Source organism: Phoenix dactylifera, chromosome 9 (assembly GCF_009389715.1).
Source record: "Phoenix dactylifera cultivar Barhee BC4 chromosome 9, palm_55x_up_171113_PBpolish2nd_filt_p, whole genome shotgun sequence".
In the NCBI taxonomy this organism is placed as follows: domain Eukaryota; kingdom Viridiplantae; phylum Streptophyta; class Magnoliopsida; order Arecales; family Arecaceae; genus Phoenix; species Phoenix dactylifera.
In genome coordinates, this window is record NC_052400.1 from 9,624,516 (window position 1) to 9,679,509 (window position 54,994).

The window sequence follows — 54,994 nt, forward strand, 5'->3', positions numbered from 1 at the left end:
CACAAGCATAACTATTTATTCAGTCTGGAAGCTACAATTTTTATATGTCATGCGCCAACTAAGACTGTTAGGCTTCATGGGTGTAAATAAGAACCATTTAGGACACCACTATATATGTTGTAAACTTTTAGCTGTTGTTATATTTATTTTAATCGTTTATGGCTGTCACAAGATTCAAAGCAGCATTATCTCACATAATCACTGTTCTATAAAGTTTAATATGGGATATATTAAACTATACTTTCTGAAATTCTATAAGCCAATTTTATGAGCCTAACAAAGTTGAGAACCTGGAAAGGGCTGGCTCCCATTCCTTGTCCCCGTTCCACGCTTACCCGTTGACTACAACCACTTGGAAGCTGCAGAGTTTGAGCTGTAAAGCTAGATTCTCAGGGGGACCAAGCCTCCTCATTTTTAATATTTAGAAGGACTTCATGTAATTACTATTCTAATCTCTCTCATGAGCATTTGAAGTACACGATTTATTTGATAAAAAAGTGCATTTAATGAGTGCTTGTCAATCCACTGAATGAGATTATTCTGTAGGTTAAATAAATATAACTTTCATCAGTTTAAAATTAATCTCCATTTAGTCTCGTATCTACCTTTCTACTTTCTTTCTTATTTATTATGAGTATTATAGAAGAATGCACCTATCAAAACAAGGGTGCACATAAAGTGGCATAGTGATGAGATGATTTATGGACCAACAAAATCTTTGGTCCTCTGTGGAGATCCTAAAGTAGGACTACTGTGGTTCAGTAGATCAAGAATCCAAGGGCTACAACCCCACAGCATTACCCTCTTCTTAGTGATATTCAGCAACCTTAGAGTTCTTTAGGTGTTCAAAGTGTCGCATATATTTGACGAAGGTAATTAATATGCTAATTAGTTAGCTCTTGAAGGGTCAAGAGGGGACATTAAATTTAAGCACTTATTTTGCAGTTAAAAAGAAAAAAAAGGAAAAAAAAAACTGAAAGTGCGAAAATAAGATAAAAAATAGTAGTTTATTTTTTAAAATAAGAGACATATCGAGGGTTATATGATATAACTCTTCATATGAAAACTTCTAGTATTTGCTTTTCATATACTCTCAATATTAAAATGTTCAAGCTTGGACTAAGATAAATTCTTCAAGCATTATTCAATTTTCTGCTTTTTTCTAAGGTGGTCAAATTTATTCAAGTGATCGACATTTTTATACTTGCATTCTAAGAAAAAAATATAAGTAATGGATGCCACTAGAAGAGTGCTTACAAAAGACATTCAAAAGATGTGGCATTGAGTATTTATGAGGAGTCAGAATTTGTCTGAACTAGAAGTATGTAATTTTAATTTTGTTAATAAAAAACACAAACTTAGTTGGAAAAACTGTTTTCCTAATAATCAAAGTGTGAAGTATGTTATTGGTTTAGTCAACCCAATAACAAGCTAAAAGTATTTGAAATTCTCTTTCATGGTGAGGGGAGAGAATTTATTTTCTTATACAATATATAATGCTGAAGCTATACTTTGATTTACCAAAATTTGAGTGTGAACCTTTATGACCCTAAATATAGGAAATTCCTAGATAAGGGTGTGGGGCAAACTTGTTGACTATGTAGCTCTGGTCCTCATTCAATTTGGTGAAGAGGTTGATTTTAAATAAAAAGAAAATCTTACTAACATTTTTTCGGCATATCAAAAGCTGCCAAGTAACCATGTCACATAATTCTCTTCAACTTGTCTTGCTATGGATCCTTTGTCTCACAAATTATCTACTTGCAGTCATCCATGCAAAAATGAGCGCAAATCCTCTAAAATTCTAGTTGCAGGAAATTCCCAAAATTAGGATATATATTAAATTTTTAATGGTCGTGTAATCATAATCTTTCTCCAACTTGTGAAGAAGATTGATTTTAAATGGTAAGAAAACCACACATAAATTATCTTTACCCCATCAAACTCGCAATATATACATGTTATCTGAATTTCATATAACTTGGCTTGCAAAAATTGTTAGCAACAAAAATATCAAAAATATCACTTTATATGTGGGTGCTATGTGCATTGGATGCAAGATCCATTTTAACAAAGGTTTTTGTAGTTCATGACATGCGTAAGTGTCTTTTGATCATATCCATGTGGAAAACATTACTCATACATGATTATAAGATTTAAAAGTTCCAATGAAACAACATCCTTTTGAAAACACTAAATAAAAATATATTGTAAAATATTGCAAGATAACAATAAAGATCTGCTTATCTATAAAAAAAAATGGATAAAATCACATAACTTTGATGATGTAGGACCTTGTGCTTTCATACTTGTCATTACATGTATTTGAAATAGAGATTTTTAGATATCTTTCTTAATTTACACTATAAAGGCAACAACTTTTTTGCCAAATAACTAATCGAAGAAAAGTATTCCTATGCATTGCAAAATGATTATATCAAAATAACTTTTTATAGTTGCTATTAATGGAACTCTTTGGCTTTTTTTATAATTTTTTTTTATGGCTTATCCTAGTGAAAAGGCGTATAAAGAAAGCATGAGCACAATACATTGCCAATGTTCTAGTTAGATGCTTAGATCTACAAGAAACATTTTTACTAAGAAAGCCTTCAACTTGAAATAAAATGAGTTGAACTACTAAGTAATGGTTGTCTGAAAAGATTTTAGTCTTGACATGGATATTTGATAGGATCTAGCAACTTGATGGTTACTATGTCTGAAGTTTGCGACTTGCATTTAAATTAATTAAGAGCAGTGCTTTTGATCAATACACCTTTTGTATTTTTCTCTTTTTTTATAACATCATTATTTTATTAAGAAAAATCTAGAAGCTCCTCTTCAATTAAGGACAGAAAACCAAAAGAAATGGCTCCAAATCAAAGAAATTTTTTTTTGAGTTATTCCGAGCTGCTCATGTATACTGCTCAAGCAATCATGAAGCAATCATGTGGCAAAGTGTATGGCAACTCAAATGGTGAATTACATTAGAAGCTTTCTTTGACATTTTTCTTCACTATTCCTGAGGATCTCAAGGAAATTTTTACTCCAATGCTCATGGATATCTTTATTCTCATGTAATATGAGACATTTGGCTCAAAAAAAAAAAGGAAAAAGAGAGAGAGAGAGAGAGAGAGAGAGAGAGAGAGAGAGAGAGAGAAAAGAACTCCATACATGTTTAAGATATTAAACTGCTCTACAGAAAGAGATGTTGAAGAGAAAATAAGTAGCAGAGTATTAGCTTAGAAGCATTGTCTATAGAGAATGCATTCAAGTTGTGTAGCTACAAAGGTACATGCATCCCCATCACCCACTTCTTGGTTCTTAGGATACGGGAGCTTTAACAACATTAACAGCATTAAATTTAATACCAATTTGTATAAGTACTTTGACTTCTCATATGTTTTTGGGTTTTTTTTTGGTACATTGACTTCTCATGTTTTTGGATACTCCGTGAAACTCTCGAGAGCAAATACCATTAAATAAACAAGTTCTTACTCTGCTGAAATGAAACAACATATTCTTATTGATTTTTAAATGTTTATTTGATCAACGTAGATGCGATTGGAGGAAAAGTTTATAAAACAATAAAAAAAGAAATGATTGCCGAGGAGGATCAAAAACAAACTAGGATATTTGGATTTGGGCAGAAGACAAATAATTTTTTTAGTGTCTGGTTGTATTTTTTCATACTTTAGAGAAGAGAGGACAGTTCTCTCAGTTCTTTCGCCCTGCAAATCTAAACTAATAATTTTTACTTAAGAGAAAGATTGATAATGACTAATAATTTTGTTTGATTTTTGTATTAAAAAAAGGGGAGGTGCGTTAAACCACCGAGCAAACAAATGGAAAAAAGCAGAGGTCAATTTGGTAACAGCAAGAAGGTGGCACCAGAGCTCGCCAAAATCCGGATCCTAGGGTTCTTCTCTCTCCGTTGGCCATGGCGATGGTCGGAGGCGGAGGCTGCGCCGCCCCCGCGGCGGCGGCGGGGGCCGGGGAGGTGGAGGCCGGGTTCGCGAAGCTCCAGGGGGAGGACTTCGAGTACTACATGCAGACCTACTCGATCATGCTGGGCCGCAACAGCAAGAAGTCGGCGGTGGACGTCGACCTCTCGAGCCTCGGCGGCGGTATGAACATCTCCCGGCACCACGCCCGCATCTTCTACGACTTCCAGCGTCGCCGCTTCGCCCTCGACGTCATCGGCAAGAATGGCTGCCTCGTCGAGGGCGTCCTCCACCTCCCCGGCAACCCCCCCGTCAAGCTCGACTCCCAGGACCTCCTCCAGATCGGCGACAAGCGCTTCTATTTCCTCCTCCCCACCCGCTCCATCTTCGCCTCCGCCGCTGCCGCCCGCCACGCGCCGCCGCTGCCCCTTCTCCATCCTCCCAGTGCCGCTGCCGTGCCGCCGCACTTCTCCCGCAAGGGCCGCCCCCGCCCGTCTGAGTTCCGCGACGGCTCCTACGACGACGACGACGACGATCGGGAAGAGGAGGGGGAGGAGGATGGGGTGGATGATGGCGTGGGACACGTCGGCATTGCGGGGAAGAAGATTAGGAGGAGGGGATCATCTGGAGATGTGGAGGGGTTTGCGGGATATGGAGTAGGTGCCTCCGGAGCTGCGCTTCCCGGGAAGGCGGGACCTTCTTCGGGACAATTCGGTAAGATTGGAACTGCAATCATTCAGTTCTCCCCATCCTTTCCTGGATTTCTTGAAAACTTTCTGCCTCTGTCGTTGCTCTTGTTGCATGGTGAGTGGTAATTATATGTGTTGGAGTTTGCTTAAAATCTTAGGGGAGAAAAGATTTTTTTTTTTTGCCTTTTTGACTGCATTGAATTGTAGACAATACTTGCCATATTTTTAATTGGAGTTTGGGTAACATGTTGTGTGCCTCCGGATTGGTATCGCGAACAGATTAAGAAATGTTTGCTGATGTTGAAGGCAGAAAAGTGCATTTATAAGATTAGGGATTTGTGAGTGGTCGTTCTTGGTTGAATGGGTGAATTTGAATTCCGGAGAAATGAAGAAGCTATCATCAATGCAAAATGGATTGATCTCTCTCATGCTCAATTCAAATTGGGAGTCAGGCTAGGATTTTAATAATGGTGAATTATACAATCTGTCTCAAAATGCTTGTGTTGAGTCTAGGGCTCAATCCTCAGAAAAAAAAGTTATTTTGTTCATTTATTGTGGCTCAATTTTTTAAGGGCCTCGATTACAATTCAGGCACCTGCTTCTGAATTTTTATGTATGATTTTGGTGTATCTTAATGAAACAGACCGTCAGGAAAGTCTTGGAGTTTTGAAATGCACTATTTTAATCAAGTTCTCAAGTCCTAGGAGTGTTGTAGCATGAATAAGGCGCGCAGCCATTCATAGGTATATTTAGTCTTTCATGTTGGTAAAAAAAAATGATTTGTTTGTCCAAATCAGTGGTCTAGCATGGTTTTTTCCTCATTGTTCAAAGTAAATATTTTAGAATCTACCTATATATGCAGGAGGTCACCCAACCAATATTGAAAACTATGGTTTAATGATAGTATCTACCATTTAAGTGGGCTATGTCAAGTATTCTCCTGGAGGTGATTTAAGCATCCAAAATTGAATCAGGATCTCTGATTTGCACATGTATACTACTTGGGTTTGCTCAAAGTAGGCAATGCTTTTCTATTTAGGAGCTTGTGAGACAAAAATCATTGTTTAAATACTTATGATTGTAGTCTTATTTATTTCTGAGGGATATAGGGGTTTTAGATGGTTATTTGATCTATATGCATATAATGTAAGCTCATTTACTGTATGAGAATTTTTTATGTGAATTAGGTGCTGTGGCCTTTAATTTAACTATGCTTTCACGTATCATATGCCGATGGATTTGAAACTATTCTTTGTGATGTTTATCTATAAAACCTGTGTATCACCTTCAAAACAGTTCCTTTGCTTCTCACATTTCTAGCACCTATTTGATTTGTTTCTTAGAGTGAATTGAAGTTGCATCTATATGTTTCCTTTAGCAGTTTGGTCATGTAAAGTTTCACACTTTAGAATATGTTTATAGGTCTTGAGATTTCTTCAACTTATGGTGGTCTTTGAATTTCCACTTTAGTCTTGAAGATTTCACGTTTTTTTAATAATAGGACTAGTGATAATAATTGGTGGATGGTTATTGGTGGATTTTCATGAGTCTGCCGAAGAACATGTTCATTAGGAAGTGGAGATGATTCTTCATTAATTCCTCCTTTTTAAGATTTATTTGATTCTTATTGTTATTGCTAATACTATTATCGCATTTATGTTGATAAGGTGTGGTATATTTGCTGTGTGGGAGGTAGTCATGTTATTTCTAAAACAGTTATTTAGTTGGTGATTCATCAACATCCGAGACAACTATCTCAACTGTCTAATATAGCAAGTACTAAAAGCCTAATAAAAAAGAAAAGTTTTCTTATCTTATTGCAAAGTGTTACCATGTATTAGATAATTGTATTCTGCTGTTGACAGAGGAGCAGACACTTACAACACTTTTACTTTCATTAATTTCAAGTAGCAAGCTGAAATGATTTACAGAATAAACACAAAGCTAGTATAGTAACACCACTTTTCTTATTTAACTTTAATTTAACATTATATGAAACACAACTATTGAATATAAAATTCGTAAACTGTCCTACCATACTTTTAAGATATACAGATGCATAATTATGGTTGAATGATGTGGAAGTAGGGAGTGATAATGGAGCGGGTAACGTACATTTCAATCTATTTAGATATCTAATATATCAGGACATGGGAGCAAGTTGCAGCATCCTACTATTTTGTCTATCCATTTTTGTATCTTCCAAATAAAAGCATTTGCAGATACAAACATATACATGAGTATCCAAATATGTGCATATGGCATACTTCTTAGACTCATATTGCTAATAAACCCAAAGTGAATTTGGCAAATGATGGCATTATGTCTTCAAATTTCTTTATTCACGGGCACAGTGAAAATTAACAGTGAAAATTTTCCGCCAAGATGCGTTAATGTACAATTATTATAATCGACTAAGATGGCCATTTCATTAAGGGCAATTATGTTCTCATGAAGTTTGCATATACTCATTGAAATGAATAATTATAATATACGTATTATTCACTAAATTAATTCTGTAAGCAAATTTGTTTCAAACTAAAATTTATATCTCTTATATCTGAGTTGTATCGATATCTTTTCAATTACAAACAAGTATGGATTCAGATTTTAACTTCCAACTAAAATCTGTCTTCATATTCCTATCCATCAAATGTAAGCCAATAGGGGTATAGAATTACTATTATCCTATGTGCATCCTATCTGTTTTAAGGTCTACATCTCAGTTCTTCTAAAGTTTGAGGTGCTGCAAACTTTTACATATCAGAAAACTTGTGGCCTTTACCACATGTCAAGTTTTCTAGAAGTTAAGATGTCGCTAACTTTGGATACTAGGATACTTAGCACCTATACCACATGGCAGGTTTCTAGAAGTTGAGGTGTCACAAACTTTTGGATACTCAGACACTCAGCACATGTACCACATATCATGTTTTCTAGGAGTCAAGGTGTTGCAAATTTTTGGGCACCTGGACATTTGGCACCAATGCCATGTGGCTACATGAATATGGAAACATGCAAAAAAACATGTACATGCATATACAAAAACTAGGGGCCCCAGTAGGAGTCAAAAACATCCACCTGTCTCTCTCACACACAATCTGATTGTCCCTGATTTCTTCCTCTTTATTGTCTTCCTTTTTGCTTTGCTGTTTTTTGGAAGAGTTCATACTATTCTTATTAGGAAACCTTGATGAAATGGGAGGTGATGAGAGCATAAACAAATAAAACAAGAAGGAAAACAATGATATTAGATTAGGAAAGAAAGTGTAAGTAGAAAGTTTAGTAGAAGAGAAGATTGTTAGAATCTACAACAATGAAATCCGGTCTCTTATACAATCTGAAATCTCATATTATATAACAGGTTTGTACCATCCTGTTCTGGGGCATACCGAAACAGGGAGACCAGGAGAGGGAGGGGGAAGGGAGAAGGAGAGGGAGCGAGAGGGAGAGAGATAGGGTGAAAGAGAGCTGAGGGAGAGGGCTCGAAAGCGCTCATTGTCGTCTTCGGGGGAGGAAAATTGCGGGCAGAGCAAGCGAGAGAGAGGGGGAGGGCAAGCATCAAGTGGGTTGTGCTTTGAGCACCAGGATGGGAGTAGAGTCGGTTTAATCGAGGTTAGAGCCGGTTCAGCCTATTTACTGAACTGACGTGGTGAACCATCTTGGTTCCCCATCGAATTGGGTCGATACGCCCAATCGGGGCCGATACAGGCAACGATGGCCCTAATGACTCTGAGTAGAAACATCCCTACTTTGTACTCATAATTTTAGGAAAATACATCTAAACATTAGCAAAGGTTGTTCTTTTACACGTCCCATGTGTTCGGAGTGAAATCTTACATGGTGTTGTCCAAAGGAGGACAAAAAGGTGTTAACTTTTTACATGAAGGTGCTAGCTTACCAAGTTGTTAAAATCTTTGGTGGTTGTACCAAATGACTTGGGACCGAATCTTGCCTTCAAAATTTGGAAAGTTGACAATGTTTGGGGGAAGCCTGCCACATATTCTATAGCCTATTCCCTATTGGCCCTTTCTATTGGCAAAAAAAAGTTAAAGTGCTACATGATGAGTCATTTTCTCCTCATTCTCCTTTTTATATAGTTACTTTAGTAGGAACTCAAAGTACAATCCTTTGTTATTCGTGCAATAGTGGTATAACATTGTTTGGTTTTGCTAGAGGAATAGGAATTTGAAGCTGGTTAGTATACATCTGGAGTTATTTTGATCAAAAAATTAAATCATAATTTACTTGTACAATATATTTATCATAAGTTGCGGCAATTGTTTCTCAACGAGAAGGGTGTAGGTATCATCAACTGCTTAAGTGGGGACCCTCAATTTTAGATTAACAAGGAAAGGATATTGAATGATTTGTCTTGAGGGAAATAGAATGCCCCTATCTTCGGTTTTTTGCAGTTGTTGATGAAGAGCAAAGAAGTTAGGAGGAAAAATTTTCTTTTTGATGTTTTGTGAATGAAAGGCAATTCAGGGAGGGAAGAAAAAGGAAAAATAGAGGGCCAAAGGCCTGAGATTCTTACTCTGTTTTAGGTAGTGATCTTGTGAGAGTAATAAAAGGCAAGTGGATTAGGATAACTAACTCATTTCCTATCCACTTTATTTAAAATGCTTCATTTAACCAAACAAGATAGGATTCTAGTATTCTTTCTTTTCATACTTCTTTCCTTTTTTCTTTTCTTGCCATTAAATTTCTTTTTCATCCTTTACTTGCAACCACATTGAGCCTGCCAATTGAAGAATCCAACCAGACAAAGTATCTTCAGCTACCAAAGCAATTTCCTATTTCTCCCTTGCTTTATTGAGAACTGTGGCTAGACGTCCTCTTTTATTTGTTTTCCTTTCTTTTCTTGGAAGAATTTTAGAAATATCCATTCTCTAACTACAACTTCTATGGTAAGTTATGACTACATCAGTGTTTTAAAGGAAGATGTCTCAAGGATAATTTTATATTGTGCACGTAAACATCTCTCTCTATGTGTGCATTTGTGTTTGCATGCTCTTTTTCTTCACATGCATAAATACATAAAACATACATCCATATGTATGTCGTTCTTGATTGTTTAGGTTACCTATTATATATAATGCGGAACAGTCAATGTCTCTAGGAAGTCGCAGCTTTCATAAATCTTCCGATGGCTTCACATCTTACTCTTCCATGTGTTAGTTTCGTTAAATAAATACTCTCTTCTTTTATTAAGCAAATCATTCATATTTCCTATCTAATAAATACCAGGAAGAAGTGAACTAGGTCTTGCCCTAGTGGTCGCACCACTTTGCTTAGCACCCAGAGGATCTGGTTTTTGTTTCTTGGGTGGCACATCCCTGAAAATTTGTACTTGGATAATTAAAGTGTGGGTGTGGGTTGCCCTTCCTTTCTCTGTCTTGAAGGAAAAAAAGAAAACAAAAGAAAAGAAAGAAGTATAAAAATTTAAATAGCAAGTATTTTTATCAGATTGCTTTAAATAATCATGATGGATGGAAGCATAGCAATCCTTCAAATGATCCTGACTCTTAAATAAATCAAATGCACCGCATGTGCACAATACTGGTGTATTATACAATTCACAGTTTGAGATTTATATTCAGTTTCTGTCATATCTTGACTTGGAGATCCATGTTAGATTGAATTTTGCCTTTTGTAATTCTAAAACAACATAACTGGGGTTTGCATCACCTTTTCTTATCACTTGTTTGGCATAGCCAATTTTTTTTCATCAGGTCAGTTTGCATCCTAATAATCAAGTAGGTGATCCCTGCAATTTAAGTATTAGGTTCAAAATATTTATAGCTTACTGTTTGCTTCCAATCTGAAACATTGACTGTTAATCCCTCGAAACAGAAGAAAACTCAGCTCTAATCCCACCCTGAGTAGTTGTTAAAGCAATAGAATTTTTTATTCTTTGCTCAGATGCGCTTTGTTCTTTGCCCTTAGCATTTATCAGATGATTCTCTTTATCACATCAATAATTTGTTCCAACTGGATCTTTCTAGATGTATCATTTCCATTCTGATTGCTAGTATTGGATAGAGTAGGGTTTTACTGAATAACTTTATAAATGAAATTATGTAACCACATCATTGAACCTTTAGTGTTTTCATTTATTATATTGACCATTAGGTTCCCTTTCTGAAGCTAACATATTGGTCATTGCCATGCTGGTTTTGAAAACTCAAATTTTGCAGCTCAATTTCCATTAGGCCCTTCATGCTGTAATTAGATGCTTGTGCCATTTATCTGTTAGCACAACAAGTCAACAACAATATTAATGTTGCCAAGATGCTTGTTATTAACAGAAGAAACATCTTACCATGTGTCTCTGAAGTTGTTGCTGTCTGCAGTTATTAGGGCTCAATGTTTGGTCACCTTGTGGCATTCTTCTCTGAAAAAGAAGCTCATGCTTGGGACACTGCACTCGCTCGATAAGTAGCACTCAAAATGGTGTACTAGGAATGTAGCTATAACTTTGTTGAATCATTTGGAAACTTTAAACAGATATTCTCTCTCTTAAGTAAATTGAAATTCTTCCTCGGTAAACATTTTGCTGCATCTTTGATGCACCATCATATCTTCAAAAATGTTGTTGTTTGCTAGTAATTTGTAATTTTATCTTCTATATTTGCTCCAACCTATCAAACAAAGAGTGATAAGCTATCTATGTTGACCTTAACCAACAAGCTTTATCTGTTTGGGGCTGGTCCTGTGAGGCAAGTCATTATCATAAATTGAATATGTTTTACAACTGTCTCTACCTAATGTCAACCCTTTGGAATTGGCATCAAAATATTGGTCCAGATAGAGAGGTGCTTAACATGAAACTTGGAAGGCTAATTCACAGGTAGAGAGGCCTATGTTGTTGTGCTGTTTAAGCTCATGTGACCAAGAAACAACTTCTAAAGTTCCCAACAGTTTTGAATGTAGAGTGACGGATGCATAATTTTTGTAATAAAACTATATATCACTCTAAGTTAATTGTAAACCAAGGCCATGCACAAATTCTAGTTAATAAGATAACTAGATATGCATTATTTCTTGCAGATGAATGAACTGGAAGCACTGTTCTAATCTATAGATGTTTCAATATATCACAGCCTGGTATATAATGAGATTAGAATTTATGGCTAGGAGTTTGCTTAGGGTGACATGATTTTACTTCCCTCTTTTGCAGATAAAAAGTCGGAGACAAGATCAAGGGCTGACAGGGAAGCAGATAATCATCAACTCTTGCAATTAGAAGAGAAGGATGTTGTTTCATCTGTAGCCACAGTACTGTCTGATCTTTGTGGCCCTGGAGAGTGGATGCCTATGGTAAAACTTCATGCGGAGGTTAGTTATGACTGATGGCTGCTATATACTACCACGAGTTTAAAGCAGACTAGGCTCATCTAGTCTGTTACTGTATCTTCCATCAAATAATGCATATTGTGCAATGCTGGATGCAAATACATGGAAACATAGAAAAGTGCTGTGTTATCCATGCATTTTTTATGCATTTGATATTCTGAAGCAGTTTGCTATCCAATTTCTTTCATATAATTGGTTGTTTAGTTTTTATTAAAGTTGCCAAGGCTAGAATTTATATTTTTCCAGTAAGTTGTGCTTTCAAACCCCAAATCCAAATCTTACTAGGAATTTCAACCAGAATTCAAACAAGACCAACTCTGCATCGCATTTTCAAATTGTATTGTTAGCTTACTTATGCTGGATATAGCAGTTGATAGGACCAATTCTTCTTCTTTTTGGCTGGGGAGCAAATTCTGATTTGGTTAGCATTTACCATTGGTTAAATCTTGTATGGCAATTCAATTGTTGCCTTTGAGCTATTGAGGTCTTCTTATATGTATATCTCAGAGTGGTTGATGCATCTAACGTAATCCTCGTGACGGAAACATTTGTCCAAGTGGACACAATTGCATATCTAATAATATATATCTTTGTGTCACTCTCAGCAGGCTCATATTATGTATAAGATGTGCATATGTTTCAAACATTTGTTTCTGTGATTTCTATATCATAAACTGTGTTGTCAATAGTTTATTTTGGCAAGTATTGGGTGTCTCTGATCCATGTGCAAGTAAAAAGATAGGTCAGTATGTATTAAGTGGCTGGGTGGATTGTGTGGCCTCAGAATTGGATAGGTGTTGCAATTGTGGTGCTGTTGTCCATTGTGAAAGGGATTAAGGTTGATGGTGCTGTGATGTGGCACAGAAGATTAAAAAGGTGAATTATTGTGAGTCTTGCATTCTTTGGCTTGCCAGGACTTTACTTGGTTGGAGGTGATCTTGTGTTCATAGCAGCTTCCTCGGCACAGGTGATCATGTGTTTTGAGCATGCAACATACATCATATAGAGATGGTATGTGTGTGTTGGCATTATAATGATAGCATTTTGCAGACTTATTGTTGTTCATCTGGTATAATACTGAATTAGGCTTGATTTTTAGTGAAATCCCCTAGTATACGAAAGAATGAAAAGGGCTTTCGTTGTTGTGGAATAGGAAGTCTTTGTATCTTTGGGGGAATATGGGGAATAATGTTGTGGAATAAGAAGCCATCGTTGCATGTATTTAATTTATTCGGAGCTATTAGAGCAGGATCCACTTTTTGGGGAATATGACTCGAAGCAATAACAAGAATATTTTTAGTAGAATGTCTTTCACAATCCTTGGAGAGAGAGTTTTCTAATAGACCGAGGGATAAGTATTTCGTCTCATTCACATACAAATCATGAATGTTTGGAATCCATATAATTCAAGGAGACGTTGCTTTTGCTAATTCGAATTGATGGGTGATATCAAATCTGCCTAGTAACTATTATGTATATCAATTTCCATAAGGAGGCTGCATTACTATATTTTCCCCTTATTTTTCTAATGACATTATAGCTTAGTTTTAAGTGACTTTGTTTTCTTTTCTAGCTGCTTGATGCAAGAATTTTTTTGTATGATGCATCAATTATCCATCCATGGCAGACAGTTTTGTTATATTTCCTTGCCAATTGCTGCTGCCGCATCTCAGTATTCCATGGCCTACAGCTAATTCAACATTTGCTTTATTATTAGTTTATCGTTTCAGTATGTATTCTCTCAATTCTCCGTATAATAGAGCTGATGGTTTTCTTGTGACCTGAACCAGCTTGTTGAGCAGTATGGCAACATATGGCACCACAGTAGGGTTAGAAGATATCTGACATCTGAGGACTGGCCACCAAATGAAACCAAAGGCAGGCCATGGTTTGGCCTGCTGACGCTGCTTAGGAAATACCCGGAGCATTTTGTGATCAACACGAGGTCGAAAGGGAGAGTGACCTCGGAGTTTGTCTCGTTGGTTTCCTTGCTCTCATAAGCATCGCATGATTGTATGAGTTATCAAAACAGCAACTTGTTGTATCAGTGCTCTATGATATGTATTGCACCTTTTGTTTATAAATATAGAACATCAGATGGATCCACCATGTTGTATCAGTCTCTCTGATCGTTTATTCTCTCCCCCCCTCTCTCTCGAACACACATGGATGTACGCTCAAGCATACTCAGGCCTTTATCGAAGGAAAAAGGAGATTTTGACAAATGTCTTTTAGTTTTCCTTTTGCATTCTTAGGCAACATATTTATTTATTTTACCGGAATGATTTGGTTTTGAAATTCTCTTACATTTTGTTGCAGGACTCAGTTAATAACTCTATCCAGTTAAGCACATATTTTATATACTGAACACAAGTTTTTATACTGAATTCACATATTTTTTATATGAAATATACATCTTTTTCAGTGCTTGATTGGCATATTTTCTGTTGAAACATACTCAGTATTATCTAGCAATTTTTTTTGCAATACACAGATACTTCAATACTATATTTGACTTGACAAAGAACAATTTCTGGACATGAAGTAAGGAGGACATGGATGTTTCTTTAAAACATGTTTAGAATCCTCATACTTATTTATGTATTTTTTGAGGGCACTAATATCACCATCAATCACAAAATTTATGCTTTTTTATTTTGATGTTAGCTCTTGTTCAGTTGCATGCATTCAAGGCAGGAGGTTGAAAAAAAATGCAACAATAGAACAAAAGGAAGATGCAAGGGGTAGATGGAGTGGTGGCGTAAGTGGAAGGTAACTGAGTAGATGAAGAGAAGAAATGAGTGATGTAGATGAGTGGGACTATAGTTTTTTCTTTCTGGACAATATCAATCGCTTTAGAACAAAGAGAGAGGAACCACCTAAACCATGAAATAGACGCCAGCTTGATGTACCCTAAGAGAGAGGAACCACCTAAACCATGAAATAGACGCCAGCTTGATGTACCCTTAAAATATTAGTCCAACCGGCAAGAAACCTAAATGACACAGGAATCGTTTTCATTTTTCCTAAACCTAGTCTCAATATTCTAGGACCCCATTAAAGCTTACATAAATCTTTTAGGATCCAAAAAAAGGATAGTAATTTTCTTAAAAAATATTTTCACTGCATATTATGAGCTAAGAGAATCAAAGGACTTTAGATGATTCGCCTGCAAGTTAAGCTGGACTATAGTTTTGCATTTTGATCATCATCGCAAGCTAATGTTGCCCGATAAAATAAGATTGGTACTATGTTTGAGCTACATTTATCGGGATATGCTAAATTAGTATCATTATCGTTTTATAGGCCAAAAATTTTAATATGAATTTGGAGAGACCAAGTTTGGAAATTTTTTTCAAAAAATACTTGTTAGATACTATGATGGTGTTTAGTTGATTGCAGTAGTTCCTGCCTTATTCACTTCTATATCAATTTCAGATATAAAGGTGTTAATATTGCTCCATGTGTCACATGGCTATTGCATTTTTTTTTCTTGAGAAAATGCACGGCCATTATATTTGAACATCTTGTTTTAACTATTCTCTTTAGCTTAAATCTGGTCTGAATGACCAAGCTGATCCAATCCATAATGTTGACTAAATTTTTTCAACTTCTGGGTTTGGGTATTTTGATGTGCAAGCTAAAACACAACCACGACCATGTAAAGAAGAAAGAATTAGAATGCTCATTTCAAGTAGCAATGTGTTCCCATTTCTATGAATACTTAAAACAGGAAAGCAGAAAGACTACAAGACTTAGATATCCAGCAATCTTAAAATGGATACTAACTTACAAAATTAGTAAATACGAAAGTAGACACGTAGAATGAATTAAGAAGTAAATCTTAATTAAATGTTAATATTCACTTCTATTGAAATGCCCAACCTGTTATGGTGAATTGTTCAATAGCATAATTAACACAAATTTTAATATGACAAAGAAAGCTTTTCGAAACAAATAATTCAAAAATAAATTAAGATTCCATAGTTTCTCCCAACTCACTCAAACCCGTGATGGCTTAATCGACTCAGAAAAATTGTATAAGAAGCTCTCCAGCCAAAAAAAAAAAATCCAATTTGAAAAAACAAAGCCAAGTTGCTGCGAGTAGTTTTCCATGGATATTCAGTTTAGTTTCAACTGGTTTCAGCTGTAAATATTCAATGGATGACAGATATCCGACGACCCTAGCGAACCATGGTTTTCCTTTCCTATTGAAACCTATGTTGAAAATTAAAGACTCTGAACGTTTTGTTTCTTTTCTTTTCTTTCTTTTTATCTTTTTTTTCTTTTGGTTGATATTCAAAGAGGTTGAAACACCATTATCTACGGTACAGAAATTACATCCATTAAGTTCACCATTACAAATACTTGCATGCATCTAAAGGAATAGGAATTAAGCCAATCATGGCATCCATGTTGCAGCTAATTACCAACATGCGAGTTACAAAATGAGGTGATGCCATCCACAACGAATTAGATATCTCTTAGCAGAGGATGCTAAATTTTATTCTCACCTCAGGGATGAATATCGATCCAAGCCATTGCAGTCTGTAAGCCAAGCTTGAACGAGCTTGAGTCTAATCAACCATGCTTCTCTAAATGATGCTTGATTTGTTTAGCATTATTCCAGCTCAATTCAAGCTTAATTTCGAATGTAGCTCAAGATGAGTTCTTATTAATCCGGAATCAAACTGAAATCAATTTGAATTTGAGTCAAGCTTGGTTCAAGTATGAATTAGCATTGAAAGAAAAAAAAAAACTAATTAGAGCTTTAATACAATGATCCATTATTTATATTTTATATAATTAAATTATAATTTATAATCTAAGTTTTGCCTCAGCTTGAGATTAATTTCAACTCTGCTTTATTGGTTCAAGTTTGATTTGTATAGCTTCAAAACAGAGTTTGACTTGAGCTTTTCTTCAGCCAATCTTAAGATGTTGAGATCGTTGGACAGCTCTATTTGTGAATCCTTCTCATCGACTACCAGCAAATACCAGCAAACATAACCCAATTGGTGCGGTCTTCAATAATGAAACCAGTCCCCAGTCTTTGAGAAGTTGTGCATTGCACCATCAAACTTTACCTTGGCATGACAATGGACAGTCGAGCCTGCCGATCAATAAGAGAAGGATTAGAGGAGTGGAAATGGAATAGAAAACCTCAATGCACTTTGCATTAACATATTCCATAAACAAATAAAAGTCCATCATAAAAGGTCGGCCATCTTAAGCTTTGCTTCTTGTTTCCTCAAAATTTATTACAATGGAAGGGGGAGAGGGTCAGAAATATTCTCTGGGAGGAGGAATTATTGGTTGGACCAAGTCCACCTGCTCAATAATTAGTCAATCCAACTATAAAGCAACATGCACAAATACGGATAAAGAAGCAGGAGGAGAGAAAAGGGAGTCGGAAGGGCATTTTATGCATTTTGCTTTCTAGTTGGACTAGTCCACTGCTGAGCTGGTGGACTTGATTCAATCGATAATTTTTCCTCCATAAGAGGGCATGAATAGAGAAGGACCAATTGATCAATCGTAGGTATCCATGTATGGTAGGATAGTTATGATTGTATAGGGCCCACGTATCATGTGGGGCACATTGCCTCGTGTACCACATGAGACCTGCACAATTTTGGCCATGATTGATTGATCGTTCCTCTCGGGTTCAATGCCGAACCAGAGAGGATCCAAACTTGAGATGATAACCCACATGTTATTGTACACCTTGATAGGTTAAACATACCCTACCACCAACTTATGTTCAATTAGGTGCAAAAAATAAAGTTTTTTAAAATATTATTTGATTTTTTTTTGCTATGATTATTACCTTAGATAGATTAAATGATGGAATAATCATAAATTTTAGATAAATCTATATAAAAATATAAAATTGAAAAAACACATAAATATATTAACAAATAATTAGTTCACATAAATTATTTATAAAAAACAATCATTTGAACTCTAGATATGAGATCACAACTGTCCATCAAGTACTCTCTCATCTCGATTGTTAGGTCAAGCGAAACACTCTCTTGCCCCTCGTGCACCTCTAGAGAGAAGAAAACTAGCGGATTTGAGGAAATAAAATCCTTAAATCCTAGGATCCTCTAAGCTCAAACCTTGGATTTTTTTGTTGTAAATGCTCGGGATGGAACAAGGGATTCAAAGGAGAGGGAGAATTGGAGGATTCGATTGCACTTGCTGGGATTTGGAGCTCGAGAGAGTGTGTGGGATGGGGGAGGGGATTGGGGTAGCTGCACAGATCAATGGGTACATTTCCATTGATTGTGGAGTCCCAGGCAAAATAGCCTCCACACCCAAATTTAAGATGGCCTCCAAGCAGGGTTGTGTATAAAAATGGTGGAACCACGAACCTAACCCAAACTAGCTTGGTTTATATCCTTTTTTTTTGAAAAAAATTGGGTTTAATTTGAAAAAAATTAATCTGAAAAAATTGGTTTGTTTTCAATTTAAATTTTTTAAAAATCGGTTCAAATCAATTCAACCCGATCCAACCCTACACACACACACACACATACATTCAAACCAATCCTACCCAACCCAACTCGATTCAATCCACATGCATCTACATATAAATTTTGATTTTTTGATTTTTATTTTCCTATTTTTTATATATAATAAAATTCTTTTGTTTAGATTTAGCTTATCTTGTTTAGTCCAATCTATTGAATATCAATCCTATATAAAATAATTTTTTTTTATATTTAGACTTAGTCTAGCCTATTTATCCTAGCCTATCAAATATCGATCCAATAAATTAAATTGAATCGAACCAAATTTTTGGATTGGCCTCATGCAACTTTTTATAGATGGTTAGTTTGATTTTGTTTCAATTTTATAGAACCAGTTTAAATCGGTTCAATTTTGAATTTAGGTCCAAACCAACACAACCTGACCCATGCACACCTCTACCTTCGAGCCTTGCATTTCCCTATGTAGGAGCCCGTGACTCTTCTACATAATCTATGTTTTATATCATACGTCGAACTAGTAACATACGGTGAAGATGGGCTATATAGATGTTTCTGCCTCTACCTTCAAGCCTTGCATTCCCCCCTGTAGGAGCCTGTGACTCTTCTACATAATCTATATTTTATATCGTACATCAGATTGGTAACGTACAATGAGGATGGATTATATAGATGTTTCGGTGTGGACGGTTGCACCGTGAGATTTGGTTAAGTTGCTTCATGTTTGGAGGATGAAGTTGAAGGGTTGGAAGATTTAAAAGTTGGATTAGTTTTATTAAAATGTGGCACTTGGGAGATACAATATATGGGTGTGTCTTTTGCACCAACTAAAATATTTTTTTAATTTTTAATTTTTTGATAAATATATTTCTCTCGCTCGTAATTTAAGAATAGGAAGTAATATTTTTATAAAAAAATAGTTATAGATTTTAATATTTGAGATTACTAAAGGTGTATTTATTTTTATACGTGGTTAAAACATGAAGAGAATCGACAGAATCTACGTTGACCTTGTGTAAAGTACATATCTTTTTGTGAAGATTTTGTTCTCATCGACAGGCAGATAAATAAATCGGGTAAAATGCCGGCGCAGCCATCGCTGCTCCATCCCACGTGCATTGCACACGTGCGGTGCAATCTCATTCCAGCTTCTCCGGACGAACTCGATGCCAAAGTGCCCCAAATGGACACCTTCTGATGTCACGTGCACAGGAATCATAGAAATTTCCATACGGAAATCACATCGACCGTCCGCTTTAATCATCACTCACATCTGGACGCCATTTCTATGTTCCCGCATAAAAACTCTATGCGTTCGATTGGAAGTTTGCTTCGCCGCCTCTGCGTTATTTAAACGGCATTGAAACGGAAAAAGGAACCAAGAAATATAAACAGAGCTCTCCCTGTCCTTCCCTTCGTTCTCTCTCGAGTTGTCGTTTCTTGGCCCCCCAGATCCTAAGACCCCAAGCCCTTGGGAGTGCTCGACGGATCGAAGGAGGAAAACCAAATTTCCTCGTCTTTTCACTCCAATCCCTCCTTTAATCCGACCCCCGGGGCTCGATTTCCATCGATCCGTGACTCTTTTCGTTGATCCGCGGCGCTTGCTCCGTTTCCCGGCGAACTAGGGTTTGTTCCGGTTCTTGTCGACCTTCGACTCGCGGCATGGCGTCCGAGCAGCTGGCTCCTGGCGGATCTCCCCCCTCTGCTCAAGTGGTAAGCGTCTCGATCCGATTGGGCTCTGTTTTCCTTCTTCTTGATTCAAGAGTTCGAAGAAAGGTTCGTTGCTATGCTGATTTATTGGATTGTTGGTAGGTTGCGAACGCCTTTGTTCACCAGTACTACCATATCCTTCACCAGTCTCCGGAGCTGGTCTACCGCTTCTACCTGGAGAACAGCAAGCTCGGCCGCTCGGAGGCCCAGGGCGTCATGAGTTCGATCACCACCATGCAAGTAAGCTTGTCCTTGTTTCTTGTAGGAATTTAACATCTTTGAGTTTGATTGATGAGAGAAAGTAGAGAAAAATAAGAAAAAAAATGAAGACCGATCTTTCTTGATGGCAACTCTTGCTTTAGGTTTTTCTTTTCTGATTTAATTGATTTTTCTGTTGCCTGGTTGGATTGATGGGAAGGCGATCAACGAGAAGATACTGTCTATGGACTACAGAGAGTTCGGGGCAGAGATAAAGACGGTGGATGCTCAGGAATCGCTTGATGGTGGGGTGCTCGTCCTCGTGACTGGGTACCTCACAGGGAAGGATAACATCAGGAGAAGCTTCACTCAGTCTTTCTTCCTTGCCACCCAGGATAAAGGTTACTATGTCTTGAATGATATATTTAGATATGTGGAAGAGGCTGACGAGCAACAGGGGATCTCTGGGTTGGTGAATGACACTGGTGTGACTCTAGCACCCCAGCAGGGTATGATTCGGAAGCCACCAAATACTTGATTTATATGGAAATTTATGTGTTCCATTACTCATCTTTCCCTATTTATTCTTTTTTCCTGTTCTAACTTATGTGCAGAGGCTCCTCCACCACAGGAGCAACATGTGATTGAGCGGGCAGTGTTGCATCCAGGAGAAGAGGAGGAAGTGAATGAAGAGGCAGTGTATAATCCTTCAGAGAATGAGGATGGTTCAGTTGTGGAGGAGGAAGCACCAGTAGCTGAGGTGATTGATGAGATTCCAAACAATTCTCAGGCAGTTTTAGCTGATTCAAATTCTGCTACAGTCCAGGAAGAGGCACTGAAGAAATCATATGCGTCCATTGTAAAAATCTTTTTTGCATCCTTAAGGCTTTCCTTCTATTTACTTCTCCATGACTTGCTAACTATTAATGCCTGATTAGACATTGTTCCTTTTTCTTGTCATGTAGTTTTCATGAAATCATTTCCATTTTGTCACTGACACGTGATAAACTTTGAAAGGATACTGTGTAAAACTTCTACTGCAAATCTCCAGAACCGATAAGCCATGTCGAGGGAATCCTGTCCTTTCTTTTGCTAACTTGCACATATCCTATCTGCTTTAGACCTTCGACCATAGTGTTTTAATGATAATTCTATCCATAATTCTAGACTTAGAAATTTGTAATGTTCATGTTCTTCTCTTATTATATTTATTTATCCCTTAATGAATGGAAATCTATATTTATTTAAATCCTAGTGATTGAATTTAGATCTTCAACTTATTTTCCTCTACTTGGAAGATGATGACAACTTCGGTTATTATGTATTTGTAAGTTGACAAGAATTTGGCACATTGCATGCTTGTTTTCTTAATGTTATTTGTTTTCATCCATAAGCAATTAATTATCAAAATATTTCTATTTGAAGCGTGTTAGTCTTAGTCTGTCAGAGCTGCATGCGATGCTCTAATGAGGAGTGTAACAAGGAGCAGGGTTTCGACAAGCATATAGCTGTCTTCCCATCTAAAAATTCAATATCATTGCATAACAATGTGGAACAGTAGTGTTGCAGCAGTTCTCGTGATCTTAGATGTTTCACTAATGTAGGTGAAAGTCATGAAGGACAACGTTGCTCCTTTATCGATTCCAGCATCTGCACCTGCCAGGCCAACCCCTTCTAACTCAGACCAACAGGCAGCCCCGGCTTTTACAGCAGCTGCAGCACCGGAGAATGTTGCTGCCAGTTCTAGTGCTGTTGAAACAAAAAATACTGCCCAAGAGTCAGAAGGTTGTGCAGATTTCTTGCTAAAACTATGAAGTATTTTGATTTTGTACAAGTCTGATATATTAAGTATGATTATCGCTATCCATTTGCTTCTTTCCAGTTGATGGTCATTCAGTTTACATAAAAAATCTGCCTTTGAATTGTACTCCTGAGCAACTCCATGAGGAGTTTAAGAGGTTTGGACCTATCAAGCCTGGTGGCATACAAGTTAGAAGCCATAAGGTCTGCGTTAACCTCTTCAATTTTCTATGCTCTTTGTTATTTTCTCGAAATTTGTCATTGACCGTTGCATAACTTTTATTTTCTTGCGGCTAAGGTGTATCTATTTTTCATTATTTACAGCAGCAAGGGTTTTGCTTTGGCTTCGTGGAGTTTGAGGTGACTAGTGCTGTCCAAAGTGCAATAGAGGTACTCATACATATAACACTTCTGGCTTAACTTCTTCTGTTATGCCATGGTTACTTGGAAGATGAATTAATTGACTAAAGAGGGTATTATCTGCATATCTATGAATTTTTTTGTGTCATGATCATGTATGCCTAGTGTGACAAACGTTCTAGGAGACTATTACTTAGGATCTGCTATTTTGTTCATCTGGCCTCATTTCTTCTATCCTATATCTTCAATGCCCTTTTTGCTAATTTTATTGTGACAGTCGAGGTTTTAAATCCCGTAGAATGGGCTTGTTTCGATTTTCTCATGGAAGGGGATATGTTGCCATCTTGATCCGTCCCAACATTTGGAACAGAGGATGTCCCAAGATATGCCAATTGGGATGTTGGGACGATGGCGGGACGGTCCTGTCATGACAGATGAGATGGTACCCCATCCTAGTGTCCTGCGAGACGTCCTGCCGGAACTTGAATCCTTAGTGACCGTAAATCTATATTGTGTAATTGTGGATTTTGCTACATTTTTTGTTGAATTCTTTGGAAAGACTATCATGTTTTAAAATATTCTCTGATGTACTAGAAATTGCAATCTAGTTGTTGAGGTCTTCTAGAATTGATGCTTCATCTTTCTTTCTAGTTCTCCTCTGATGTGATTTAGGTATCTGTGTTGATAATTGTTGATGTATGTAATCTAATGCTTTTTCTTTATTTTACTCAAACTTTGGATGTGTCAAACCATGCTTTTTCTAGTTCTCCTCTGCGTATCAAGCTGATGGCATTAGTAGGTTCTTGCTTTGTGGTTAGTAGGTTGTATCTTCATTTCCCTCGCACTCTTTTTGCAGTTTTAAGACATTATTTGCACTGCTTGCTCATTAGCCTTGTATACTAGACATGCTTCAAATGTTTTAAGCCGCCTGCTTTAAAATTCATGACCTAATCTTTTACCATTGGAGCATCCGGTGGTAATGTCTCTTTCTCCACAAATTTTGTTGTAACATTGTTGCTCTTACCTTTGCTAATATGTGTTGTTCCTGCTAACTCAATCTGTTGTCAGTCAACCTCACAAGCTAGAACATTGCCCGCCTCATCAACACATGCCAAGAGTACCTTTCTGTGGGTCTTTTAACTGTTGGAGCTTTATTTCTAGGTTTTTCAATGGTTGGACCTTGTTAGTACATCAATCTAGTCGTCTTGTTGACTTGTGATGGTTGTAGAGTTACTAATTCAGCTTTGAGAATCTTCTAGTAGAATCAGCTGAAATGCAGATTTACATTGCCACAAGCACCTTTTCTCCTTGACCTTGGCTCATTGATTATATTGGTGTATTATCCAGGGTCAAAGGAACCAGTACCGGGCACCGTACCGGTTCTCCGATAGAACGAGTCGGTATGAGTCGTGCCGAGCCCGTACCGAGAGAGGGCACCTACTGGAGCCGGAGAAGGAGAAGAGAAAGAGAGAGCGAGCGGGGGAGAGAGGGAGAAGGAGCGGCGGCGGACACCGGTGGAGGGCCAGAGGAGGCTGCGTCCTCCGCCCCCGTCGGAGTCCGCCGCCGCCGGAGTCCGCCGCCGTTACTTCTCCCTCACTCCCTCGCTCGCTCTATCTTTCTCTTCTCCTTCTCTGGCTCCGGCAACGTGCCATTTTTAAAGCCGAAACCGTACCGGTGATCTACCGGTACAGCTCGGAACAAGCAGAACCGTCCGGTTTGGGACTGTTCCGCATTTCATGGTATTATCCTTATGCGCATGACTCGTTTGTTGAATACATTCATGCATTTTGGCTCATTCTATGGAACTTGACATCTTAGCCCACTTGTCTCCGGTTTACCCATATCATTGCTTGGACATTTTCTCCTAAATTTTTATTCCCTACCTAGATTCCATATATTCTGCACATCTTATTCATAGAAAACACTTGTACATGATTTATCTCGAGTTTGTGGGAGTTGCCAAAGAGGCATGCAGTAATTTTTTATTATACAGTTGGAGCATACACATATTCAGCGTGATGTCTTATTCATACTTATATTTCTTTATGCTTCTGCGATGTACATACATATGGATTGTATGCAGTAAGTTTGTACATGTTTTCGTACTGCATTCTACATTGTTTATAAAGCATACCCTTTATTGGAGTTTATATCTGAGTTCATGCTCTAACAAAATGTGTATAGTCTAATTGTTTCTCAAGTTTCAACTTTGAGGACTGAAACAGGAGCTAAAATCCTCTGGTGATGCTTTTGTTTGCATTGTCTTCTATGTGAATCTAACAATATGTAACTGGAAAGATCACTGGTACCCAAACAATGGTTGGTCCTTGTTGCTTCCTTTGGCCACTAAAAATTTTCAGATTTACAAAGCTTTTCAAAACGTGGAGGCAGGTCTGCATATCAAACGTGTGTAGGAACAATGATTTAATTACAAGTTTGGTTTTGTCAGATATATTTCTAAACTTCTAAATGGTGAACTAGATTAGTTTATCCAGTAAAATAATTCTTTATTAATGCTTGCCAGCTCTTTTAAAGGAATCCAAATGTTCGATATTTTTATGGCCTGTCATCTGGTTATTATCCATGCCAAAAAATAGTACAATTATCTATATTCAAATTTCAAAAATGGCAAGCAACTTTTGGCTGACTTTGGCAATATACACAATACTAAACATTTCATGGTCAAATTTTTTAATAATACTTGAACACTCCTTGAGAATACCTTACATTTTGGGACCCCTTGCATTTTGGTTATGCCGTTATGGCCTGTTTCCTTGCTACAGTTTTCATTCTATTTTTGATGTTTAGCCAGTTATGTTCTTTTGCATGCTTTTGAGAATTTATGAAATATATGTTTTCACTTTTTCAGGCGTCGCCCATAATGATTGGTCGTCACCAAGCTTTTGTCGAGGAAAAGCGGCCTACTGGTTCACGAGGCAAGTGGAATGCTCTGTTCTGATTCCTAGCCTTGATGTGTTCTATCATTATTCCATTTATAAATTGGCATTTATAATATTTAGCTTATTTTAGAGAATTCCCCATATCAATAGCACTGGGAATTCGTACACATTACAAAATTTGTGGATTCTTAAAATTGCCCGGTTGAAGTTGCCATCTGAGGACACGAGTGGACTTTATTTCATTGGTCTTTGGAGGCATATTAGAATTGTGACAATAAATATAGAAATGCACATGACCCTGCCTTCATCTATTTGAATTCTGTATGACTACATCCAGTTGTTGGATTCGGCAAAGTGTAATGGTTCATTTGCTCTCTGCAGCTAGCAATGGAGGAAGGTTTCTTTCTGGCAGAGGTGGGTTCCGAAATGATGGTTTGAGAGGGCGTGGGAACTATGGTGGTGGGAGGGGCTACGGAAGAGGGGACTACAGCAGCAGGGCTGATTTCAGCAACAGAGGTGCTGGAAGGGGAGGATCTTTAAACCGTGGAGGAGGTGATGGTGGATATCAAAGAGTTGATCGTATTGGATCCAGCGGTGGTCGTGGAAACAGCTCTGTTTCACTGCCAAGAAATGCACCCGAAAATGTTGCACCTCGTGTGCCGGCTCCAGCTTAAGGCAGTGAATGAGAGAGCGATGGTGTGTGCTTTTACGCTTGTTTGAACGGTTGCCATTCATCGGTTAGGATCATTATACTTTGACAGGCACACGAGGTGGGAGCATCTCCTGCCTACGTACTTTGCCATTCTCCTGCCTGTTGTTTTGTCCTGTGTTTTTGCATTACGTAGGATTACTGGTGGTTACGAGTGTAGAATATGGATAATTCTTTTCATGGGATAACAACGCATCTCTATTTGTTATGTCATTTCTAGGATTTGATTTTATTACTGTTCTTTCCCACCCACCCACCTGCTGGAAAGGAATAATTTTTCTTTTTTTGATTCCTCCCTTTTCTTAGAGCTTCACTGGGTTGTTGACAGCTGACTGCTCTGTGAGTTGGATTTTGTTATATTTTTAATCGTCGTATGATGAAAATGGGCAATGATCTTTTGATCATCGGAGCTCGTAGTTCTGACCAATTTTGTATCAGATGCTTGTGTTGCGTTATTGTATTATGGGGTTGTATTTCTTGGTCCTGCACCTATTTGATGCTGTTTTGCTGTTCAGAGAGGAATGCTGTGGTCAATGGGCATTGTGAATCTTGCGAAATTTTATTATTCTATGGTCCATTTTTCCGATTTGCTCTTACTGTAGACAGCCTACTGAATCTCAAGACTGTGCAAGGTCACTTGGGGTAACGGGTTGGAAATGGGATGAGACCCGTTGGGGAGTTTCAGTTTTGGGTCAGGTATTGATTGAGGTTGTTCTGCCAAAATGTTGGTCGGCCTTGGCCCTTGCAAACACAATCCGATTCAGTTTGTCCAATCCTGAAGCCCAAGTCCGATTGCAGGCTCGAAGCCCAGGACAGATTTCCGCGTGGAGGCCAGTTCCCTATCCCCCGCGTGATCTCCGCCCCATCCTCTTCCCCTTTCTCCGAAAATTCCTCCATTCGGCTCGTACGGCCACTTTACCAGCCCTCTCTCCCTTTATAATGGCTGCTTGCCTTATTCTAATATAGTTACAGCCAACAGAATCAAAAGCAATAATTTGGCATAACTGTGGAGGAAGGATATTCTAGTCGGTCCATGGAACTCCTCCGGAGTGCTGTGCTGCATAAGATGCAACTCAGTTGGCAGTCTTGTTCGCCTTCTTATACGCATACACTGTATGAAAGGCACTGCAGTCTCTCACCATTTGTCGGATATCGCCGAGTAGAGAACTCCCATCCCCCTCCTCACATAGCCAATTGATCACCATGGTCGAGTCGCCCTCGAGGATGATACGCTCCACCTTCAACTTCCGTCTCGCATAGGAGATGTCTGCCAATGCTGCCTTGAGCTCTCTCCTATAGCTAGCAGCCTATCTGTGCTTCGCCAGCCCACAGCAATGACCTATGAGTCATGACTTCTGATCATGAAACCCACTTCTGCTTTATCTCATTACTAAAAGCACTATCATCAAAGTTTACTTTAAGATGGCTAAGACAAACCTGGGCGCTGAATCAACAAGTGGGGGTCCTCTCTCCTTTTATGCTGCACCCAAAACAAGCCCTCCGATTTCATCTCTACTGCATCTGCCCTGCAGTTGCCGCCCCTGTCGCCACCATATGAAAACCATTTGGGGTTTGGGCTGGGTTTTCAATGGGGCTCGGGCCGAACCCTCAACTGTAATAGGCTTAGACTCGGCTTGAAGCCCAAAGAAACCCAGCCAACCCGCTTCCAGCCAATTTGGTGATGGTTAGGTTGGTAGTGCTGATGTAAAAAAAAGGCTGTATGAACAAATATTTGCCAGATTGGAAGTTAGCATATTTGTTAATTTCTCCATTCGTTATCTTTTTTGCATTATTGTATATAATATTAACTCGGGCTGCCAAAAGCCGTGATAACGTTGTTATGTTGATAGAATATAACACCGTTATTTAAAGACAGCCCGGTAGGCCAGCGTAATTAGAGTCAGGTTGGCTGATTTGAGGGACATGAGTCGGACCGAAGCGGGAGGGGAGGAAAAAGGATTACCGTTCCGCTTTTATGTGGCACGTCACGTATTTTGGATATGATGCAGAGGCTAAACAAAAGAAACAATTGGTTCCAACCTAGAAACTAAATTTCAATGATCCCACACTTAACAGAATCCATACATTACTTTTGAGATTGAATCACCTCAACATAAGAAATATTGAAGCGTCCAATCACCCTTACCAATAAGAACAATATGCCTTGGACTCTTATGATCTATTTCTATGCTGCATACAATATGGTTTGGAAATCAATTATTCATAGAAATGATGAACACTCTAGGTGTAAATCTACTATAATATGGTTTGGAAATTCGAGCAGAGCTACTGAATCTGCTTTAACATTGATGCACACAATGAATACCGGCACACAATGAATCTGCTTTAAGATGACTGACCTAAGTGGAATGAGCCTTGATGGTTTGCAATTGCACACTATGAGGTTAAAGGCAATATCGTTCGACAGAGCAGCAGTGACACTCAAATCAACAGCCTACATATCAAAATCCATGAAACATTCGAACGAAATGCCAACATCAAACCTCTACACTAAAACAACTCCTTTAAGTATGATCACTCCAAGATAGCACAATCCATTTTTACAATGTGCATATGGCTCCAAATTTAGCTTGAATCATCAAAAGCCTCAAAATGTGATCCTCTGCATAAAATTATATGAACAAGCAATAATAACCTAAGTCCTCATCCAAAAAGCTAACCAAAAGTTCTTACTTGGATTCCTCGCCTCTGTATAAATATCTAAGATCTTTCTAGTGCATAATCGGTAAGAGAATAAAAACATAATAGCACAGGTCCTCCTGCACTCTTTCTTTTTAAGCCCTAGTGTGCCCACTATATTAAAGATTCAAATCTAATCAAATGCAAATCCAATCACAAATATTACAATATAATTGGCTTATACTCGGTCTCAAAAAAGTTGTGCTGCAATGTCTTTTGGTCACCTATGGACTATGGGCCAGTTCCCTCTAATACCATATGTAGCGGCTTAAGAACTCATCCAAAAAGCTATCCAAAAGTTATTATTTGAATTTCTTGACCTTATCTAAATATTCAAAGTCTTCTTTATGCATAACTAATGTGGCACTAAATATATATTATTACAAATGGTGTCAATACTAACCTAGGCCACAATCCATATTAACTAGGGGATATTACAGCACAACCTTTGAGAGCCAAATATGATATGGTGTCTGTGATTGAATTTGAACCTGTAGCCTAACAATGATACTAAAGCTTAAATGGAAAAAGTATCTAAGAACCTCTGCCAGCACTTACTTATTCTTGCGTCAATTATGCATTGAGAAAATCATGGATACTTACACAAAACTAAAGAATGAAAATAACTTCTTTTGGCTAGCTTTTTGGATGGGGTCTTGGTTCGTTACATTGCCTATGTGATATGCACATAGATTAGGAGTTCTAATGCCTTTATAATTCAAATCCTACAAAAAAAAAAATTCTATTTGTTTCCGCTCCTAGCTGTTTCAAAATCTTACTTGCCTTCTAGTTAGAAAAGAATTATATTGCTTAGAGTTGAGCTAGTGATCCAACTAATGCCAGAGTAACAACCATCAACAATCTTATAATGATACAATCTGTGCTATTAGATTGAGAAATGATATAATGTCACCAGCCATGGAACCCGTCTAATGGCAGTTGTTTACCATCAGAAGACCTGAAGCACTCTCCACCAGTTGACCTTGTTTGCATTTTAGAGGTTCACTCCCGAGGTTTATCCTCATCAAGATATATTAGTCTCTTTTCCAATCACGACCTATTCTGCATTATTTATTTTTTTGGTGCAAAACCTATTCTGCAATTAAAGATAGCCCAAGTGTCTTTTCTCCAAAATTTCATAACCATCTAATGATCAAAGGCAGCATTAATCTTTCTATCTTCTTTCTTATAAAAATGATTTCTTATTGCGTTACCAGTCTCCTGTGAAAAGCAACTCAAGACCTAGTTCACAAAGTTGTCCGACGGATATGATTATTACTGGTGACGATCTTTCTGATATTCATGAGCTTAAGCAGTTTTTGAGTCAGCACTTTGAGACAAAGAATATTGATTCTCTCAATTATTTTGTTGGACTGGAGGTGTCTCCTGCCTCTGACGACCATTATCTTACCCAAGCCAAGTATGCTTCTGATCTTCTTTCTCGTGCTAGTCTTACTGATTGCAAGACAGCTGACAATCCCTTAGAGTCCAACGTCAAGCTTCGTGCTAGAGATGGGGAGCTCCTTCCAGACGTTACTCTTTACCGACAACTCGTTGGGAGCCTCATTTATCCCACTGTTATCAGACCAGATATTGCCTATGTTGTACATCTTGTCAGCCAGTTCATGACGACTCCACGTTCTATTCGCTATGCAATTGTTCTTCGCATCTTACGCTATATGGATTCATGGACTTCATTTTTCTTCTTACTCATCCCTGACATTATAGGTTTATTTTGATGCTGATTGGGCCGGTGACCCTACTGATCGTCGCTCTACCACTAGTTTTCTTTTCTTTGGTTAACTCTCTCGTTTCTTGGCAAAGCAAGAAGCAGACAGTTGTTGCTCACTCTAGCACTAAAGCTAAGTATCGAGCCATTGCTGATACTATTCCTGAACTTCTTTGGCTTCGTTAGCTTTTCCAAAATATGGGTGCTCCTCAGCAGTCGAGCACTCCAATTTATTGCGATAGTTATAGTGCCATTCAGATTGCTCACAATAATGTCTTCCATGAGCGCACCAAACATATTGAGATCAATTGTCATTTTGTGTGTCATCATTACAGGAGGGCACTCTTCGTCTTTATCCTGTCGCTTCGGCTGATCAGCTTGCGAACATCTTCACCAAAGCTCATCCTCCTGACATCTTTTGATCTCTTGTTTCCAAACTCAAGTTAGTGTCCACTTTACCATCTTGAGTTTGAAAGAAGACATTAAAATCATTGTAGGACCATTGATTGATTGATTGTGCCAAATTTAGTTGGCCTTACCAAACTTCATCTTAATTGATTTGTGATTGATTGTGCTAAACTTAGTCAGCCTTACCAAACTTTGTCAGCCTCCTAATACTCTATAAAAACTGGTTTTGTATATTATAAAAAAAAAAAAGAAATACAATTTTTTGAGGCACGGCTGGTGTTTACGAGCGCTTGTATCTGTGCTCTCTCTCTCTATCGTGTCTGCTACTGAATTGCCATCATGCAAAAGCTGGAACTTGATGAGAGACTGAGCCTTCCAACTGGGTCGCAGTACATCATCCAAAAGGCATCTTTTGAAAGTATCACGAGTCTTCTCTTTTCTGAGCTACTCATGCAGGTCCTGCTATTGTATCAGAAAAAAAAACAGAAAAAACAGCCCTCTCAGTCTTCTTCAATATTTTCAGCTAAGAAGCTGACACCGTGAGGGATTCCAACATCCACCCGAATGAGATCATGTCACAAAAATAAAATTAGTCATTTCTCTAAAGATTACCGGATGAGGTCGTTTCACAAAAATAAAGGTTAAAACACTGCATCACACTTGCTAATAATCCAAAGGCAACTTTGTGTTCCCAGCATCTGTGTGGCATTTTTCCTGTGTAAGAGTGAAACTGGTAAACCAGGAATTTGCTAGAAAGAAAGCCTCATCAGCACATTGTTAGGAAGAGCTCCAATAGAAAAGATCTATACAGCGTCTTTCAGATCCAAGTTGATGAGCCAACTACTGAAATTTCCCCTCCTACACTACCATCTACTCTCTAATTTGAACAGCCAACTAGTAAATTTCTCCTCCAACACCAGCACCCATCTCTATTGCTGCTATCTACCTAACTACCTGACACCTAGAAGAAGGCCAAACAACAAAAAAGATAACACTGACAGAAGCCTAGCGACTCCAGAAAGACAAGAACAGCAGAGAACTCTTCTCTACCCACTCATGAAGGAACAACAATTATCTGCCTCAAGGGATGTGAAATGTTGGTACCCCCAGCATGCCTCACAAACTCTGCTGGCGAAAAGGAGCTCCCATGGCAAACACAGACAATGCTGACCTCCGACTTCGTATATCTGTATAGAAACCCAGTGACAGTTTTTCCATTGGGCCCATCCCCGGTAGCCGATACGTAGGGCATTCGAGGCAGAGAGAATGAGCCATTCAGGTTCCAATCTTCGGCAGCTGAGATTGGTTTGTTCACAGAGGCAACGCCATCGAGCTTCCTCTTGGTTGAAGTGGCTGAGTTCAGCACCAAGCTAGACCCTGCAGTGCAGGCGGCCTTCTCATTACCTTCTTCGATGACTCGGGATGAAGATGCTGCATGGTGAGATTGATGCCTTTGCAGGTTGCCGACTTGTGATGAAAGTTGCGAGCCAGACTTCTCTGCCATGGTATGGGTTGTTGAATGGCTCCTTGCATCACTGCTGATGCTCGATCCTGAGGTACCAAGGAACAGTGAGTAGTCCTAGATGCAGAGAAGCAACCTAATGTGCAGAATTTAAGATATAAACACGAACAATGACATAATCAGATCCATTTGAGATCACCCCTATCACGTAGCAATGTTTACTGTTTGAGGGTTTATAAAATCATTTGCATTTCTCTTTCAAAAAAGAAAAATCATGCATATGATGATGCATTTTGCTGCCCGAGTTGAAAGATCTCAGGCATAATATCTTTCATATTTAAGAATTGAGAAATAATATGATACTAGTGATCTCACAAGTAATATCTACCATAATTACTGTGAGGACCCGTGCGGGCGTGTGTTTAGTCCCACATCGGTTATTCGCTGGGTAGATCTTGGGTACTTATACAGAATCAAGGAACCCAAATAATACCTTCCGGCTAGCCATTTTGGGTGAGGTCCTGTGTTGTTACAAATGATATCAGAGCGGACCCGGCCCATAACTTATGTGGACTGGGGGACACTGCAGCACGGATCCATTGGGGCTGACCACGGGCCAATCGTGGTGTTTGTGATTAGATTTGAATAGATATGAACCCTTAGCCTGACGAGGACGTCAGGGCTTGAACGGGGGAAGTATGTGAGGACCCGTACGGGCGTGTTTAGTCCCACATCGGTTATTCGCTGGGTAGATCTTGGATACTTATACAGGATCAAGGAACCCAAATAATACCTTCCGGCTAGCCATTTTGGGTGAGGTCCTGGGTTGTTACAATTACAATATTCTCCTAATTATTGAAGAGCTCCTGAATTAGTAAATGATTCTCCGAATTATTATCCAAAAATGAATCGATCTAGAACTATCCGATTATTCTTGAATTATACATGAATTTTATGATTTATACAGCAATTATTTATGATTAGTTTAAGAAATTTTTGTGTTACAAATTAATGATACCATATATTGTAGCGAGCCATGATATTCTATGCCATCATTTGTTACTTTTTCCTCCACTATACTTATTTTTAAATAAATAAATTTATAAATAAGTTAGAAAGTCTATCTTCTTAATTTTATTATTTTTCTAATTCTTTGGGGTCCGAGCTTTTTTTTGAACTTTTGCTAATTTTCTGGATTTTCCCGAATTCTGGATCATTATATCCAGCCGAATTATTCCCAAATGCAGCAATGATATGTACCATAGAATTTTGATCGACAGCATCACTAACATTACAGCCCTTATCAATCAACCATAGGATCCATCGAATATGTGTGTTGAACGCCATAAAGCGAAGAGTGCAGTGTAAGAGGTACATAGACGGGGCACTACAAGAGCTCAATACAGTGATGTCATTTGGTTAATGGTGCTCAAATATTCATTTTCAATGCATAAATAAACCTAATTCGTGAGTTGCTTCACTATCCACCAATCATCAGAAGGTACATTGCATTCTTTTGGAACTCCTTGCATGGTTTAAAAATAAAAGGAAGCAATTCAACCCTACCTATGCAATATAACAATATAAGCTCTAATGTCAACAGACCATTAAAATAACAATGGCCATTCACCTTTTGTCAACAACTAAACAGAGAGCCAAAGCGCTGTTGCAAGAGCTTATTGGTGTTCAATTACAGTAACAGTCAAAAGGTTAATTGCTGTCCAAAAGGTTATTGGTGTCTCATGGTCAAAAGTCATACTCAACAAAGAAAACAAGAATCTTTCTTTAAAAAAAACCAAAGGAATCAAGAATCCACAAACAAAAATTGTAACCATTTCAATTTAATTTCAGCAAAGCCAACCCATTTAAAGGGTCGCATTCCAAAATTCAGAAGAAAATTGAACAGAGTGGTAATTTACTCCAGAATTACATACAAAAGAACCGAGAACAATCTAGTTCTAGAGTAGTCAAAGATGCAAACTTTGAGGTAAATAAGTAACGTTTTTCAGAGATCTATAATACAGAATACATCGAAAATTCAAATAAAATCCAAAGAAGGGAAGAGATGTTTACCTCGAAACGAACCACTCCAATGATCCGAAACCCCTGAAGAGCTGCTCCCCAGTGAATCAATGGACGAAGGGACTCCATTGACCCCAATGCCATTCCCACCTTTCACGTCCAAAGAGCAACTCTTACCGATGCCACGATTAGCGTTCAGAGCCGGCACGGAAACCGGCAAACCCCGGCAAGCCACCGGCAGGAACACATTCCTCTCGGAACGGTTCGAACCCTCGTCGGCCGCCGGCGACACCGCCGGAGCCCAGCATGGCATGACAACGGGATATCCGAGCCCATTCGGGACCTGTGCGTACTGCACATGGTGGTGAGAATACTGCATTGCCATCGCCGGAAAAGGATGCGACCCGCACGCCACCGGATTAGGGTTAGGGCTAGGAATTCGAGCAACGCCGGAGATTCGGCCATCGCTCTGCCTCCACTGGTCGGCCACGAGCGCCTCCCTCTCCCTCGCCGCCCGGTCTCTGGCCCTCGATTTCAGCGCCTGGGCCTCTAGCGCCGCCTGATCCTCCGACGGAACCTCATTGCCGCCTCCAAAGATCCCATTTTTCCTCCCCTCCCGCCGCCGGAAAGGATCTCCGCCGTCGAAGCGAAGACCCCCGCCGAAATCGGCGACGGCCTCGCCGGATCCTAACCAGGTGTCCGACCCGTGACGGGCCGGACCCGGATTCGAGGCCCTCCGGGAGCTCCCGCCAATGGAGAGCCCGAGGCTGAGCTCGACTCCTCCGTCGTCCGCCGGCTCCGGGTCCGAAAACTGCACTCTTCTCATATTTCCATCCATTAACGGGTTCGGATCTGCACTATAACTCCATGACTTCTCAGAACCTTCAAAAAAAGCAAAAGGAAAAAAAATTTCCAAGATTAGGCGTAGGCTTTGGATTTGGAACTTGTTCTCTTTACCAGAACTTCTACGGAGAAAGAGAGGAAGAAAGACGAGGAGGGAAGGCTTTTACGAGAAGTCCAAGACGGAGAAGGACTTAGCAGAACTTCTACAGAGAAAGAGAGGAAGAAAGACGAGGAGGAAGGCCTTTAAGAGGAGTCCAGGGCGGAGAAGGGAGCCCCTCGTACCAGCACCCGTCGCCGGAGGAGATGCCACGTGGCAAGGTGATGGTAGGAGATGGGCTCCACGGCGGACACGTACTCGCGTCTACATAAGTTCGCAGAAACCGTTTCTCCCCGTTCCATCCGCTTCTTCAAAATTATCCCTTGGTCTGCCATCAAAGATGAAATTCCATTTTCCTCTCATGGTCCATATAGCCGACATCTGTACGTTTTGATTTACGGCATGGCGTGTATATAGTGGACCCCGGTGCTTGATTCTCTTTGTTGGGTACGTGGCGGTTCGTCGATGGCTTATTATGGTGTTTCGGAAGATTATGGGGAAGTAATTGATTGAGGGCGTCTGGCGTGTCCGTCTCGCGTGGGTGGAGGTCGCAGCGTGGTCAAAAAAAAGGGCTGAGAACGGCTGACTCGACACGTGGCAGTCCCGCGACCCCGCGTGCGGCGTTCTTCCTGCGGCCTGGCGCGCGATGCCTGCGGCATCGACACGAGTCGCGATGGGAGGCCATGCCTAGTTAGTCCAGAGCTTGCCACGTGGAGGATAGAGAACACCGCATGCAGAGGGGACACGTGTCCGACAGGTCTGTGGAACCAGTACGCTAGGCGGCAGCCTGCAGGAACGTAGCCTTTGATGACTTGATCCGAGTGGAGTCCACGCTTGGAGCCATAATTATATTATTTATTTTTATATTAAATATTTTTTTATTATCATAATATGTGGTGTATTGTACCCACATCATGTATTCATAGTTCGAAAATAAATAAAAATTATATATATATATAGATTTTCAAAAAAATTATATATTTTTAAAATGGATAAGGTAGGGGTTACCTATAATAACATCTAATGTTACATAAAATTCATGATGCATATTAGGCATACTACATTATGGACCGGCAATCTAAAACTTTAAACAATTAGGTCGAGGATCATCATAAATTTTATTTATCCGATACGGAACTTTTCGGATGGCTTTGGAAGTATTGCATTATTGAAACAACCAATCTCTTTACCTTCATCCTAATCTTATTTTTATTTATTAAAGTCTGCGATTGCTGAGTTGAGACATAAAGGGATTAGCTGGGTGGGTATGATCTAGGAAAAGACACAATAACTGGGTTGGATATGAATTTACTCTTCTAAATTCTATTGTGAGGATTTTTTTGACCCAATGTTAATTTGACCTAACTCAAACCTAACCTATTGCCACTAGTAGCATGTTATTGATTCGCTAACAAGAACTTGTGGTGGGTCATCATTGTGGGTGAAGGAGTGGTCTAGGCATGAGCCAGGGAAGGGCCCTGACCAGGGTAACCACTTGGTGACAGATGAATAATCTATTATTCTTGCCTAGGGTAATATTATTGAATTAAAATGCACTGCTCTGCTTGAGAACTGGTGTAAGTATTGCAAGTCTACCTAGGTGTGTATCTAGCCAAGCTAGACCAACCTAGAGCTAGAGTTGGATCAAGCTTGATTTGAAATCAATTATAGGCCTAAAATTTGGGACCAAGCTTATCTTTTTCTTCTTTTTTTTTATCAAGCCTAATTTTAAGCAAACCTAATTTGAGCACTTCTTTTTGGAATAGAAACTCGAACCTATATTAAATGGATTGATAGCACTTAACTAGTTAAAATAAATTCAAACTTTTGTTAAGCTTGCTTCGAGCTTGATTCATGCTCATTTCAAGTTTGATTCAAGCTTGCTTGAGGCTTCAAATTTTAATCAAGCTTGACTCATGCTCAACTTATCAAAGTCACTGAAGCAAGATGTACAAATGTAAAATAAGCTATAATACTACTTAGTTGATGTACATATTAAGCTTCTAGATATATACCTATGCAAACTTATAGCATGCTCAACTTATCAAAGTCACCGAAGCAAGATGTACAAATGTAAAATAAGCTATAATACTACTTAGTTGATGTATATATTAAGCTTCTAAATATATACCTATGCAAACTTATGGGACTTCTTAGTCTACTCATCTAGTCCCTTGAGGCCACAGATGAGTTGGATTAGCAAAATGGACCCCTTTTTTTTATTTTTTATTTAGTAGCTCACGTCAATCTAGCATGAGTACAACCAACAGAAATAAACCCTGCGCGAGCCCAAAATAGTGCTTTTAATGGCTTCAATTTCTTAATGTGGAAAGGCCCACGATGAAATAAGCTTGCAGGGTTGGGCTCCAAATGTCAGGTGGTATAGGAGTTTTTAAGGGATGCAGACTGGACAAATCTGAGCTAGTGATTTCCCCAATCCTAACATCAGGTTTAATTTCCAATAATTACAGATCCCATATGTATCTTATTACTTGTATATCTTTATGAGATATTTAAACCATGCTAAACTTCTTGACCTGAGATCTCTACAATTATATGCATTATAAAATTTCCATACCAAAATCTAAATTCATAATGATGCATTAATTATAGCAAAACTTCTCTAGGTAAAAAAATGTAACACATTAAATAAATTTTGAATAACTTCATGAGAAAGATGTATTAGCTTCTAATACGTGTTAATCCTTACGTGCAAGTTGGTTTATATGCATTGTAACCAGTTTCCAATAAGATTTACTTGATAATCTAGTCTAAATAATACAAAATCTAACTGAAGGTGGCCCATAAATATTTCTATAGTTAGTCGAATGATGTAAATTTTTTTAAATCAAACACTAAGCCATGTGGAATTGATTGCATTATTAAATGCATGAACCAAAGGTAATTCGGACAATTGGAGTTGCATCATCAACTATTTTTCTTTAAATTGAGAAACAAAAAAAAGTTAAAGATTAAAAATGTTAGTAATCATTATTTTTTTAGGATTTCACTTTTGGCCCCTTAGATTTTTTTTTTAAGCAACATGGCACTCTACCTTCGGTGAACTTTGCGAGCGGTTTTTTATTGGGGAGAAAGGGAAAGAGGTCGGATCCCCTTCTTTCCTCCATTTCCCATCGCGTCTCTCCTCCTCCTCCTTTGCTTCTTCTCCGAAGAGATGGCCGCCAACTTCTGGACGTCGTCCCACCAGTAAGACCTCTTTCCCACTGGTAATCCTTTCCACGATTCTTTGCTCCCGTTTCCCCCGTTCTGATGTCCCGTGTCTCCATGAATTCGTTCGCAGCAAGCAGCTCCTCGATCCCGATGGTGTCGACGTCGTTCATCCCCTTGACAAAGAGAAGGGTCTCACCCAAGAGGAATTCAGGCTCATCAAGATCCACATGACCTTCTGTAAGTTGAAACATGTGGCGCACCAATTTTCCTGATCTCAATTTCTAGGGCTTTTGTTAGTTTTTTTGATTCGATGGGATGCTTCAAGAATCCAACTTTGGTGTCGTTGCCGATTTATGAACTATATGATGGTGATGGATGCGATCATCTTCCTAGCAAACTCTATTGATTTCCAGGGTTTTGATTAACGGGATGTTTAAAGATTCTAGCTTTGGTGTAATTACTGATTCATGAACAATATGATGGTGGATGGGTTTCATCTTTCTTGCAAAGTCGATTAATTTTATGGGTTTCTTCAAATTTGTTATACTTGGTTTAGTTTTTTTTATTCAATTAGGATATCTTGGCTGTATCAACAGTTTATCATGACTTGTGAATTTGGATGGTTTCTGGAGGTTATGGGTTTAGGGAATTACCTGTTTTTGGATTTCGGAGAACTGTGGTAAAAAAGAGAGATTAGAGTGCGCAATAAACAATGAATTCTTTTTGAGGATTATTTTGTATGTACCGACAAATTGCAATCATCTGTAAAAATAGATAGATGTAACTGATCATCAATTCATGAATAGCCAAATCACAAAATTTTTTAGTTCTCATGATTTTCTCAATTATTTGCTTTAATATATGCAACCAAACTACCCTTCACAAAATTTTGTAGTTCTCATGATTTTCTCAATTATTTGCTTTTATATATGCAACCAAACTATCCTTCCCAAGGATTTACAATTTTTAAATACCATATACTCCTAATCAAAGAAAAATGATGAGTAAATAAATGATTTTGAAGATAATTTCTAACATAAATTTATCTTCTTCACATTACCCATCTTGAGTTTTTAGACCCTCCTCATTACCCGATATTTTAGATTGGATGATGTTCTTGGCCTGTCTGAGAAAGAAAACTTTTAGGGTCCAATAACATGACACCCTGAAGAGTACCATCCCATGCCATTGTGGCCAGTCTTATTCTATTATATGTGCTTGAGTAGTTTTTTGAATTCTTTTACAGGTTCAAGATAGGATAGGTGTCACTCTTGCTGTCACTCTTGTTATGAGACTTATTTTTACACTCCACTTGAGCCTTGCTTTTCTAAGAATTCATTCCTTCTGACCTCTTTGGGTCTGGTAAGTTCTTTTCCTTTAAAGAAAAAACCTTTCTTTATTCTATGAATATATTAATGGGCCATATTTTTTCTCATCAAATTATACTATGCTATTCACTTTTCTCATGTGCCTTGTCCTGCACATCAAGTATTAGGTAGTCCATGACAAGTCTAAAGAGTTCGACTTTAAGGCCAATTCTCGTTTTATTCCTTTGCAAGTGAAAAGCTAAAACTACAACAAGCATTTTTGTCTTTCTTCTTTATACACTTCCCCTTTTGAGATAAGGGAAGGGAGACCCTGCTGCCCTACAATTATCCAAGTTCAGATTTCTAGGGATGCACCACCTATGAATGGAAGCCAGAACCTCTAGTTGACAAGCAGTGGGGTGTGAACACTGAGGCAAGCCCCAGTTCGCTTATATGATTCCTTTTTAATCTCAATATACTCCTTGGAACATGATCCTTCAGTGCTGTTTAAGAATATTGCATCTAACAGCTTTATAGTATGCTTTCTCTAAACAAGGAAAATAGTTTTTTGTGTTCCCTCGCATTCTTTCAAATTTCTACATCAATTTTTGAAGTGATGACATATCCTTGATGTTGACCATCCTAGTTAAAGATAAATTGCTTCTCGAATATTGATGTCCTACAGAGGGAGTCACAGATAGCTGGACCAATAAAAAGGAAATTTGAAAAATAAAGAGCAATCATGGTTTGGCTATAATATGCCATTTAATATGCACCGGAAATCCCCTATCATCCATTTACTTAGTATATGTATCTAGTGTGGTCAAAGCCATACCTTTCATTTTAGGGATCAGGGCCATGAAACGCTAACAAAGTCTTGATGCAGAATGAATTTGTTGAATCTATAATTCTCTTTTTCAACCAGCTAATTGTAATTTCTTTATAAAATAATTCTAAAACTGCATTAAGAGCTAAGCCACTTTCATCCTAATCAATTTCTTTCAGTCTCTCCTCTTAAAGTAAATAGTTCTACCATTCTTTACAGATGAGTTTTTCTGACTCTGAATATCTCAGATATTAGAGTTTAGAAAGATGCAGAGACCATTTAGGGTGTATCTAAAAGAGTAAGATTCATTTGATTGGAGCAAGGACTAATCTGATCTTCAACTTATATGTGAGGATAATATGAAAGTGATTTCTCATAATGTTAAAGAGAGGTAGGATGTTTACTTTGTGCATTATGTACATGTTGCAGCAGCTACATGCTTAGCCTGTTATAATTACATGCACTGTTTCATTCTTTATGTGGTCTCAGGTTCTCTACATAGATTATGTATATCGGATATGTAAATACATGCACCTTTTGTGTGGTGTCCTATGCATTGGATACCAGTTCATGGAATCATTTATATTTGTTTGTAAGTTGACTAATAGATAGTGCATCATATACGCTTGCTTGCTTCTTGAGTTCATTTAAGATTTTAACAAGATCATCCCTGCCCTCTGAATTGGACCTCTCTTACTTGAATGGTTCTGCCAAAATGAATTATCGGTGTCATACACTTAGTATGCTTTTGTAGGTAAGAATAGTTGTTGGATTATTCTGAATATAGAGTTAACAGTTATAGTTCCTGGAATATTGCATGCCAAGTCCAAGAATTTCAGGCCTCCTAAAAGTCTTCTGCTACCTTTGAGTCACTAGATTACTGGAACATATTTAGAACAACATCCTGTGTTCAAGAGACACTAATAAAACAGTTACTTAATACCGTTGTTAAATGAATCAGGCATGTCTATGTAACATGTCCGTTTTGTGTTAACTATAGTGTTTTGTTTTTGCAGTAATAGTTTTTTTTGTAAGATTTATATGCGTGCGATCAAATCATCATTGTTTGGTGAAGCATATGGACATGATTTTCTTTGGTTATTAATTTAAGATCAAATGCTAGTGCATGTTAAAACCTTGTCTTTTTCTTTCGTCACCTGGACCCTTTAGATTGCTCTCTTTTTGCATAGGCTTGAACTGAGTAGGTAGGAAGGTAAGTTTTTCTACTCATCAAATAGTTCACTAGGTTGGGAGTTGGCCTCTATTTGGACAGTAAAAATTAGGTACGTAATCATTTTTAAATATCTTCAATGATGGATTATACCATGTTCCTTGTGGTCAACCCTGTATAGATTAAATCAGCCTTCTTGTTTAAGATTAAGGTTATAATAGCTATGGAGGAAGGTGCGATAAACATGATGCAACTTGCAAATGTAAGGACTAAGGAAGCTGAAACCATAAGAATTTGTGCACTTCACTGCAGGGACAGCTCTTGGGGGGAGGCTCCGCCAGCGCTGGACAGAATCCCTAACAGTGTAATCTGCTCCGGATACCATGGTTGCCTCCTCTTGCAATCCTGTCACTAAGATAGCTTTTGAAACTAGGCACTCCTGTGAATTCAGTGATCTTGCTGGACTCCTTTCCTTCAGCAACATTTTGCATCTTCCTCTTTAAACTATCATTTAACCATGTTCAACTAATTTTTCTCATCCTATATCAGATCAGATAGAAGATAACAATGTGGTTAGAATCTGAATTGCATTGCAGTCTCTCATGTTCTTCTCAGCTGTCAACATAGAACAATCCACAACGCCAACCCCACCTTCTCTCTAACTTCCCTTCTAAGAACCATTCTCTACGACAGTCCTAATCCTGGATTATGGATAGCGTCAGCTGCTTGTAACTTGTCATGCTTTCAGCATATTACCACCCCTCGAATTTCTTCTCTTACTATTTCATTGGCCTTGTCATAAAAGGTTATTACTTCTCTCTTGGGCAGTTACTATTTATTTCCGAAAAATAATACATGGCACATTATATTATGGCGTCTAGGGGACTATTTCTTGGCTTATTAAACAATTAGGTTGCTTGGAATGCTTCAAGTATGTCATGACACAAAACGTAGATTTGGAGCACATACCAGCAAAAACTGTTTACTGTTGATACGATTTCAAAGAAGGATAATGAACCCTCTACAAATTTGTATCTTAAAGTACTTGGAGAATTTATGATCACTGTCATAACGGGTGCAACTTCTCCAGGGAAGTTTAAAGTTATGATCTGTGAAGCTGAGTTGTTGATACCCAGTTTAATTTTAAGGATGGTTGAGGGATGCAGAGAGATTGTAAGAATGATAACCTGAGTCAGATATCACCCCCATATGTGAAAAGATGGGAGTCATGAAACAGAAAAACAGTTAAAAATTAAAACATATAAAAAGGAATATTAGGGCACTAACAAATGATAACCCACCTTATTCTTTAATGGGTCAAATAGGTTACACCTATGATTTGCCTGCAAAGAGTGATACGAATATGTTTCTCAAAATTAATGAGTTTTGAGTTCATTTTCTAGGCTTTTCTTGTGTTGTGGGTTCCATTGTATCTTTTAGCTGTATTCTCAATATGCGGCACTTGTTTGTCTGTTTCCTTTGCTCTTTAGGCATATCTTAATATGCTATAAATTGGGTTTTCAGATGGTAGGTAAAGTATCAGTTCTATCAGTCTACTATCTTTTATTTTCTTTTTATTTTGTGTCTGTGAAATTATCTACCATTTTTCTCATGGGAGAAGGGGTTTGTATTGATTTAGATGAGTTGGCTGTACTTGGCAGGAGACAAGTGGAAGCATAGGATCTAGATGGAAATCTGAGGGCACACCTGAAGATTACTACTTGGTTTTATGTAGGTTAGATAATACAAGAAGATTCATCTAGGAGTCCAAAGTGATAGTGTGGGGCCTATTGGTTGTGCCCCAGTCAGGTCTAAAGTTGTTTCTACAATTTCTTCTATGACTTATCCCCATGTCAAGTTTTTCTTTTTCCTGTTCGTAAATGCACCATAATACTTAATTACAAAGCTACATGATTTGTTGGTTATTTGAGATGAACACTTATGTAAGGATCGATTCCATTGAAAGTTGATGATCTATTCTTCGCAAAAGGCAAAAAGTTTGTGATCATATATAATATAGTTCATATTGTTGTTTCTTCATAAGTTGCTTCTCTTTTGTTCCTACTGATTGTGATCATAACCATTATTTCAGATATTCTGAAGTTGGCTCAGCAAGTTAAAGTGAGGCAAAGGTTAGATCTTGTATTGCTGTTATATCTTATAAAATATAGACAGTTAAACAAGAATTCTGTTCTATAATGCTCAAATTGTTGATTGATTTTTGATCCTTGCACAGTCATCTTCAATGCATTGGTTTTGCTCTCTCAGTAGTAATTTCAGAACAATGCATGGCATGTGCATGGTACAATTCAAATCAGTTAGTAAGTTCAGTTATAACAATACTTAAAGGGGCATCACGTTTATTGATGATGTCTGTAGGCCATGAGCATATTCAAAGACTAATGAGTAGAGATGGAAATGGGGACCAATAGCCCACTAACCTGACTTGAACCCTGCCTGGTATATCGGGTTTGGGTCCAAAAAAAAAAGCTAATAACTTGTTTGGGTCAGTTATGTATCCCAACTGTAAATCTGAAATATTATCTGGGCAACTTTGGATTTTGCCCAATCCATATGCAAAATGATGTATATATGTATATCCTTAGCCCAGAAAAACACCAACAAGACTCAATCATCAACTGATAGTTGCTACAAAGTACTTAGTGTATCTTTTTCCTATTCTATGCCTTGTAAAGTGGTTGTTTAGACAACAAATTAAAAGACCAATTAGTTTTTCTATTTTAGCCAAATGTTACCATGCTCTCAAGTTATTGCTTTTTTGATAATGTTAATATTACGTGTACTTAGTGTAGAAATATTTTAGTTGCATCAATTAACCTTGAAAATAATTAAAAAGCACTGTAATGGAAATATTGTTATAAAATTTTTCATGTTTCTCCATATTTTGTTTAGTTTCTTAAACTTACTACTATTTTAATGTATTTATTTATTTTAATTATTTATATCCTGGGTTAGTGGGTTGACCTGCAGTTAAACTGCTGGTCTGTGACCTGGACACCAAAGCCAGTTGGTGTCTAGTCCAGATTTCAAAAATTGGTTCTTCATACTTAGACCCATTTGATGGCATTAACTGTTATATGACCATGTAATTTGTTGCTTCATTTGGATTACTCACCTCATAAATATAAATTATTTTAGCACCTCTTTTTTTTTTTAATGTGTGCTTGTCAACTGTTGCAAATGATTTAGCTTTAGAACAATTTTAATTCATCTATGATTTTTCAGGGTTATGGCTACTGCAGTTACTTATCTTAGACGCGTCTATACTAGGTATGTTGGGATCTCTTGGTAAGGGAGGGGGTTGGTGGGTGCCATTAAATTTATTCTTCAATTAGCTTTATTCATGCAGTATTCTTGTTGGAATTACTTTAATATACGGTTGTATTATGCTACTGAGATTTGGCTGACATACTATTTTTTTCAAGAGTGGAAGGAGCTTGTCTGATATTTTAATGTCGAAACCTCAAATGAAAATTGTTGCATTTTTGTCTAAAAAACTTTAAAAAATGAGGTTTTGTTTTAATATTTATGCTGGTGTACTGCTTCACTCTTTTTCTCTAAATAAAGAAAGGGCAAAGTGACTGCAAGTATTTAATGTCGAAACTCTCATTGACACTTGACAGTGCTTAAAATACAGTACTTGTAATACAACATAGTCACGTAGTGTCTCTTGAGTAGATTGTTCATTACATTATTCTGTTCTCCTTGATGAATTGTTCTTAGAAGTCTTGGTTCTCTAATTGTGGATATTACGACCTAAGCTATGTTTCTTTTGCCACTTTGCCACTAAATGAACATTTTCTTGCATAATGTTTCTGAGCTCTTGTTATGCTCAGTTTTGATGTCTTAGATACCAGTTCCAATTTGTTATTAATACTAAAGGGTAATTATATATTTTGCCACTTTTTTATTTCATCTAATTGTGTCTGCTATACCATGCTTATCTTCTTTTTTCTGGGTTGTTCTCTATATTGTTGCAGTCTCCTTAATGAATTGTTTGTGCTTATAAAGCTTGTTTCTCCAACTCTAGGTCTTACAATTTAGGATATCTTTCTTCATGTTCTTCTCCAATTTACATTTGTCACACAATATTTCCAAGTTATATTTACTAGTAGCATTCTGATTGCAGGAGGAGCATGACAGAATATGATCCACGTTTAGTTGCTCCCACATGCTTGTACCTTGCATCCAAGGCAGAAGAGAGCACAGTGCAGGCTAGACTTCTTGTCTTTTACATTAAAAAAATGTGTAACTACTTATCTTTACTATGCCTATTATTTTTGAGGCTACCATGATCTTTACATGTATTCAGTGGCGGAGCTTTTTTTTTTTTAATTTTGTAGTCATTGGAGGGAGGGGGGCACATGGGAGGCAATTTTCCAAAGTCTTGAAACTGACCGAATCTAAGTTGTTATTTGTGAAGTTTCCTACTTTTTTGGATTGCTTTAAAAGCTTATTTGACAATAATCTACGAGTATGTTTTAAATAGGCAACTTATATAGGTTTAATTTACAGAAATGTGGTTTTTTGAAAATGTCTCAACAAACTTATAGTTGTTAGTTGCAGTATTTATTTGCTATCCACCGTTCTCTTCTCCTAAGTAGACTCATTTAGTAGGTGGACCTTTCTGATCTACAAGCTAAATTCTATTACGATGCTAAGTTGGTATATACAAATTTGTAGGGTATTTCCACTGGATAGATGATTTAGGCGACCAGTTTAGTTCTTTAAAATTTTAACAACCTGATTTGAAAATATATTTGCAAACTATTAGTTATTACCATCATTCCCCTCTCGGAAAATCTTGGTTCCGCCACTGCATGTAATATATATATGCTAGAACCATCATTTGAGTTACACATGACAGGTTCGGATGAAAAGTACCGCTTCGAAATCAAGGACATTCTTGAAATGGAAATGAAGCTTCTAGAAGCCCTTGACTATTATTTAGTTGTTTATCATCCTTATCGGCCACTACTTCAGTAAGTTTTTCTTTTCCCAATCATTATAAGCCGTACTCTTTCCTAAATTGAATTAGTATTATGCGAATTCAAATGTCGTTATCTTTACTTTTGCATGATGCACCTATTCTATATCTGTTAAATCATTTTAAGAATCTTCCTTATGTAGCTTTTGGTATTGAGTATCACATATTATATTCATACCAATGACACTTGGGCCCTGTACAGACTATTGGACAACTATTGTGCAAAGCTTTTGCAAACAATACAACAGAATACCATGGGAAGATATATTTTTTTCTAATCTAGAGACACAATACATCTTATACAGAAAAGAAGAGATGGCACTTCGCATGTTGCCTACTTTGGAGACTATCATCTCAATCATTTTGTTGTACCGGATGAAACTGAAAAGAAGATCTAAAGCTCAAAATGTAAAGAACAAACTAGTCATTAATGAATGACTTAAAGGCTCTAGCACAATAGCTATAAGGGGAGTAAAATGACTGGCAACATCCGAGTGCAATATGATGTATACAACAAAATTTACACATATGGTTTTTTATATTTAATAGTTATAATAGACCTAGGGTCCATTACATGTATGATTCATACTCTTGGTAATGTTAAAATAGCAGAGGTATAAGGTGAGGTGTTTAAACTAAGGCATTATGGACATGTTTTAAAGGTTTAAAAATCTAAGAAAAATAATATGAAAACAAACATGTGGGGTTTGTGATTTGACTTGTTGCAAAAGGATCAGATATTCCACATGTAACATCAGCAGAATTATTGATGGTTAGCATGAGGGGCAATGTGAGGGTAGCCTCAATTAGGCCTCTTTCTGAAAAAAGCTTGGTACTTTCCTGAAAATTCATATATTGCTGGGAGTCAGTTCCACAAATGGTTGGTTAATGAATTAAGTTAGAGGCATAGTTTAATGTCTTGGTCATATTGACAGCTTGGGTTCAACACTGAACAGCAATCAGATAAGTAAAAATCCAAAACAGTCTTGATATGACAGCATTGGCCTAGTTGGAGTTGTGCTTGCATGTGAATGATCAAGACTTAAACCTGATCTCTTTACAACCAGAACTGTCTAATGACAGTGGTCATGAGTGTGAAGATGAGATTTGATATCTCATATTCTTGTTTTTCTCATATAAAAAACTGAAGGAAGTGGAAACTCAAGCATCCCAAGGAACCATGAAATCCTGTGTCCGGTGGTCAAACTTCGCTGCAGATGTCCTAAGATAGCATGGCAATATAACAAGCAATCATGTGTCACTTTAATATCAGCATCAATTGTTGTCTCCTTTACAAGCATGCTATCTGCCACAACTCTTGTAACATCAGTTGAGGACTATGAAGCATAGACATGTGGGATATGGATATGTGGATACAATATGGAATGCTAGAGTATGTGATATGGATACAATATGACAGTGAACATATGTGTATGTAAAAAAAAACATAAAGGACAGTGGTCTCTCAAAACAGCATAGTTCATGTGTTATATGATGCGTTAACTTCCACAAACCCATAATTTAATTGTGATTCAATCCATCAATCTCAATCCATGGTCCAAACTATGGTATGAACATCACAAAATTTCAAAAATTACCATTCATCATTAAAAGGTTGGCATTCATTAAACAAAGAAAGAAAGAAAAAGCTCACTCCCTCATTGTTAAAGGTGTTGGGGAAGTATCTTGAGTGTATCTAGAGCACTTCTCTTAATTTTGAAAAATAGAATACTTAACATAACAAGCCTGTCTGGTTCAACTGAAGTGGAGCACAAGGCTATTAACCTGTGGTCGTAGATCGAGATCCATGGTGGGCATTCTTTTAGAGAGGGTGAGCCTTGGCACAATGGTAGGGTTACTCCATTGTGACCTGGAGGGCACAGGCTCAAAACATAAAAACAGCCTCTTTGCATGCGGGGGTAAGGCTGCATTTAACTGTCTCTAGACTCAGCAATGGCGGGAGGCTGGTGCCCTGAGCTGCCTTTTAGAATACTTAAGTATCAGTCATAAGTGTTGAACAGGTATCAATATCTAGGGCTATCAAAACACATGAGCTATTTGCAAGCTAGCTCTTGTTCAGCTCGACATTCAGCTTGAGCTCGGCTCGCTCATTTGGTGAATGACCTAGCTTGAGCTGGATTTTCGAGCTCCGAATTTAAATCAGCCAAGCTCAAGCTTGGTTTATCTCGCTTGGTTTCAGTTTGGTATAGCTTGATATATTGGAATTATATGTATATAATATTTATTTGACTATTTTAATATTCTCTAATGTTTATTAACAAGCATTCTTAGCGAAGAGCTATGGAGTCTGTCATAGATTTGATTTCAAAGTTAAGATTATTTATAAGTTAAATAACACAGTAGTTGTTACATTGAATCCAATGGCTTAGAGGTTTGAAGGGACTAAGGGCTTATCTGGTTTGTGCACTGACCCTTTAAGGCATAGCCTTTCACATCTATCGGCTTTGAACATTGCTCTCTCTCGTTTCCACATAGCACCCCAAACGCCCTCTCTCGGACACATGCATGAGGGATGACAGTGGCTCTCTTCTTTCTCATTACTTCCATGGGCTTCTCCCATTCAGGGTCATTAATTCTTTGTGAGAGAGCGAGGGAGCAAGAGGGAGAGAGAGGCCATGAATGCGGGAATGGCTTGCTTGGGAGAGAAATAAGGCTGTGAACACTAGGATGGCCTTGGATTTACAACTCCTATCGGTTTAGACATGCCTCTCCTGTACATGCTCTCAGCCCTCTTTGAACTAGGGTTTCTTGTTTTCCTTTATCTTTAACAAGCTTAGCAAGCCAAGACTAGCGCTTTAGAAAGATAGAGATAGAGAGAGAGAGAGAGAGAGAGAGAGAGAGAGATCAATCTATATTTCTTCCCTTCTATCTCAAACATGTGCCTCTCTCATGTTCGAACTCTCTGTCTTTCCTTATTATATTTTATATTTCACTAATAATTTTTGTGGGCCCATAATCCATGCAAAAGGAGCTTGCTTCAAGTGGTAAAATTAATTGTGTTCCTCTTACATGCATTCCACATTCCAAAGGTTATATATGTATATGTATGTTAAAGCTAGAATGCTTTTAAGAGCATTTAGCCTGGAATACTTCCAAATGAAAATCAATATCAAAATGAAGAATCCACATCATTGATAATAATTTGCATTTTCCAGATTGGCTAGAGTAAAATATGTATTTTTGAGGTTTTTACCTACAAAACAAATATATGCAGAATGACACAGTATTAACTTGATACTGTGCTTAAATTTATCTAGAAAAATGATAATGATGACTGCTTCCAATCAAGCCCTAATGATGTGTTCAAGGAATGCTGAACCACCTGACACACATCTACCTCTCATGTATCACACCAATCTCGAACTGCCATATATGACTGGTGAACTGATCAGCGAATAGAAAAGTTGTTTTAGCAGCTTTATTCGATTTATAATCTAGAAGCATCCAGATCCACTATATTTGGCCTTAGTATGTTTTAAGATGTCTAGATCAAGATCATCTAACAAAATATGATCTACAATGTGGTTTTGCCTGCTGGCTGTTTTGCTAGTGCTCATTTTGTTCCAACTTCATGCATAGGCAAGGGACACTCAAAATAAATGATATTTGATTTCTACCCAATTTAGATAGTGTAGATCTTGATCAACGATGCGGATTTTTATTCTGGAAGGATCATTGTTGATTTTCATTGGGAAGCATGCAGGATGGGGCCAAAGGCTTCATGCCAACTAAAATAATATTTTTATTCAATGAATATTGATTGAAGAAAATAAGACCCAATTTTCCATTATTATTTATTATTTCTGTTACAACAGTTAATAACAGGCATGAGCCAACATATTTATTCCAAATAAACTGTCTTGAAGTGAAATAAGCAAATAACTGCCCTTATTTCTGTTATAACACAGAGAACAGTTTCAACAGGGGCCTATTCTTAAGGATATTAAAATTATATAAACCTTAATTAGATCTTTAGGTCCTTAATAATTAAAAAAATGTAAATTCTATAACATTGTAAAATTTATCCTCCTGAAATGGTGGTGTGAAAAATGGTATTTTTTCTGTGACAAGCATACTTGTACAACTATTCCACTTTAAAAAAAAATGTGTGGAGACTGACTTAAATTTTTTTTCTTTTATCAGGTTATTGCAGGATGCTGGCATAACAGATTTGACACAAGTTGCTTGGTAAGCATTTAATCTGATTTTGTTTTGAAAGCATTTGATGTAGTTTCTTATACGTCCTGAAGGTTTTCTCTTTGTTTATGGACCTTTTTCCCAGTCTTAATTTGCCAAAGATCTAGCAGAGTAATATTTCATGATAATGGGATTTAGGTGATTCTTTCCTGGCGAGTGTTTCTTTGTACTGCAGTTATATTGTAAGATGGCATAAGAGGGTGACATTAGGTCTGCTTCTTAGTTCAACCTTCATTAAGTTGTTTACTGGCTACTAGGAAAATTGGGCAATAAACCAAAGCAACACTAGTGAAAGAGACACTAGTTGAATATAAGCCTGAACCTACTAAATTCAGGTGTATTGCTCAGATAATAATATGTCCATTTTTGCTAGAAACAAAAGGAAACCCCCCTCTGAAATGTTATCCATCAGAAGAATTTGAAAACTCCATGTCGGGTAAATTTATGGTAATGTCCAACATATTTACTGGGAGTTCCAAGAGCAAATAGGTTTTCGGATTGAAATGAAATTTTGGGCCCCAAGGTATTCTCTAATTATTATTTTACTAGACTGTAGTTAAATTATGTGATCATGCTGTCTAGATGATAAAGGGGAATCAATTCTGTGCTGATAGATGTCCATTACATGCAGGGGCCTTGTAAATGACACCTATAAGATGGATCTTATTCTTATATACCCTCCATATATGATTGCACTGGCCTGCATATACATCGGTAGTGTGCTCAAAGATAAAGAGACAACTGCATGGTTTGAGGAGCTTCGTGTCGACATGAATGCTGTAAGCCTTGCTATCTTAGGACCCTCATCCAAATGCTTGATATTTCCTGTATGAGTCTGGTTACAAGTTGAAACTATTCTACCTACGCGGGGATTTGCAGGTCAAGAACATATCCATGGAAATATTGGACTTCTACGACTACTTCACACTTGCAGGTGGTGAGCATCAGAAAGGTATCCCAGAGGAGAGGATAAATCCAGCTCTGAGCAAGTTGGCCACAAAGGCTTGAACAAGGCCAACATGTTCAATTGACTTAATGCACTTATTAGCTGGATGTTAAAAATTTTGATCCATTGCAATTGGAATTATTCATTCTTCTCAATTGTTGCAGTTAATGGAAATATGTAAGCCTGTTTATTTGAATCCATCGTTGATGATTAATTCTTATTGTAAGAATTTCAGTTTCCTACTTAATGGTTTTTAGAGTATTACAGTTAGTTTCTGAGCTATAACATCACATGTGCATAAGTTTGTATGTTTTTCAAATATAAATGACATGCCTAGATTAGTGTAAGTTGTGTGAGGAAACACTGATGGATGCTGATTTACTCATAATTACCTGATTCACTAGTTCAGGTTTACGTTCATAATTTCCAGTTTTTCTCCTTGCAAGGAATTATTTTTGCTAGGTTTAGGTTGAGCAATCTTATTCTTATTGATTTATATAATTTTATTTTAATATTTGTTTTGGTATTAGGAAAGTATAACATTTTGATTCATTAATGTAAAGACATCTAATAGTGCGAAGCCATCTTACAAGAGAGTCATATATCAAATCAGGCCATAATAATAAACAGTACTCAGAGTTCTGGATTATCTACGACCGGATGATGTCCCAAGTAAATTACATCGTTGCCTTATCCATTTGAGTTCATGGGCAAGTCACCAAGGACAGATTTCATGGGGGTTTAACCTGATGATGTTCAACAGAAATGAGAAATAAAGCAGGGCCTTATGGAGAACGATGCTATGTTGTAGCCTCTGCATGCATTGTTATCCATACCATGTATAAGATATACTCCCTCCATGTCGAAGTCAAACACTAATTCTCCAGTGAGCGGCTTGGGGTATCCAATATTCAATAATAGAATCTAACGAAGACTTGATATGGATTTGGCTATCATCTTGTGCTCTGCTCCTAAATTTCAGTTTTTACTGAATACGAAGTAAATCTAGGGGAAAAAAAGACAGCAACATTGGATGAATGTATCCGCCGCTTGTGTCGGCTTCTTGCATGTGTATGCTACGATGTCTCCATGAAAAAGGAATGAATAGATAGATAAAATTACACACAGAACAAAAGCAAGCTGGTTGAACTCAAATTGAGCCTCATCCAATAGCGAACTCAACCTAATTTAACCCGACATGTTACAAACTGGTTGGATCCAATTTGTATAGGTGGACTAGTGCCTAATTTCAGCTAGACTCGTTTTATGTCAGACTTAAACTGATTAACCCAATGTGATCGGTCCATATCTAGAACCAAGTGATGCCTGACCAACCTGAACGACCAATTTGAAACCATTCGGACCCTTTGCATGGGATGGCTAGACCAGTTTCTTCAATGGGAAATAGGAAGAGAAGCAATCCATCCCTACCCACAACCAAACACGAGCTCTAGTAGAAGAACCTGGGTCTTCAGGGACTCTTGGCGCGGCCTGCTCTGGACCGGCACGTGAGAGGCGGTGGGATGAGGAATAATAAATAATCCCACATCGGAATCGAGCAAAGGAGGCGGGGATCCAATTGGTGTATAAAAAAGGAAGCGTTGGGCTGAGCTAACCATCTTTGCGCTTGGGGCAATGACGCAGCTAATGAGGTTTTAACCGAGGCGCGTCAATTGCTGGTTGAAAACTATTTCCAAACCCCCTCTTCGGCCCGGGTTCAGCCCGGTTGCCGTCGAGAATTTCTGGAAGGGCTTCCTGCAGGGTAAAGCCCTACAAAACAAAAGTAAAATATTTTCTCGTTGTAAAATCGTATGTCTCTTTTTAAGAAATGTTAAAGGGGATTCGCAATTTCTACATTTAAATCCTAAAAAAATAAATTTATGACTACTTGTGAACAAAAAGCTCTAGCATCAATCATAAATGGTAAATACTAAATTAATGCTTTGGAAAATAATCGGCTTATCAATGTCTTACACTTAGGATTAGATTTTAGGTAGGTTAATAACTATTAAAAAACACATTTTTGGTTGTGCATTTATTCTACCTAAGAGGTCACAGGATTAGAAGATTAATTTGCTGGGTAACCATGATATGAGAAGGAGATGGAAACAACCTCAATAGGATATATCTAAGCAAGGTACTAATATGCTAGGTTTCTTAATTTTTTTTAATCAAGATAAGAGCATGATTGAATCTAGATCATGGGTGAGCTAGTAGCTTTACCAATTCAACCACTTAAATGAATAACCTTGGATGATTTTTTTTAATTGTTCTCTTAAATCAAAAAAATAGCATGGAAAAAATACATAAAAGATTACCTTCTATTTTTTTCAATATATATTTTAATATAAAAATTGGTGCCAAACTTAGCCGACAGATACTAGATGTCTAAACTGCACCTTCACTAGGGCATGGAAGCCAAAGTTTTAAATAATATTTTATAATGTTATGGTTAACTCCCACTAAAATAATTATTGGCAAATATAACTTTTATAGCAACCATTATTTGTCTCAACGGAAATAAGAAACTATTAGTAAAAAATATATTATATAACAACTTATTGTAATAGCAAATAATGGATAATAATAGAAAGTAAGTAGCATTATCTTTCTAATTACTTTCCACTTAACAATATTATTGTTTTTAGTCTGTACAACCATGGTCGGAGAAAAATTTCGTAAGGGATTGAATTTGTTAAAAAATATTTAGCAACAAGCTTATATGAGCAAAAGTAAAGTATGTCAAATTAAGCCAAATCATTCGATTCATATGGTACCGGGCTGATCCAATATGAAATTGGATCGGTTCACTATTTCAATTCGAGCATGAATCGTAAAGAAATTGACTGGTTCGATGCCGACTCGATTTGATTGTGGGCACTATAGCTAGGTGCATCGATTCGGTATCAAACTACTATATATC

The 54,994-nt window shown here is 37.7% G+C and overlaps 4 protein-coding genes and 1 non-coding gene across 7 annotated transcripts; 4 read left to right on the forward strand and 1 right to left on the reverse strand.

Moving 5' to 3' along the window:
• Positions 1-3,830: 3,830 nt before the first annotated feature.
• LOC103709392 (FHA domain-containing protein FHA2-like) lies at positions 3,831-14,214 on the forward strand. The gene is made up of 3 exons (XM_008794695.4): positions 3,831-4,655; positions 11,814-11,971; positions 13,780-14,214. The coding sequence occupies exons 1-3, from the start codon at positions 3,938-3,940 to the stop codon at positions 13,987-13,989; spliced, it is 1,086 nt and encodes a 361-aa protein (XP_008792917.1). The 5' UTR covers positions 3,831-3,937; the 3' UTR covers positions 13,990-14,214.
• A 5,653-nt stretch (positions 14,215-19,867) lies between these two features.
• Positions 19,868-26,567, forward strand: LOC120111877 (nuclear transport factor 2-like). 3 transcript variants are annotated; one of them, XM_039129960.1, is made up of 9 exons: positions 19,868-20,199; positions 20,299-20,436; positions 20,615-20,903; positions 21,009-21,253; positions 21,999-22,179; positions 22,277-22,398; positions 22,519-22,584; positions 25,424-25,490; positions 25,836-26,567. In XM_039129960.1, exons 1-9 carry the CDS (start codon positions 20,149-20,151, stop codon positions 26,126-26,128), a joined length of 1,452 nt encoding a protein of 483 aa, XP_038985888.1. In that variant the 5' UTR covers positions 19,868-20,148; the 3' UTR covers positions 26,129-26,567. The 3 variants fall into 3 exon arrangements, with proteins under 3 accessions (XP_038985888.1, XP_038985889.1, XP_038985890.1); XM_039129961.1 differs by having other exon boundaries at positions 22,522-22,584; XM_039129962.1 differs by having other exon boundaries at positions 21,009-21,154.
• A 5,178-nt stretch (positions 26,568-31,745) lies between these two features.
• LOC120111878 lies at positions 31,746-35,540 on the reverse strand. Its single transcript, XM_039129963.1, has 3 exons — positions 35,495-35,540; positions 34,536-35,366; positions 31,746-32,551 (listed from the first exon to the last, which is right to left on the reverse strand). Exons 2-3 carry the CDS (start codon positions 35,320-35,322, stop codon positions 32,055-32,057), a joined length of 1,284 nt encoding a protein of 427 aa, XP_038985891.1. The 5' UTR covers positions 35,323-35,366; positions 35,495-35,540; the 3' UTR covers positions 31,746-32,054.
• A 2,934-nt stretch (positions 35,541-38,474) lies between these two features.
• Positions 38,475-52,353, forward strand: LOC120111879 (cyclin-C1-1-like). The gene is made up of 9 exons (XM_039129964.1): positions 38,475-38,631; positions 38,726-38,832; positions 43,992-44,031; positions 45,146-45,190; positions 46,050-46,168; positions 46,788-46,902; positions 51,072-51,116; positions 51,757-51,904; positions 52,005-52,353. The coding sequence occupies exons 1-9, from the start codon at positions 38,600-38,602 to the stop codon at positions 52,131-52,133; spliced, it is 780 nt and encodes a 259-aa protein (XP_038985892.1). The 5' UTR covers positions 38,475-38,599; the 3' UTR covers positions 52,134-52,353.
• A 1,335-nt stretch (positions 52,354-53,688) lies between these two features.
• LOC120112077 lies at positions 53,689-53,841 on the forward strand. Its single transcript, XR_005513573.1, has one exon. It is a non-coding gene; the product is annotated as a U4 spliceosomal RNA (small nuclear RNA).
• Positions 53,842-54,994: the final 1,153 nt, after the last annotated feature.

Excerpts from the sequence above, each read along its gene's own strand:
- LOC120111877 (XM_039129960.1), top strand. The coding sequence starts at position 20,149 with ATGGCGTCCGAGCAGCTGGCTCCTGGCGGATCTCCCCCCTCTGCTCAA. Across the intron at positions 22,585-25,423 it reads CTGTCCAAAGTGCAATAGAG|GCGTCGCCCATAATGATTGG; the intron begins GTACTCATACAT and ends TCACTTTTTCAG. Across the intron at positions 25,491-25,835 it reads GCGGCCTACTGGTTCACGAG|CTAGCAATGGAGGAAGGTTT; the intron begins GCAAGTGGAATG and ends TGCTCTCTGCAG.
- LOC120111878 (XM_039129963.1), bottom strand. The coding sequence starts at position 35,322 with ATGGATGGAAATATGAGAAGAGTGCAGTTTTCGGACCCGGAGCCGGCG. Across the intron at positions 32,552-34,535 it reads TTGGAGTGGTTCGTTTCGAG|GATCGAGCATCAGCAGTGAT; the intron begins GTAAACATCTCT and ends TTGGTACCTCAG.
- LOC103709392 (XM_008794695.4), top strand. The coding sequence starts at position 3,938 with ATGGCGATGGTCGGAGGCGGAGGCTGCGCCGCCCCCGCGGCGGCGGCG. Across the intron at positions 4,656-11,813 it reads ACCTTCTTCGGGACAATTCG|ATAAAAAGTCGGAGACAAGA; the intron begins GTAAGATTGGAA and ends CCTCTTTTGCAG. Across the intron at positions 11,972-13,779 it reads TGGTAAAACTTCATGCGGAG|CTTGTTGAGCAGTATGGCAA; the intron begins GTTAGTTATGAC and ends GACCTGAACCAG.
- LOC120111879 (XM_039129964.1), top strand. The coding sequence starts at position 38,600 with ATGGCCGCCAACTTCTGGACGTCGTCCCACCA. Across the intron at positions 45,191-46,049 it reads CTTAGACGCGTCTATACTAG|GAGGAGCATGACAGAATATG; the intron begins GTATGTTGGGAT and ends TTCTGATTGCAG. Across the intron at positions 51,905-52,004 it reads TTCGTGTCGACATGAATGCT|GTCAAGAACATATCCATGGA; the intron begins GTAAGCCTTGCT and ends GGGGATTTGCAG.